Below are 61,871 nucleotides of genomic sequence, written 5' to 3'. Positions count from 1 at the left end.
AGCCCTGCTCTAGCCCTGCCCCAGCCCCAGCCCCAGCCAGCCCCAGCACTCTGGCACCCTCCACTGGACAGCCCCTGCACTGCACTCTGAATTCGGCTGTTCAAAAGCGCTACACAGGGCAGCATATATGAGACAAACCTGAACATCTCTGCGTATATGGAGCAAACCTGCACGTATCTGCGTATATGGAGCAAACCTGCACGTATCTGCGTATGTGAGACAAACCTGCACATCTCTGCGTATGTGAGACAAACCTGCACATCTCTGCGTATGTGAGACAAACCTGAACATCTCTGCGTATATGAGACAAACCTGAACATCTCTGCGTATATGAGACGAACCTGCATATCTCTGCTAATGCCTTCACTTTTTTGACCTGAGGTCAAAGGTCAAGTCTCGGTCTCTGACTGGGTGGCATGCTCCAGTTCTTAGGCCTTGCCCTGCACACTCATCTAACCCTAAAGTCTGAGGGAGCTTCTCTCCACAGCTCCTGTGCCAAGGACTGTCTCTATTACGTTTCATTCGGCCACAGGCTCTCATTCGCCGCTTTCCATGACCATCTACTGCCTTCGGTTCCATAGAAATCAGGCAAAAACGTCCAAAAAGCGTGCGTAGCTCCGCCCACCAATGACGTACAGCCTCGGGGGCGTGTCCATTCAACTCGCCACCCAGCAAAATGGGGAGAAGGGTCAAAGAACCATCACTCTATATCCTGCCGTTTGGCAGATAATCAGCAAGATTGAGGATCGAGCAGTGGCAATCGTGGTTATCACCCTCTTTCCTATGTCAGCCCTGCTCTAGCCCTGCCCCAGCCCCAGCCCCAGCCAGCCCCAGCACTCTGGCACCCTCCACTGGACAGCCCCTGCACTGCACTCTGAATTCGGCTGTTCAAAAGCGCTACACAGGGCAGCATATATGAGACAAACCTGAACATCTCTGCGTATATGGAGCAAACCTGCACGTATCTGCGTATATGGAGCAAACGTGGTCCGACGGTGTAAATTACTCCATCAAACTGTGCTACTATATTTATGCATAATCACTACAGTAAATAGAAAAAAAAATATGACAGGTTATTAATATAACATTTGGTATTTTTCCCTACTGTTATTTGAATAATCAACTATAAGGCTATAGAAAGATGTTTTCAAATGTTTGCGTTGCTGCAGGTTACACGAAAAAACGCACTTGTTCATGAATCTTATGTTGAACACTCACACTTTAGCAGTAGCGTATTTATAGTTTAACAAAACGCACCAATAACTATGGACTGTCATTCAGGGAAGCAGCACACACTTGCTTTTTCTTTTTATTTGAAGAATTAGAAAAAAACAACATTAGTAATGTAGAAGTGCCCCGCACTTTTCTGGGGCAGCAGAAACAACAAACCTTGAAAAGATGATTTACTACAGACTTTTATTGATCAAAAGGAATGTGAAAGCAATATCTGATTTAACGTAAACTTGTTTTTTTCACTCTTTCCCCAGTTCCTTTCAGTGTGTAAGATGTAAGTACAGTCTGTGTGTCCTTGCATGTTGATCGCCTTGCATGGATTGATGCATGATGGAATGCCCTGCCTGTGCCTGCCTGCCTGCCTGCATGCATGCATGCATGTGTAAACTGAACCCTGCTTGTTTTATTTGACCTTTTTATTATTGTTATTATTGTTGTTATTACTGGGTAGCGCACAGTGTTGGGAGGGTTCCCCTTAAAATGTATTCCCCTGAAGAAAACTGATTACTAAAATGTAATCTATAATCGCTCAGATTAGTCAAGTAATATATTCTAAATACTTTTGGATTACTTTTAGCTTACTTCGAATCAGTCTAGCTTGTTCTTCTGGAACACCAAATTAAGTTTACACGTGCTAACAATGTAATTACGGTCTTCAGAGAGAAACTCAAGCAGCTACACAAAACATATGTTGCCAATTTTGTCCTGCACCTGATGCTGCTTAAAAAAGTATCATCATTTAATCTTTGATTAATCACATTTTAATAAAGGAATTTAGAAAATGATTTATTTTTTTCCATTTACAATAATGAAGTAATAATAAATATACTTACTTAAGCCACGAGGAAGCCCAATAGATTCAATTAATCCTGATGTTTATTGCTCAATATCATAGTTATTCTTACACAATAGACTGTTAAGAGTTGTAATTTCAGAACTGCACTGAATGCATCATGAAGGAACGGGAAGCTGTGGCAGTTTGAGTCGCCATCTCCTGTTTTATTTGGAGAACTTGGTAGTTAAATGACATCAGACTGGGCCAGAAAAACCTTGCAGAACTTCATGCAAATGCAGCTGCTAACATCTGATAAAAGAATTCTCTTTCTCCTCTGTTCTGGAAGGGAAAGACCTGACAGACGTTTTGTCTACTGCCTCCGATGCGAAAAGGGGTTTGATCAGCTCCCCCTGCACTTAAAAAGAGTGTGCATGAGGGACAACACGGACCAGGAGCGGGCCGAGGAACTAAAGCGAGTCAAGGAATCTCAGAAACGGTGGACAAAGGTCGGCAGACGCTGGGAACTCTGCGAATTGACCTCCGTCACACCAGATCAGAGGTCTTGCCAGGCACTGGTCGCGCTTCTGAAAGCCAAGGGGTTCTTTGTAAGCGGTGAACCGGTGAGGGAACAGCTGGGAGAAGAAGTCAGGTGGGTTATGCGTATGATGCTATTCACCTTTAAGGGGCCTCTGTGGTTGTGATGTGTAATACATTTCTCATATGCATGTCGCTACAGTTATGAGCGCATCCATTAACACCCAACTTAAAACCTCACCTTGTTTTTTCTCGGCTATCTTTTCTCCTCACGCTAGCGAGCAACTCCAGGATGCTGGGAGTCCGGTGGCGGCTGGGCATTTGGGAGGAGGGGGCTTGGAGCACAGGTAAGAAAACATGGGCACTTTCCAGTACTTTGAAAGTAAGATCCAAAGGATGGGAGGAAGATGTTGGTGAGCGCATCTGGTTATCTTCTTAGTCCTTTTCATACCTGTTATTTCTGTCAGAGCATGGTACAGCATCCATTAACGCCCACATGCCAGACTTAAAACCTCACCTTGTTTTTTCTCGGCTATCTTTTCTCCTCACGCTAGCGAGCAACTCCAGGATGCTGGGAGTCCGGTGGCGGCTGGGCATTTGGGAGGAGGGGGCTTGGAGCACAGGTAAGAAAACATGGGCACTTTCCAGTACTTTGAAAGTAAGATCCAGAGGATGGGAGGAAGATGTTGGTGAGCGCATCTGGTTATCTTTTTAGTCCTTTTCATACCTGTTATTTCTGTCAGAGCATGGTACAGCATCCATTAACACCCACATGCCAGACTTAAAACCTCACCTTGTTTTTTCTCGGCTATCTTTTCTCCTCACGCTAGCGAGCAACTCAAAGGATGCTGGGAGTCCGGGGGCGGCTGGGCATTTGGGAGGAGGGGGCTTGGAGCACAGGTAAGAAAACATGGGCACTTTCCAGTACTTTGAAAGTAAGATCCAGAGGATGGGAGGAAGATGTTGGTGAGCGCATCTGGTTATCTTTTTAGTCCTTTTCATACCTCTTTTCTCCTCACGCTAGCGACCAACTGTATGACTGGCAGGAGTCTCCAGTGTGTTGGGAAGGAGGGGCCTTTGACCAAAGGTAAACATTGTCTCTTTCAGTGCTGAAGTCATCACTGTCTATCAGAACTAAATGATGGTGACACGTGCATTTCTGTTTTTGCAGTTACCCATCAGTCGATAGCTGGTTGGGGTTTTTGGAGGAATATCCAGAACTTCTGATTTAGCCACGTCTACTGTATATTTTATTCATTTTTGTAAATAGTTGTATTGTTTTTGTAAGTAATTTTTAAAAATTTAATTTTATTGTTTACCTTATTGTTCATTGTTTATTTTATTATTTTGAAATTGCTTGTTTGTTTTTAATAAATATCTGGCAAAATGTATCTCTTGCCTCCAGTCTTTTCAATATATGCTTTTTAATTGGAAATTGAATGGCTTGTCTTTATTTTCTCCCCCCCAAAAACCTGTGACATCACTATTGAACTCAGCATTGAAAGAGTGAAAAGCTAGAATCTCGTTATATTTTGGAGATTGATGAAAATTGCTAAAATGGAAAAAATAAGAAGCTGTGTTTTAACAGCATAATTGGTTTTAAAACCATGGGTTTTGTTAATAAGCTTGTTTACAGAAAGAGCTAGTGTTGTGCAGGAAATGACACTGACTGAACACTAACCCAGTCGAATTAATCCCTAAACGTAACCCAGTTGAATTTATATCATCAAAAAACAGCACACTTCACCGAGGGTTGAGTAAATAAATAGTTAATGTAATTAGTTTTGTTTTGGTTATCTCCTCCTAATTTGGTGCCTTCTTTGCAAAACCAATTTCAGGAAGTTTCCCCCCCTCTGTTCCTGACAACGTTCATGTTTATAAAAGAATCAAAACATGCCTATTTCTCCTTGAACTTTTTTATTCATGGTATTTTTGCTCATCTGTGTGGTTTATGTATTGTGTAGCAATGCCACCACCTGCTGGTCCAGAGAAGTCACTGCACCCTTTGCACTTTGAATTTGGCTGTTTAAAAGCGTTACACAGAACGGCATATGTGAGGCAAACCTGATCGAGCAGCGGCAATGGTGGCTGTCACCCTCTTTCTTAGTTCCATTGATTTTATTTGTTGAATCCATACATCTTAAGTTCATTTCATCATGAAAATGTTTATTTAAAAAAAGTCACAATTAAAAGGGTTAAAAATTGCTAATTTTAATTGAATATTTAATTGGATTAAATATAGCCCCTTCCTCTGCACTCTGAACTCGGCTGTTCAAAAGCGCTAGACAGGGCAGCATATGTGAGACAAACATGCACATCTCTGCGTATCTGAGAAAAACCTGCACATCTCTGCATGTCTGATGCATAAGTGGAAAAGGGAGCATTCTGGAGTTGTCCTGAATGTCATTTTCCCTTTAAAGTCAGTGGGAAAATGATCAAAACATTCCTGAGTGGTGTTTCATCCAAAAGCTTTTGTTAGGGACAGTTATTGTATAAATATTTACACATTATTTACCAAAATCTACTTTATTTTGAACCTTTTTCTAAATCAGAAATTCATTTTATGATCGGTTGATTCTATAGCGGAATATGAATGAGTTGGTCTTTAAAGCAGAAGACAAGAGCACCATGTTACATACAATTCAGTATGAAATCTTTTAGAATATCGCACCACAACTAAAATGTACTGAGTTTGGACATAGCTTCGTTTGATGCATATGTTCTGCATGCCATCCTCTGGTTCTCGCAGGCTGGGAACTTGCAGGTGTACAGCCAAAAGATGGGTAGGGAGACAATTAAAGGAAAGCTGTGTCCCTCTTTTAGTTTTATTTAAACACACAAAAAAACCACACACATGCACAAATTAGGTCTCAGTGTCGCTAAAACAAAGGTTTTTTAGCATTAGTGGACGACGCCACAAGCTGCTTCATCAAATCATCCGATCTCCGTTTCCTTCTTATAGCTGTCTTGATTTTTTCTGCCAGAAACTCCAGCATAGACTTTGTCCCCTGAGGCCTCCAGCCGTGAGTCCAGATATTGGCTCGGATACCGTTTAGGCGGATGCGCTGTGTGTTGGGGATAAGGAGCCTGGTGTCTGTGTGGAGTAAAGACAGACAGAATTGATTCCATTTCCACAGGTTCTGAGTGAAAACCAGTTATAGATGCACATTTGCAGACTGTCCTCCGGCTGACCCCATTTCCACGGGTTCTGAGTGAAAAACAGTTATAGATGCACATGTGCAGACTGTCATCCGGCTGACCCCATTTCCACAGGTTCTGAGTGAAAAACAGTTATAGATGCACATGTGCAGACTGTCCTCCGGCTGACCCCATTTCCACAGGTTCTGAGTGAATACCAGTTATAGATGCACATGTGCAGTCTGTCCTCCGGCTGACCCCATTTCCACAGGTTCTGAGTGAAAAACAGTTATAGATGCACATGTGCAGACTGTCCTCCGGCTGACCCCATTTCCACAGGTTCTGAGTGAAAAACAGTTATAGATGCACATGTGCAGACTGTCCTCCGGCTGACCCCATTTCCACAGGTTCTGAGTGAAAAACAGTTATAGATGCACATGTGCAGACTGTCCTCCGGCTGACCCCATTTCCACAGGTTCTGAGTGAAAAACAGTTATAGATGCACATGTGCAGACTGTCCTCCGGCTGACCCGATTTCCACAGGTTCTGAGTGAAAAACAGTTATAGATGCACATGTGCAGACTGTCCCCCATTTCCACAGTTTTTGTGTGAAAACTAGTGATGGATGCACATGTGCAGACTGCCCCCTGATTGACCCAATTTCCATAGGTCTTGAATGAATACCAGTAACCGATGCAACTGTGCAGACTCAAGCCCCGCCCAACAGTCCGGGTACAAGAGGAGGAGAGCACGTTCGTGCAACACATGGGGCTCGACAGCGGACGGCGGAGAGAGCAAGTGAGTATCCTCTCAATTTATTGTAGCCTGTTAAGGCCTATTAAGGCCCACAGTTGAAGTAAACGGTCACTGAAGACTAGTTGCTGAATTTACTGTAGAATTAATGTGATACATTTAGGGGCCAAGCCGGCTGGTGCTGCTGTGGTGTTACACTGGTGCTGCTGTGGTGTTAAACTGGTGCCGCTGTGGTGTTGCACAGATGCTGCTGTGGTGTTAAACTCCTGCTGCTGTGATGTTAAACTCCTGCTGCTGTGGTGTTAAACTGGTGCTGCTGTGGTGTTGCACAGATGCTGCTGTGATGTTAAACTGGTGCTGCTGTGGTGTTGCACAGATGCTGCTGTGGTGTTAAACTGGTGCTGCTGTGGTGTTAAACTGGTGCTGCTGTGATGTTAAACTGGTGCTGCTGTGGTGTTGCACAGATGCTGCTGTGGTGTTAAACTGGTGCTGCTGTGATGTTAAACTGGTGCTGCTGTGATGTTAAACTGGTGCTGCTGTGGTGTTGCACAGATGCTGCTGTGGTGTTAATCTGGTGCTGCTGTGGTGTTAAACTGGTGCTGCTGTGGTGTTAAACTGGTGCTGCTGTGGTGTTGCACAGATGCTGCTGTGGTGTTAAACTGGTGCTGCTGTGGTGTTAAACTGATGCTGCTGTGATGTTAAACTGGTGCTGCTGTGGTGTTAAACTGGTGCTGCTGTGGTGTTACACTGGTGCTGCTGTGATGTTAAACTGGTGCTGCTGTGGTGTTAAACTGGTGCTGCTGTGGTGTTAAACTGGTGCTGCTGTGGTGTTAAACTGGTGCTGCTGTGGTGTTAAACTGGTGCTGCTGTGATGTTAAACTGGTGCTGCTGTGGTGTTGCACAGATGCTGCTGTGGTGTTAAACTGGTGCTGCTGTGGTGTTAAACTGGTGCTGCTGTGATGTTAAACTGGTGCTGCTGTGGTGTTGCACAGATGCTGCTGTGGTGTTAAACTGGTGCTGCTGTGGTGTTAAACTGGTGCTGCTGTGGTGATAAACTGGTGCTGCTGTGATGTTAAACTGGTGCTGCTGTGGTGTTGCACAGATGCTGCTGTGGTGTTAAACTGGTGCTGCTGTGGTGTTAAACTGGTGCTGCTGTGATGTTAAACTGGTGCTGCTGTGGTGTTGCACAGATGCTGCTGTGGTGTTAAACTGGTGCTGCTGTGATGTTAAACTGGTGCTGCTGTGATGGTAAACTGGTGCTGCTGTGGTGTTGCACAGATGCTGCTGTGGTGTTAAACTGGTGCTGCTGTGGTGTTAAACTGGTGCTGCTGTGGTGTTAAACTGGTGCTGCTGTGGTGTTAAGCTGATGCTGCTGTGATGTTAAACTGGTGCTGCTGTGGTGTTAAACTGGTGCTGCTGTGGTGTTACACTGGTGCTGCTGTGATGTTAAACTGGTGCTGCTATGGTGTTAAACTGGTGCTGCTGTGGTGTTAAACTGGTGCTGATGTGGTGTTGCACATGTGCTGTTGTGGTGCACAGGAGCTGCTGTGGTGTTAAACTGGTGCTGCTGTGGTGTTACACTGGTGCTGCTGTGATGTTAAACTGGTGCTGCTGTGGTGTTAAACTGATGCTGCTGTGGTGTTAAACTGGTGCTGCTGTGATGTTAAACTGGTGCTGCTGTGATGTTAAACTGGTGCTGCTGTGATGTTAAACTGGTGCTGCTGTGGTGTTAAACTGGTGCTGCTGTGGTGTTAAACTGGTGCTGCTGTGGTGTTAAACTGGTGCTGCTGTGGTGTTAAACTGGTGCTGCTGTGGTGTTAAACTGGTGCTGTTGTGGTGCACAGGAGCTGCTGTGGTGTTGCATGGCTTGTTAGGCACAGTTTTTGTCTTGAACTTTGTGCTGTTTTTCCACAGATAAGAGAGTTGTCCATATTGTAAGACAGATGTAAGTAAGAATCTCACTACTGTACACTTCACTTCATGCATATGCATCTGCTAACATCTGATGAATGAATTCTTGTTTGTCTTGGGTCTGGAAGGGAAGGCCCCGACAGGCGTATTGTGTACCGCCTCCGCTGCAAAAGGGGGTTCGATTCGCTCCCCCTGCACTTAAAAAGAGTGTGCATGAAGGACAACACGGACCAGGAGCGGGCCGAGGAACTAAAGCGAGCCAAGGAATCTCAGAAACGGTGGACAAAGGTCGGTAGATGCTGGGAACTCTGGGAATTGACCTCCATCGTCCCAGATCCAAAGTCTTGCCAGTCACTGGTCGCGCTTCTGAAAGCCAAGGGGTTCTTTGTAAGCGGTGAACCGGTGAGGGAACAGCTGGGAGAAGAAGTCAGGTGGGTTATGCTTATGATGCCATTCACCTTTAAGGGGCCTCTGTGGTTGTGATGTGTAATACATTTCTCATATGCATGTCACTACAGTTCTGAGCACAAGCATCTGCTGGAGATGGCTGAACAGTGGATGGAGAAAGCTTGCCATAGGCTGCAAACGGGCGACAAGCTGTCACATCACAACATGACCATGTACCGCTACTTCTGCATGGCCACGCTGATGGTAAAATACCGGAAGTCAGCAAAGACCGTAGTGGATTTCAAGGTAAGCATGCACCTACTTTTATGTTCCCCGCAGATGTTTTCTGTTTTTCTGACACTTTTGTCTGCAGTACCTTCCCCGTTATCTGAATCCTGGTTTAAAAACAACACCCCTCCATCGCAGGTAACCGATTGGAATGACAGGCAGGTGAACGCCGGCATTGGGGTGTCGGTCAGATTCCAGACATTAGCGGACGGCGTTTTCATCACCACCGATGAGGATAGGGTAAGCTTAGTATTGTCTGTTCTTTTTTTGTTGTCAGGTAGCAGGAAACCATTTTTACAGGCAGTTGACTTTTTAAAAAAAAACTAACTCTGTTTTGTTTTGTTTCCCAACTGCAGTGGTTTAATGCTTACTTTGCACATATAAGGCCGCTCTACCTGAGGAGACAAGGTGAACCTGGGGATGACCAGGGCAGTTTTTTTCTGGGGACCACTGGACTCCCTGTGGCCAATCCCAAGTCTGGCTTGCACCGTCTCTGGAAGCAGTGAGTTTTCTTTTCCTCTCCTAAACTCTGGTGAGGCAATTTCCCGTCTTTCAATCAACAGAACTAGCAGCTTATGTAACTTTGAACACGTAATTATTAGTTCAAGAATTGTTAGAAAAGGATATATCGCTCCCACTGAATATGAACCCTATCTTAACCCGCCAATCAATCCCCCATTCCCCCTACCCCCTCCTTTCCCTCTCTCTTCCATGCCACAGCTGCAAGACGCTGCGCCAGGGATCAGGCCTGTCAGATACGGTCGAGGCCGCGGGCACGTCCTCCCAAGACCAGAGGTAAACACTGCCTCTCTCAGTGCTGATGTCAGCAGGTCTCACATCTCAACTGTCTAACAGCTACATTTTCCAGTTCCATGTCCACAGAAAGGCCAGTTGACCACAGATGGGAAGCTTTCCTGATGGACTTCCCCATATCAATCGGTGCCATAGCGCCCAGCAAAGAGGACATGGTCAGCAGCGGATATGAGAACCACCGCTCTTTTTACTTCAAGTGGAGGCGCATGCAATTGGAAAAGCGTGTGCACTATGTATCCGGTAGGCACGAGCTTTGTTTTTGTATATTCACTCACTCGCTCACTCACTCACTCACTCACTCACTCACTCACTCGCTCGCTCACTCACTCACTCACTCACTCGCTCGCTCACTCACTCACTCACTCACTCGCTCGCTCACTCACTCACTCACTCGCTCACTCATCCACTTGTTTCTTCCCAGCTTCTTGCAGAAGGGAGCGGCCAACAGAAGAGAAAATAAAAGCCATTGTGGAGAAGGAGGGGTGGAAAAGCAATATCCCCTCTGCAGTAGAAATTCTAAAGGCATGGGTCTCTCTGTTAAAAACAGCCATTGAGGACCGCCAGGACATCATCAAGTCAGTGGTGGAGCAAAAGTGGAAGGGTATTGACATAAAAGATTTTGGAGAGCCCAAGGGTAAAGGTGAGGAAATATAGAAAGGCAAATGCACTATAATGACTTTGCCATGGCAGGAGAGTGACAGCTGTTTATATGATGTTGTTTTTTTTCTTTGTTCTTCTATGAAGGCATCATTGCAACCATGCCCTTCTCAAAAGGAGATGTCATCTGCGACTATCACGGACAGCTGATCTCTGAGGCAGAGGGCAAGAAGAAGATGGACGAAATGCAGGAGGGAACAATGAGCTACATTTTCTTCTTCAGAGGAAAGCTCGGCACCAAGCTCTGCATCGATGCCCAGACCTTCCCCTGCGAGTGTCATCAGGGCCAGGAAACCTTTGGACGGCGCATGAACCATTCTGGCAAGGTGTTCAATGTGAAACCCGTGGTATTCCAAATGAACTTTCCTGATGGACCAAAGGACACTATCCTGTTCTTGGCCACAAGAAACATAAAGGTAGACGAAGAGCTGACGTGGGACTACGGTGTGCGGCGAGGGTCCTTCCAAGGCGAAGGCATGGACCTCCAATGGCTAGACGACTAAAAAGACTCATATTATCAGTGACATTATTATTCAGAGTCTCCGGTTATGGTCAGTCCTCTGGTATTGTCTTCTCTTCTGTTTTTGGTGAAGTATTGGTGTATCATTGTATTTATGACAAGGAAGGGAAACTCCTGTTTAAAGTCATCAGTTCTGTTTTCCTTTCATTCAGAATCATGATTTCTAGTTATTGTTATCTCTAATGTTTTTGGTGATGTTGTTCTTGTGTATCATATTTATAATAAAAATAGCTGCTATTTATATTCATCAGTTCTAATAAGTTTTTTCATGCTTGAGCTTTGGTTAATTTTCATTTTGGTTAATTTTTTCAATGAGATTCATGCTAATTTCTTTTATGTTGGATAGTAATTATAGAACAAGCCAATAAGTTCAATATGATCTTTAAAATAATATAGCATTTATGTTCATTTGTTGAACCTTTTCTTTGGGTGTGGGCAGCACACATACTGCAGCACTGGTGCAAATTGCCTAAGTTTTTGGGCTGAGGTCAAAGGTCATAAGTCTCTGTCTCTGACTGGGTGGCAGGCTCCAGTTTGTTGGCCTGTTGCTGTGACCTCTGAACTGATTGTTCTGCTCCTTATATAGTAATAAGCTTGAAGCCCCCTGTTCAATGCCTGGAGTTGTAAAAATGATTTCAAACATAAATATTATATTGAATTAGAAATGTTTAAGTCATCACTAATTAAATTGTGATTTGCTTATTTCAGTTCTGGTTAGTGAGCCTATGTTACTGTCTGGAAGGACATTGACTTTCCACTTTTAACTTTCACTGCACTCTGAACTTCGGCTGTTCAAAAGCGCTACACAGGGCAGCATATATGAGACAAACCTGAACATCTCTGCAGTATATGGAGCAAACCTGCACGTATCTGCAGTATATGGAGCAAACCTGCACGTATCTGCGTATAGTGAGACAAACCTGCACATCTCTGCGTATGTGAGACAAACCTGCACATCTCTGCGTATGTGAGACAAACCTGAACATCTCTGCGTATATGAGACAAACCTGAACATCTCTGCGTATATGAGACGAACCTGCATATCTCTGCTAATGCCTTCACTTTTTTGACCTGAGGTCAAAGGTCAAGTCTCGGTCTCTGACTGGGTGGCATGCTCCAGTTCTTAGGCCTTGCCCTGCACACTCATCTAACCCTAAAGTCTGAGGGAGCTTCTCTCCACAGCTCCTGTGCCAAGGACTGTCTCTATTACGTTTCATTCGGCCACAGGCTCTCATTCGCCGCTTTCCATGACCATCTACTGCCTTCGGTTCCATAGAAATCAGGCAAAAACGTCCAAAAAGCGTGCGTAGCTCCGCCCACCAATGACGTACAGCCTCGGGGGCGTGTCCATTCAACTCGCCACCCAGCAAAATGGGGAGAAGGGTCAAAGAACCATCACTCTATATCCTGCCGTTTGGCAGATAATCAGCAAGATTGAGGATCGAGCAGTGGCAATCGTGGTTATCACCCTCTTTCCTATGTCAGCCCTGCTCTAGCCCTGCCCCAGCCCCAGCCCCAGCCAGCCCCAGCACTCTGGCACCCTCCACTGGACAGCCCCTGCACTGCACTCTGAATTCGGCTGTTCAAAAGCGCTACACAGGGCAGCATATATGAGACAAACCTGAACATCTCTGCGTATATGGAGCAAACCTGCACGTATCTGCGTATATGGAGCAAACCTGCACGTATCTGCGTATGTGAGACAAACCTGCACATCTCTGCGTATGTGAGACAAACCTGCACATCTCTGCGTATGTGAGACAAACCTGAACATCTCTGCGTATATGAGACAAACCTGAACATCTCTGCGTATATGAGACGAACCTGCATATCTCTGCTAATGCCTTCACTTTTTTGACCTGAGGTCAAAGGTCAAGTCTCGGTCTCTGACTGGGTGGCATGCTCCAGTTCTTAGGCCTTGCCCTGCACACTCATCTAACCCTAAAGTCTGAGGGAGCTTCTCTCCACAGCTCCTGTGCCAAGGACTGTCTCTATTACGTTTCATTCGGCCACAGGCTCTCATTCGCCGCTTTCCATGACCATCTACTGCCTTCGGTTCCATAGAAATCAGGCAAAAACGTCCAAAAAGCGTGCGTAGCTCCGCCCACCAATGACGTACAGCCTCGGGGGCGTGTCCATTCAACTCGCCACCCAGCAAAATGGGGAGAAGGGTCAAAGAACCATCACTCTATATCCTGCCGTTTGGCAGATAATCAGCAAGATTGAGGATCGAGCAGTGGCAATCGTGGTTATCACCCTCTTTCCTATGTCAGCCCTGCTCTAGCCCTGCCCCAGCCCCAGCCCCAGCCAGCCCCAGCACTCTGGCACCCTCCACTGGACAGCCCCTGCACTGCACTCTGAATTCGGCTGTTCAAAAGCGCTACACAGGGCAGCATATATGAGACAAACCTGAACATCTCTGCGTATATGGAGCAAACCTGCACGTATCTGCGTATATGGAGCAAACCTGCACGTATCTGCTTATATGAGACAAACCTGCATATATCTGCATATATGGAGCAAACCTAAATATATCTGCATATATGGAGCAAACCTGCACATCTCTGCGTATGTGAGACAAACCTGCATATATCTGCATATATGGAGCAAACCTACATATATCTGCATATATGGAGCAAACCTGCACATCTCTGCGTATGTGAGACAAACCTGCATATATCTGCATATATGGAGCAAACCTACATATATCTGCATATATGGAGCAAACCTGCACATCTCTGCAAATATGAGGCAAACCTACACATCCCTGAACATGGCTCCACTCTTTCGGCTCCAGGTCAAAGGTCACAAGTCTCTTTCTAACACTTGGTGGCAGGCTCCAGTTTGTTGGCCTGTTTCTGTGATCTCTGAACTGATTGTTCTGCTCCTTATATAGTAATAAGCTTGAAGCCCCCAGTTCAATGCCTGCGGTTGCATAAATTCTTGTAAATACAAATATTATATTATAATATATATATATAACCCTAAGCATGTTTAACCCTATTGATTTTACTTGTTCAGTCCATACATCTTAAGTTCATTTCATCATTAAGATGTTAATTTGAAAAGAGTGACAAGTAAAAGGGTTAAAAATTGTTGATTTTAATTTTATATTGGATTACTGTAGCAAAAAAATTGGTTTAAAAACACTGAGAAACTAAAGGATCGAACAGTGGTAATCGTGGTTATCACACTCTTTCCCTATGTCAGCCCTGCCCCAACCCTAAATGCATGGCGCCTTAAAAAACACCATCAGTGTCTTAGAGAGGGCGTTGTGAAAATAGCAATAATAATAATATTCTTTCCCATGGCTTTTTCTTGGTTTTGTCAGATAAAAAATGTTCGGAAAACTTATTTTTTGTTATTATGTGCTTTGTTCCGAAGCCAGAGTTTGCACATTCAGCCCGTTTTGACAATACCCGTCTTTGCTCTTGTTTTTATCTGGTCTTACTGTCCTCCACATCATAGGCCTTTCCTGCTATATCTTAATGTTCACTGCTACCTTGATTAGCAACAACAAATTATTGAAAAAGGAGTCATGTTTCACACAAAAAACAAGTTTTATTAAAAAAAAAAATCAAAATGAGGTGCACTTCCATTTAGCAAGAACAACAACAGTTTTAGTTTTATTAAAACACACAAAACACACATGCACACATGCACACACATGCAAAAAACAGGTCTCAGTTTCGCTACAACAAGCGTTTTTTAACATTAGTGGACGACGCCACAAGCTGCTGCATCAGATCGTCCGATCTCCGTTTCCTTCTTATAGCTGTCTTGATTTTTTCTCCCAGATAGTCTGGCATAGACTTTGTCCCCTGAGGCCTCCAGCCGGGAGTCCAGATATTGGCTCGGATGCCACGTTGGTGGATGCGCTCTGCGTTTGGGCTAAGGAGCCTGGTGTCTGTGTGGAGTAAAGACAAACAGACAGACAGCGTAGTCAGCTCAGCAGCAGCCCTCCCCCCCAACAGTGAATGACAAAACATTTGCTGGCAAAAAACTGCTCCTGTGTGCTTTCAGCAATTTCACAATAAAGCAATTTCATTCACACAGAACTTTTCCCTGTTACCTGTGATGTTCAGCACCTCCATCTGGTGCATGAAGAATGCATTCTGAAGCGGAGACAGCTTTTCCCGACTGTGGGATGGTGTGCCCGTCATGTGTTGAGCCAGAGCCGAGGCCAGCTGGGGTGGCAGGTCCTCCAGGCTGGTGGCTGTTCTTGTGGCCGCTGAGCCCTGGGTTAAATCCGGCCCGCCAGCCGCCTGAGGGAGGAAGGCTGTCTTCTGGGAGGTTCTCATCTGGGACATTGGCAGAGTCTCCCCTTCATACTCGTCATCGTCTGACACCACGGTGATATCAGAAACGGGTTCATCTGGCAGGAGGGTTAATGGAGACCGCCGCTGTGAAGTTTCAGCAGCTGTAGACGATGGGACGGGAGGATTAGCCAGAGCAGGTGGCGACAAACTCCTCTTTACAGATGAGCCCGGCCGTGGCGAGGAGGGTCCGGGGGACGCCACTCGAGACCCCGCTGGCTTGAGCCCTGGATCTCCCTCCTGCGTTCCCTGCTGGGTCCCCGTCAGCGTCTGTCTGAGGTCAGTCACCCGGTCTTCGAGGGCCACCATGAGCCTTTGCTCTAAAGAGCGCCCTGTCAGTTCTGCCTCGGCATGCACCTGCTCGACCAATTCCTGCTTCAGGGCCTGCAAACTCTCCCGGAGCTCCTTCCCAAACTTTTCCAGATTCTCCCGGAACAAGGACACCTCAGAGGCCAAGAACCGGCCAAAAACTTCATGTTGGACCTGCATTTCGTCCAGGGGCTCCAGCTCGGTGTCATCGTCTGTGACCTGGACTCCTGCCATGCTGTCTAAACAAAAGATAGAACGTCACACTTGCTGAATTCAGAATCCTCTTTCAAAGTGCCTTTGCAGTCGGTAGCTATCACTACTCTGTGCTGTATCTGGAACCTGAAAATGTGCTACACAAATAAACTCGCCATTCCTTGCTGGCTAATATTCCCTGTCACAGTACTTGCTGACTGACAGAGTTGTGCATATTTATGTTGAAAATGTAACTTGCTTAAAAGTAAAATGTTGTCAGAGAAATACATACTGCTGAAAGTACAGAGGACTTCATTAACGTGACACGATGCACATATGCAACGCAGGCTAAAATTCAGAAGTTGACATTGTCAGCTGTGTGAATTTATGTTGTCTTCATTACTTGACACAGATGCACATATGCAACGCAGGCTAAAATTCAGAAGTTGACATTGTCAGCTGTGTGAATTTATGTTGAAAATGTAGCTGAGTACAAGTAAAAATTCGTCAGAGAAATAATACTTATGGAAGTACAAAGCACTTCATGTAGCCTAAGACGATGCACACATGCTACATAGGCTAAAATTCAGAAGTTGACATTGTGAGCTGTCCATATTTAAACAAACAAACATCAAAACTTCAGCTATAGTTTTAGGGAAACTTACCTATCTTAAAAGCAAATTAGATGCAGAAGGGAAAAAAACTTCTCAGAAGAATTGTGAAGTGCACTGACAGCAGTCAACTCTTGAAAATGCCGGCACCTGCACTGTAAAGCCCCACCCCTGAGCCTGGCCTATGTGCTTTTCCCTCTCTCTCTATCTCTCTCTCTCCCTTTCATGGATGCACATGTGCAGACTCACCACCAAATGATTCCATTACCACAGGTACTGAGTGAAAACCAGTTATAGATGCACATGTGCAGACTGTCCCCCAGTTCAACCTTAAATTAATCTAATCCTGTTGAATTTACATGACCAAAATAGCAAGATACTTGACCTAGGGTTATGTAAATAAATAGTTCATGTTATTAGGTTTGTTTTTGGTTTCTACTCGTAATTTGATGCTTTTATTTGCAAAACAAAATTTCAGGAAGTTTTTTCCCCTCCAGAGATCAGAAACTGGAAGTAGGAGCTGTGTTATTAAAGGAGTAAGTACAATGTCACTGACTGCCTGACTGAACACTAACCCAGTCAAATTAATCTCTAAATGTAACCCAGTTGCATTTATATCATCAAAAAACAGCACACTTCACCAAGGGTTTAAGTAAATAAAAAGTTATTGTAAAGTTTTTTTTCCTGACAATATTCATGTTTATAAAAGCATCAGGTCATTCCTATCCTTCCTTCAACTTTTTCTTAATGGTACTTTTGCTCATCAGTGTGGTTTATGTATTGTATGGCAATGCCACCACCTGCTGGTGGAGAGAAGTTACTGCAGGCATCCCATTGGCACCTGTTCACAGGGAGTCAGCCTGAGTCAGATGCATCGTGGCTTCCACCCCTCCATTCCTGCTCCATCTTTGTGAACACCATTGTTTGAAAGATACATGAATGCCATGACAGACAGATGTGACAGATACAGGCTCTGATCGGTCTTTGTCAGCTGTGCTGCGAAAGATGGGAAAAAAAAGAGGGACGAGTACATACCTTCACTCGAAGGACATGAGCATTTCATAAGTCGCTGGTTGCAGGACCTGTTCAACATTTCAACATTAACAACACAGTGATCATAGCAAAGGTAAGCTAACTGTGCTGTAATGAATGCAGGTGCACTTGATGGTTGAAGTTAGTTTGCTTCCTCAATCTGGTTTATTTTTATATTAACCATGGGCATAAAAGATTAATGTTAGTGAGAGTGTGGTGATCAACATCATATATGCTTACTTAATACTATATTAAGTAGTTTGATCTGATGGTAATTCTTTGGAAACCTCTCCCTTACTGAGTAGAAAATAAATGTGGTCGGAGGAAAATCAGCCTGAACAGGTTCATGTTTTTCAGATGTAGAGATGGAGGAAATTATTGACCACATTTGAGACAGCTCATTATGTTCAAGTGCAAACATGGCAATAAATTCATCATGCATATGCTGATAAATGTGTCTAATGCTAGTATTCAGTAGGCAGAATATTCAGTGGAGCATGGCACTTCTTAAAATAAACAGTCAGTGTATTCATTTCAATTCAGTAACATAATACTATTTATGAATTATGTTTACTATAGAATGAAAAATTTGCACATTTATTAATAAGGAATTACTCAGCATTTTCACCTTGGATGATTTGGTTTTAGTTTCTCTCTTGTTATAGTGTTGTAAAAGTTTATTTCAAAAGTGTTTATTTGGATTATTAATAGTACTTTTTCCACCTCTGCAAATCATAAACTGGTGCAGACAAGCAAATAACACTTTTCTTCATTTTTATTGTCTTTCTGCTAATGTGTTCATTTCTGCCTAAAGGTCTTGCACTCCCAACATCCCAACACCACTGAAGGTCTGGTCTGCAGCATGACTTTTAGATCTGCTCTCTGTGTTCCAGTGTTGGTTGACTCCTGTGTACTTTTTGTGTTGTTGCTGTCTTTTCATTGTTACTTCAGTAAAATAAAAACCCCACCCATCTAATTCAAACTGTCATGCCTGTTTTGTAGCATATTTCCTATTATATTTACTATTAAACACTGGTGCTTTATGTGCAAGAGTCAAAAAGAATCAGGAGGACCTCAAATGTCATGGACTTATTTTATTATGCACAACTTAGACATGTTCCAAAACTTTTAAAAACTGGGATCAGGGTCAGATGGACTCTCCGTTGTCTGTTCCTCAATGATGTGTGCCTCTTTTTGCATCTCCTCCCGTCTGCCTCGTCGTGAAGAGTGCAGAGTGTTGGTGGGTCGAACTGATGTCAGCCTCCGATGCAAGGATGATGCCCAGTCTGGATCAGCCTGGTTATTTCATACGCTGGTTGTCCTGCAACCACAAGATTGGTTTAATTTAGACAGCTAGTTAACACCTGATGCTTTTATTATGCTCCCATGACATTTCATGTAATATGCATCACATTGTTTATGTATATATATCACTAGGAATGGCATAAAACAATGTAAAAACAATGTACGTGTTTTTAATTTATTTTCCCAACTTATTACTATTTGAATGACATTTTGTTTTGTAATGTTCTTTTATATTTTAATGTGTACAGCTGTTTTGAGTTTTATTAAAATCATTAAATAAATAGAATGTATTATTGTTATTATAAAACTGAGCTGATTGGTCAAAGAATGATGAACTTATGACTGCAAAATATATAAAAAGTTGTTCACTGTTAACCTGCCTTACTACCATCAGCTCTCTAAAATAACAAGTGGAAATTGCACACATAAAACTCTTCTGTCATATTATGTTCACTTCTAACCTTTAGCTTTATAATAATTTGCTCTGCAGTGTTTTTATTTGGAATAAAATGGCCTATGAAACGATCTCTACAGACGCCCCGCCTGTTTACAGACATGTGAAGCATAGAAACTGAATGCAGCTCCTCCATTCTGACTCTGGGGACTGAGGAAAAACCAGATCCAGATGACATGAGGGGTCTGCTGGGTTCATACCGGTGTCAGAAGGTCACTCATGTTTTTTATTGTCCTGAACCATCCAGAGCTTTGTATCCCAGCATCAGAACTTCAAGTCTAACAGGCAACCAGTTTACCCTAAGACCTCAGAACTGGACTGATGTGGTCCACTTTTTTTTTTTCCACTTAGTGACCTTTGGTGTTCTGATAAGGTGCTAATAAATAAAATGTATTATTATTATTGCTGTTATTATTATTTTTTTCTGGTCTTAGTGAGAAGTCTAGAAGCAGAGTTGCGAATGACCTGCAGATTCCAAACACAAAGTATTCCAATCTTCAAAATGACAAGTGTTTACACCAAAAAAACAAACTGTGTGCATTGTTATCATTTTAGAATCAGTTTGCCTAAATCAATCCTGTGATAGATACTTCATCACTTATTGAATCATATCATCTATTCGGAATAGTTGTAATAAGCAGGGATGTAGAATGTTCAAATGTATTGTCTTAAAACACCTGAAAGAACAAACACATGATGCGGTGGCTTGTTTTGTCCACTAGATGGAGACTTTAGCCTGGTCAGCTGCTCACCAGAATAATGCCTGACGAATGCATGACCGCAGCAACGTGTGCATACATACATGGATGATTGGATGGATGGATGGATGGATGGATGGATGGATGGATGGATGGATGGATGGATGGATGATGGATGGATGGATGGATGGATGGATGATGGATGGATGGATGGATGGATGGATGGATGGATGGATGGATGGATGATGGATGGATGGATGGATGGATGGATGGATGGATGGATGGATGGATGGATGATGGATGAATGGATGGATGATGGATGAATGGATGGAAGGGTGGATGGATGGATGGATGATGGATGGATGGATGATGGATGGATGGATGGAAGGGTGGATGGATGGATGGATGGATGGATGGATGGATGCAGACATGGATGGATGGATGGATGGATGGATGGAAGGGTGGATGGATGGATGCAGGCATGGATGGATGCAGGCATGGTTGGATGCAGGCATGGATGGATGGATGGATGGATGGATGGATGGATGGATGGATGGATGCAGGCATGGATGGATGGATGGATGGATGGATGGATGGAAGGGTGGATGGATGGATGCAGGCATGGATGGATGCAGGCATGGATGGATGCAGGCATGGATGGATGGATCACATCTGCTGTCTCACAAGTGAAACAAATCAGTAGAAGTAATTTAGAAACAACCACTATGTCTATCTAAGTTAATAAAAACTGCTTTCAGAAGAAAATGAGAAAGAGAAACTTCCAAGATTATCACGTCAGCACTTAAAACATATCAAAGGTCTGGTCCACAAAGTTTCTCAGTCTGCTTTTTGTAATAATACCAAAATCACATAACAACTACTAAAACCTAAAAAACTTAGGAATAAAATGCTAAATAAGTCCAGCTGTGATGGACAATTGTAGCCCAGTTGTTAAATAACACAAGCTGATGAAAGAGAGTTTTTTCTTTATTTAATTTAATTTATTTTACTGCGCTGGCAAAATTTTATTTTCCTACTGCACTTAAAGGCATCACCCAGTTCATTGAATCCCACATGAGGTGTCACAACCGCAACAGCCAATCAGGGGCCACTTCACCCCTGCTCAGCCGTCAGCTCTAGCAATGAGGCCCTGACAGTCTTCTCCTTCCGGTCTTTTCAACTTCAACTGTGAGAGCGCGACACAGCTATATACTGCGAGAGCACTGGAGAGGAGAAAATTTCCGTGTACAAATAAGAAAAGGGAAAAAAAACACCAAATCGCCTTATCAGCCGTGAGTCTGGAGCAGAGCGACGAGGCGAATCATGTCGGTTAGCTTGTTACTGCATCTTGTGAGCTGCGGAAAGCACCAAAATCAACACTCTCAGCTTTGAAACCGGAGCAACGGTCAGGTTTTTGGAGTGGACTACAAATCCTGTGGACTGGACGAGATCCCGATGGCGAGCCAAAGGACCTTGGAAGAGAGATAAACATTAGAACACTCCCACATACATTCACTTCGAATTATCAGACTTAAATCAGGTGCACCTGCAACAATTCATAAGGACCCCAACAAACAACCCTCAGACAATTCTTTCCTGTGTGCACACATTTTTTATTTTTTTTTCCTTTTCTCTGGGGGGGTTATTAAATTGTATGTTTTACTTGTTGGCCTGTAGGCCTAGTTCTGTAAACAATACATGAGTCACTACTCAACAGTTAACCCTGCATCAGCCATTATTGTTGCTCAAATCCTTGGCTCCAACCGAATCTAACCTTCTGGTGCTTGTCGTTGTCCTGTTATCATACTGCTACAGTGTGATCAACATCCACACCTGTGAACTGGGTTACATTTGTGGCGAGCCAGCCAGGAGCCATCTGATTTGAGCATCAGTTCCGAAACAATATGGATTGCTTTCAAAAGTCTGGTGTCAAAATTCCAAATGCAGTCATTGTTAGTGGGATGACTTGTGTAGATGAACAGGATGAACAAGTAATTGACTTCCTTAAAAAATATGGAAAAATTGAGAGATTCTTTATTGTTGATGATTCACAGTCGGAGTTCTTCCAAAACCTGATCGTTGAATATTCTAGCAGTTCAGCCTTGGAAGGTTTAGAACTTATCTTACCGTACATGTACACGGCAACAGGTGAGCCTACCGTTGCCTATGAAGTTAAGACACTTAGTAGTGTTTACACTACCAAAGTTGGGTGTGATGTTACTAAGACATATTTAGCTGAGCTCAAAAAACTAGCTAAACTGAGTGGTAAAGACTATGGTGAAGTTCTGAAAGAGGTGATGTCTCAAATTGGAGAGGACGTTGAAACCTTGCAACCCGCAACAGAAGAGCCCTCATCTGTTCAGGTTGAGACCACCATCTCGTCACCACCTGCTCCGAAGGAGCAACAGTCCCATAGCTCACCCTCAGACATCACCTTAAGCAACGATGCTGCTGACCATAATGGCAGAAGAACACCATGCCTTTCACTGAATGATATCAACCCACCTGATGTTCAGAAGGTTGTAGTGGAGCACATTGTACGGAGGCAGGACATTGTCCCACAACTGCAGTCCAGTGTGAGGCTCCGCTCCTTTTCTGGGAAACCCTCCGGGCTTCATAATGAAACTGATTATGATACGTGGCGTACACACATTGAATTACTTCAACACCGACCCTAGCTTGTCTCCACTGCAAATATCAAGGAAAATCTTGGAGAGCTTGCTCTCCCCTGCAGCAGATGTAGTTAAGGGCTTACGTCCAGAATCGCCTCCTGAAGCTTACCTGCGGCTTCTAGACTCAGCCTTCGGTACTGTGGAAGATGGAGAGGAACTGTTTGCCCAATTCCTGAACATCCTCCAAAATCCAGGTGAGAAACCATCCACTTACCTGCATCGGCTCCAGCTAGCGCTGAACAGAGCTGCAAAAAGGGGAGGAGTCAAAGGTGAAGAAGTAGACAAACACCTCCTTAAGCAGTTCTGCAGGGGGGTGCTGGGATAACAGCCTGCTCAGCGCTCTGCAGCTTGAACAAAAGAAGAGCAACCCCCCCCCAGTTCTCAGACCTCTTGTTAATGATTCGCTCTGAAGAAGATCGACAGCAAACAAAAAGCTGTCGTATGAAAAAAATATTGGCACCATGAAGCAAAGAACTCAGTTGCAGTTCCATAGTGCATATGCATGTGAACCAGAAGAGAAAAATGAGAGCAATATTAGTGCTATTGAGGATCTGAGGAAGCAGGTAGCTAGTCTGCAGAGCCAACTAACCAAACTTAGTTCCCAGAAAAAACCACAAGGGGTCTGCATTAAAGGATCAGCTGGAAAGCCTCAGAGCAAAGTGGCAAAACCTGTTAGTGCAGATGCACACGTTCAAGGACAGCCTAAAAGGAAGCAGACATACAAACCCAAACCCTGGTACTGTTTTAATTGTGGCGAAGATGGACATATTGCCTCACGCTGCACCGATCCTGCAAACCCTGTCCTGGTGGCAGAAAAGAAAAAACAGTTGGAGGAAAAGCAGTACAGATGGGAAGTACAGAATGGCTCAAACTTACCTTTAAACGGCTAACAGTTCCTGTTGTGGGACAAACAGGGGCTGAGGAAAATGAAGTATGTCCCCTAGACGCAAATAAGGAACACAAAACCTCTGCTGAGGTCAATAAGGTCCATGTACCTACAGGGAAAAATAAAGTTAAGACAGACTCCAGCTCACAACGCAAGCAGAACCAATCTTTCCGACTTCCCAGCCGGTTGGTTGGCATAAAGACTACAGCTCAGGTAACTGTGGGAGATAAGGAAGTAAACTGTCTTCTTGACTCAGGCTCACAAGTTACAACCGTACCTGAATCATTTTACAAGCAGCACCTGTCAGAGCACACAATTAAGCCTCTACATGATCTTCTGCAAGTGGAAGGTGCAAATGGACAGTTGGTGCCTTACTTAGGCTACATAGAAATGACCATTACCTTTCCTAAGGACTTCACAGGTGTCCCCGTAGATGTAAACACACTTGCCCTGGTTGTTCCTGACACTTCACAGTCCCTCCTTCTCATAGGAACAAATACCCTCGAGGTATTGTTTGACATTCAATTCAGAAACTGACAGAACTGATCCCAAACCCTTCCCACATGGCTACAAAGTAGTCTTTAAGGCCATTGAGCTGAGACGGAAGCAGGCAGCTAACAACCATCAAGGGATTGTGAAAATGCAGGGCAAGAGACCCCAAGTCATTCCTGCCGGTGATGAAACGGTGGGTTGTAGAGGGGTTTGCCCTGGCCAGTGGCTCTACGGAATGAAAAGTCAGTTAGTCATTGACTATCCATCATCATCTCCCCTACCAGGTGGTCTGCTAATAAAAGCTGGTCTAGTTGTTTTCCCTCAGCTACGTACCCCATAAGCATGCCAGTTGTCATAAGCAATGAATCTGACCACGACATTGTCATCCCTGCCAAAATGCAACTATTGCAGAAAATTAGTGCTTATCAAGGCCATCCTATTAAAGAACACAGTATATAGCCAACCAATCAGAACCCATCCAGAAACCCTCTGCAACACAGCCATCCCCAAGAGCACACCTTGAGCTTCAACTTTGGCGACTCCCCACTCCCTTTTGAATGGAAAGAACGCATCACTCAGCAGCCTCAACAACATGCCGGAAGTGTTTTGCACACCACAACCTTGATTTTGTCGAACAGATAAGGTCAGGCACCACATAAATCTCTCGGATGAAACTCCTTTTAAGCTACGTGGCCGACCTATACACCCTTGAGGAACATGAAGAAAGGCTCATGAAGGTACTCACTCAAGGAGTTTGGGTTGAAACTATCCCCGGAGAAATGCGTCTTCTTTCAAACATCCTGTTCGCTATCTTGGCCATGTAGTTTCCAGGCAGGGTGTTGGGACTGACGCCCTGAGAAGATCGAGAGTCTCTTAAGACGTGGCTCCTACCACCAGACTCTCCGTGAGTTAAGATCCTTCCTCGGGTTTGCTGGATACTACAGGAGTTTTGTGAAAGGTTTCTCTAACATCGTAAAGCCTCTCCACAACCTAACCTCTGGTTCACCCGCCTCCGCACAAGAAATCCAAAGTAAAACCATGCAAACTTAGAAAGAAACCAAACCAACACCAGACCCAAAGGAGCCCTTTGGGAGTCGCTGGACACCAGCTTGTCAGCAAGCCTTTGAAGCAGTCATTCAGAGTCTCACTACTGCTCCTGTATTAGCCTTTGCTGACCCCCCAGAAACCCTATATACTGCACACCGACGCCTAGCACCACGGGCTAGGTGCAGTATCTATATCAAGAGCACGAGGGCCAGCTAAGGGTCATTGCCTATGCAAGTTAGAGGACTGTCACGAAGCGAGGAGCCGCTATCCTGCGCACAAATTAGAATTTTTGGCGCTCAAATGGTCGGTGACAGAAAAGTTTAGTGACTTCCTTTACGGCAATCAGTTCAGCTGTGTAACAAACTGCACAGCATCCTCTGGACTTCCATACTGACGACTGCAAAAACTTGACGCGGACTAGCTATAGGTGGCTAGCAGCTCTGTCCACGTTCTCATTTAACTCCTCTATCCCGGCCAGGGAAGATCAGAATGGGATGCGGATGGACTTTCCCGCAGACCACACTGGGGCATTGAGCAGATGACTTTGAAAGTCACAAAGAGAGAGAGAACGTATACAGCAGTTCACACAAGACCACCTCTCTGACCCAAAGAACATTGATGCAGTGGATCAGTCTGTTGTGAAGGCAATCTGTCAAAGGCAGCTCACCTACAGTGCAAGTTCTGATGGGAAAGAGGACTCCGTTGCCTTAGTAGAAACACTTGCCATGTCCCCTAGTGCTGTGCCTGATAGCTATGAGCAGGAAGAGCAGTCTGGAGGGCTGCCAGCCATTCCCCATCTAACGGAGACAGAACTAGCAGATAAACAACGAGCTGACCAATGCATAAAGCATGTCATCTTCCAGATTGAGTGTGGGGACACACCGCCCCCTACTTTACGTTCTCAACTCCCCGATCTCCCACTCCTCCTTCGGGAGCTAAGCCGCCTTGAACTCATCAACAGCGTGCTGTACAGGCGAAGCCAAGTGGAGTCACAAACAACTTACCAGCTTGTGCTTCCAGCTGAGCTCCGGGCTACAGTCCTCACCAGCTTGCATGATCATATGGGCCACATGGGGATTGACCGCACACTGGACCTGGTGAGGACCAGATTCTACTGGCCGAGAATGGTTATGGACGTGGAGAAGAAAGTAAAGACCTGTGGCAGGTGCATTCGGAGAAAAGCGAGGTCTGAGAGAGCTGCCCCCCTAGTCAATATAAACACTGCTCGTCCTCTGGAACTCCTCTGTATTGACTTCTTGTCCCTGGAAGCTGATAAACGTGGAACCAAGGACATACTTGTGATCACAGACCACTTTACCAAGTTTGCGGCTGCCATTCCCACACTAACCAAAAGGCCCGCACTGTCGCAAAGTGCCTCTGGGAAAACTTTATGGTGCACTATGGTATCCCGGAAAAACTACATAGTGACCAGGGACCTGATTTCGAGTCCAGAACCATCAGGGAACTGTGTCGAGTGGCCGGTATCCATAAAGTCAGAACAACCCCATACCATCCTAGGGGCAACCCAGTGGAGCGATTTAATCGCACCCTGCTCGACATGCTAGGCACCCTCAACAACCAAGACAAGCTGGGGTGGCGTGACCATGTAAGACCTCTGGTCCACGCCTATAATTGCACCAGAAATGAGGTGACCGGATTCACCCCATACGAGCTGATGTTTGGGCGTCAGCCCCGTCTGCCAGTGGACCTTGCCTTTAAGTTGCCAGTACAAGAAAGCCAACACTCATCTCATTCTGAGTACGTGCAAAATCTGAAGTCACGTCTCAAAGAAAGCTATAAGATAGCAATGGAAAAGGCTGCTAAGAGGGCTCAGAGAAACAAAACAAGGTATGACAGACATGTAACTGCCTCTGACCTGGAAGACGGCGACCGAGTGTTGATCAGAAATGTCCGCCTTCGGGGCAAGCATAAGATCTCAGACAAGTGGGAGCCCACGTTCCATGTGGTGGTGAGACGAGCAGGGAACCTCCCAGTTTATACAGTCAAACCCGAAAACAGGGATGGTCCCCTCAGAACCCTACACAGAGACCTGTTACTTCCATGTGGGCACCTACCTGTGGAGGAAAGCGCTGACCTCGTACAGAAACCTGTATCACGCAGACCTGGAACCCGTGCCAATCCTGCCTTGGAGGGAGAGAGTTCCTCAGATGATGGAGACGATTTGCTCATTCCAGTCTATTTTAGCTCCCCAGATCCCATGGTCATTGAGGATCATGTACAGCCTGAGTTACCAATGACCGATGTCCAAGATACCCACCATTTTGACAACTCACCCGATTTTGACAACTCACCCGAAATGTCCACCAGTACTTCAGATAGTCCCATGATGCTCATCTCCCATCCGAGCGACACTGAGTACTTACCAACCAAGGGAAGCACACTAGCTGAACAAGGAAATGACCCTGCTCCGAGCCAACCTAGCTTGCCTGTGGATGAATGTCCAAATATCCAGGATGAGCAGCTTCCAGTTTCCCCAGATATATTAGACTCAAATGAGATGAAGGATGTCACCGGAGGTGCAGATCCAGTGGAAAGAAAGGAAGCACCCAAAGAGGTTGAAGAAGAGGGTGAAAAGGCCCCAGTGGATACAGAAACAAAAATGGACTCTGATGAATCTGTCAGGAGGTCTAAGAGAACCCACCAGCCAACACGACGACTTGAGTACCCCGAGCTGGGCAATCCTCTGATCACAGCAGTAAAATCTTTTTTCAAGGGCTGTCAACACCTTGGAGTGATTTCATGACCGATTCTGCAGAGTCAGATCATATCTCTGTATTTTCGTTTGAGTAATTACCCATTAACTGCGCCATGCACAGGGACGTGCATGAGTTCAGGAGGGGAGGATGTAGCCCAGTTGTTAAATAACACAAGCTGATGAAAGAGAGTTTTTTCTTTATTTAATTTAATTTATTTTACTGCGCTGGCAAAATTTTATTTTCCTACTGCACTTAAAGGCATCACCCAGTTCATTGAATCCCACATGAGGTGTCACAACCGCAACAGCCAATCAGGGGCCACTTCACCCCTGCTCAGCCGTCAGCTCTAGCAATGAGGCCCTGACAGTCTTCTCCTTCCGGTCTTTTCAACTTCAACCGCGAGAGCGAGACACAGCTATCTACTGCGAGAGTGCTGGAGAGGAGAAAATTTCCGTGTACAAATAAGAAAAGGGAAAAAAACACCAAATCGCCTTATCAGCCGTGAGTCTGGAGCAGAGCGACGAGGCGAATCACGTCGGTTAGCTTGTTACTGCATCTTGTGAGCTGCGGAAAGCGCCAAAATCAACACGCTCAGCTTTGAAACCGGAGCAACGGTCAGGTTTTTGGAGTGGACTACAAATCCTGTGGACTGGACGAGATCCTGATGGCGAGCCAAAGGACCTTGGAAGAGAGATAAACATTAGAACACTCCCACATACATTCACTTCGAATTATCAGACTTAAATCAGGTGCACCTGCAACAATTCATAAGGGCCCCAACGAACAACCCTCAGACAATTCTTTCCTGTGTGCACACATTTTTTATTTTTTTTCCTTTTCTCCGGGGGGGTTATTAAATGTATGTTTGACTTGTTAGGCCTGTCAGGCATAGTGCTGTAAACAATACATGAGTCACTACTCAACAGTTTATCCCTGCATCAGCCACTTATTGTTGCTTCAAATCCTTGGCTCCAACGAATCTAAACCTTCTGGTGCTTGTCGTTGTCCGGTTATCCTACTGCTACAGTGGGATTCAACATCCCCACCGGTGAACTGGGCTTACACAATGATAAACTGAAAAGGTCATAATTTGGTGGCAAAGCTGCATTAAACTACTCACCTTTGGCAGCTTCGGAATTACTGCACAACTGCAACAGCACCGCTACACATGTCCCAGGGACAAGCCCCCCACCCCCCCCCTTTTTAACGCTGAACTGCGGGCCCTGGTGGCGCAGACAGCACGGACGGTGTGGAGCGTGGACGAGGTGGATGACAATTTGGTATGGGCACTTTGCTTTGTGTACTTAAACTGTTAATATGAAGTTTGGCATATACATAATACGCTAGTTGATGTTTTGCGCGGACAACGAGCACCCGCCTCTTATTCTCCTTTCATTGCAATTGTAGCTCCTGGCGTTAAGCTAGGCTCGTTTATAGCTACTGTAGCTGTGCCGTTTACTGCCAGTGTTTGTCTTTCTGTATGTTGGCCTCTAACAAGATAACTTCAGAAGATGTGGTAGGCCATGTTGCTAACCGCGTTCCTGAATGAAAGTGCAACTTGCAGGTTACATTTTACACAACATTTTTTTGTAACATGTCTGACGAACACGCCGTTAAGTCTGCGTTACGGGAAGCTGCAGAAAGCCCATAGACCCGTGCTAACAGGGCATGTTGTTTTTTTTCTCCTACTTATGACGATGTTTGCAGAATTGCCACAGCGATTACAGTGTTACAAATGAGGTAAATAATAACAGTCAGAAAAGTATGGGGAGAAATTGAACAAAAAACATATATGAATACAAAATAACAAGTGTATACATTCAAACATATGATATTCATTGAGAACCTCAAAAGCAGATTGTGAGTTTTAAAGGCTATAAATATAAGCAGGCATGTCAGGTGCTGTCCTTCTGGCTGTGGCACAATCTGGCCCATTCTGCAGCTGTTGACTGCATTTTGTTTTGGCCAGTTAGAGAATCAAAGTCAACAACTATGGTATTTTTGAAAAGAACTCAGTTCTTATATTTTCATATTTGCTGCAGTGCAGCAGGAAGTGCGTCTCTGTCTCCACCTGCCTGTGTGGACAGAGCTGACACACCCTGTCCCCTCAGGACAGCCAGGTGTGTTCCCGTCTCTATGGACAAGCTGTGGTCACCGAGTTTGTACTTGGTTGATGCCTTCCTCAGCGTGTCATCAGTCACTGTGCTCAGGTGAATTGGTAGAGCTCAGCTCAGCCTTTCTCTCTGAGATCATCCACAACCAGGTCAGAGTGTCCTGTGGATGTGATGCGTGGTCCAAAGTACGTTTCAGCCTTGTGTGTGTTCCAGTTCATGAGAGACCAAGAAAAAAATGCTGTGTTTTCCCTGACCCGCCGTTCTTCTCAGGAATTTTATCATATTGGTTTTATGCAGATTTATTGTCAGAGCCAAAGTTTGGCAGATGTACAGTTCAATTCCAACTCTCTCTCTTTCACTCACTCTGTCTCCCTCCCTCTCTCTGTAGAGGGAAGAGAGTTGCAGGATGCCGGCTCTGAAGAGGACCCAGTCAGTTCAAGAAGAAGAAGCCTGTTATGTGCTGAGGATCAGAGACAGGAGAAACTTTGAATTTCTCCAGAGACTGCATGACCTCCTGAAGGCTGGTCAGCAGCACATGAGGGAGTGCGGCCAGCTAGAGGAGGGTGAAGGAGGAAATGATGTAAATACCCACCTTTGTCTACAAAATTATTCATTCCTTCCATTAAAGAAAAAGCTACATTTTTAATAGTAAGTCAAATAACAGGACACTGAAAAAGGTCATAAAAGATAAAAATTGGCTAAATTATCATTACGTTAATAAGACATTTGTTAAAATTGAATTGAGATGAAAAAAATACTTAAAAAGAAAACACACAATTCTGTCCTGGAGCAATGACAGTATGATGATGATGAGCAGTGGGCCAGAACACCTGTGAACAGGTGTAGAAGTCTGATGGAGAGTTCCAGAAAACAGCTGATTGCAGTGATGGCCTCAAAGGATTGTTCAACTAAATATTAGTTTATAATTTCTCATACTTTTGTCAGTGTCAGCTTATTTCTGTGACAACTGGGTTTTCCTTCTTCAGTGGAAGGCTATGTGTTGTTTTGCAGACCAGTGTATATTTTGGTAACATTTGCAGAATTTAAGCTTAGAAAGAGTCCTAGTCATTTTATTTTCTTTCTTCAAAGGGAACAGAGGATGGAGAGGGAAGGAGGGACCCCAAGCCACAGCTAGATGGTGGGAATGATGTGAGTTTCATACAAACACCTGCCTGTATGCAGAATATCATGGTAACATTTGCAGAATTTAAGCTTAGAAAGAGTCCTAGTCATTTTATTTTCTTTCTTCAAAGGGAACAGAGGATGGAGAGGGAAGGAGGGACCCCAAGCCACAGCTAGATGGTGGGAATGATGTGAGTTTCATACAAACACCTGCCTGTATGCAGAATATCATGGTAACATTTGCAGAATTTAAGCTTAGAAAGAGTCCTAGTCATTTTATTTTCTTTCTTCAAAGGGAACAGAGGATGGAGAGGGAAGAAGGGACCCCAAGCCACAGCTAGATGGTGGGAATGATGTGAGTTTCATACAAACACCTGCCTGTATGCAGAATATCATGGTAACATTTGCAGAAGTTGGCTCTCATTCGCCGCTTTCCATGACCATCTACTGCCTTCGGTTCCATAGAAATCAGGCAAAAACGTCCAAAAAGCGTGCGTAGCTCCGCCCACCAATTACGTACAGCCTCGGGGGCGTGTCCATTCAACTCACCACCCAGCAAAATGGGGAGAAGGGTCAAAGAACCATCACTCTATATCCTGCCGTTTGGCAGATAATCAGCAAGATTGAGGATCGAGCAGTGGCAATCGTGGTAAGAGCTCCGACGGTGTAAATTACTCCATCAAACTGTGCTACTATATTTATGCATAATCACTACAGTAAATAGAAAAAAAAAATATGACAGGTTATTAATATAACATTTGGTATTTTTCCCTACTGTGATTTGAATAATCAACTATAAGGCTATAGAAAGATGTTTTCAAAATGTTTGCGTTGCTGCAGGTTACACGAAAAACGCACTTGTTCATGAATCTTATGTTGAACACTCACACTTTAGCAGTAGCGTATTTATAGTTTAACAAAACGCACCAATAACTATGGACTGTCATTCAGGGAAGCAGCACACACTTGCTTTTTCTTTTATTTGAAGAATTAGAAAAAAACAACATTAGTAATGTAGAAGTGCCCCGCACTTTTCTGGGGCAGCAGAAACAAACAAACCTTGAAAAGATGATTTACTACAGACTTTTATTGATCAAAAGGAATGTGAAAGCAATATCTGATTTAACGTAAACTTGTTTTTTTCACTCTTTCCCCAGTTCCTTTCAGTGTGTAAGATGTAAGTACAGTCTGTGTGTCCTTGCATGTTGATCGCCTTGCATGGATTGATGCATGATGGAATGCCCTGCCTGTGCCTGCCTGCCTGCCTGCATGCATGCATGCATGTGTAAACTGAACCCTGCTTGTTTTATTTGACCTTTTTATTATTGTTATTATTGTTGTTATTACTGGGTAGCGCACAGTGTTGGGAGGGTTCCCCTTAAAATGTATTCCCCTGAAGAAAACTGATTACTAAAATGTAATCTATAATCGCTCAGATTAGTCAAGTAATATATTCTAAATACTTTTGGATTACTTTTAGCTTACTTCGAATCAGTCTAGCTTGTTCTTCTGGAACACCAAATTAAGTTTACACGTGCTAACAATGTAATTACGGTCTTCAGAGAGAAACTCAAGCAGCTACACAAAACAGATGTGGCCAATTTTGTCCTGCACCTGATGCTGCTTAAAAAAGTGTCATCATTTAATCTTTGATTAATCACATTTTAATAAAGGAATTTAGAAAATGATTTATTTTTTTCCATTTACAATAATGAAGTAATAATAAATATACTTACTTAAGCCACGAGGAAGCCCAAATAGATTCCAATTAATCCTGATGTTTATTGCTCAATATCATAGTTATTCTTACACAATAGACTGTTAAGAGTTGTAATTTCAGAACTGCACTGAATGCATCATGAAGGAACGGGAAGCTGTGGCAGTTTGAGTGGCCATCTCCTGTTTTATTTGGAGAACTTGGTAGTTAAATGACATCAGACTGGGCCAGAAAAACCTTGCAGAACTTCATGCAAATGCAGCTGCTAACATCTGATAAAAGAATTCTCTTTCTCCTCTGTTCTGGAAGGGAAAGACCTGACAGACGTTTTGTCTACTGCCTCCGATGCGAAAAGGGGTTTGATCAGCTCCCCCTGCACTTAAAAAGAGTGTGCATGAGGGACAACACGGACCAGGAGCGGGCCGAGGAACTAAAGCGAGTCAAGGAATCTCAGAAACGGTGGACAAAGGTCGGCAGACGCTGGGAACTCTGCGAATTGACCTCCGTCACACCAGATCAGAGGTCTTGCCAGGCACTGGTCGCGCTTCTGAAAGCCAAGGGGTTCTTTGTAAGCGATGAACCGGTGAGGGAACAGCTGGGAGAAGAAGTCAGGTGGGTTATGCGTATGATGCTATTCACCTTTAAGGGGCCTCTGTGGTTGTGATGTGTAATACATTTCTCATATGCATGTCGCTACAGTTATGAGCGCATCCATTAACACCCAACTTAAAACCTCACCTTGTTTTTTCTCGGCTATCTTTTCTCCTCACGCTAGCGAGCAACTCCAGGATGCTGGGAGTCCGGTGGCGGCTGGGCATTTGGGAGGAGGGGGCTTGGAGCACAGGTAAGAAAACATGGGCACTTTCCAGTACTTTGAAAGTAAGATCCAAAGGATGGGAGGAAGATGTTGGTGAGCGCATCTGGTTATCTTCTTAGTCCTTTTCATACCTGTTATTTCTGTCAGAGCATGGTACAGCATCCATTAACACCCACATGCCAGACTTAAAACCTCACCTTGTTTTTTCTCGGCTATCTTTTCTCCTCACGCTAGCGAGCAACTCAAAGGATGCTGGGAGTCCGGTGGCGGCTGGGCATTTGGGAGGAGGGGGCTTGGAGCACAGGTAAGAAAACATGGGCACTTTCCAGTACTTTGAAAGTAAGATCCAGAGGATGGGAGGAAGATGTTGGTGAGCGCATCTGGTTATCTTTTTAGTCCTTTTCATACCTCTTTTCTCCTCACGCTAGCGACCAACTGTATGACTGGCAGGAGTCTCCAGTGCGTTGGGAAGGAGGGGCCTTTGACCAAAGGTAAACATTGTCTCTTTCAGTGCTGAAGTCATCACTGTCTATCAAAACTAACTGATGGTGACACGTGCATTTCTGTTTTTGCAGTTACCCATCAGTCGATAGCTGGTTGGCGTTTTTGGAGGAATATCCAGAACTTCTGATTTAGCCACGTCTACTGTATATTTTATTCATTTTTGTAAATAGTTGTATTGTTTTTGTAAGTAGTTTTTTTTAAAATTTAATTTTTATTGTTTACCTTATTGTTCATTGTTTATTTTATTATTTTGAAATTGCTTGTTTGTTTTTAATAAATATCTGGCAAAATGTATCTCTTGCCTGCAGTCTTTTCAATATATGCTTTTTAATTGGAAATTGAATGGCTTGTCTTATTTTCTCCCCCCCAAAAACCTGTGACATCACTATTGAACTCAGCATTGAAAGAGTGAAAAGCTAGAATCTCGTTATATTTTGGAGATTGATGAAAACTGCTAAAATGGAAAAAATAAGAAGCTGTGTTTTAACAGCATAATTGGTTTTAAAACCATGGGTTTTGTTAATAAGCTTGTTTACAGAAAGAGCTAGTGTTGTGCAGGAAATGACACTGACTGAACACTAACCCAGTCGAATTAATCCCTAAACGTAACCCAGTTGAATTTATATCATCAAAAAACAGCACACTTCACCGAGGGTTGAGTAAATAAATAGTTAATGTAATTAGTTTTGTTTTGGTTATCTCCTCCTAATTTGGTGCCTTCTTTGCAAAACCAATTTCAGGAAGTTTCCCCCCCTCTGTTCCTGACAACGTTCATGTTTATAAAAGAATCAAAACATGCCTATTTCTCCTTGAACTTTTTTATTCATGGTATTTTTGCTCATCTGTGTGGTTTATGTATTGTGTAGCAATGCCACCACCTGCTGGTCCAGAGAAGTCACTGCACCCTTTGCACTTTGAATTTGGCTGTTTAAAAGCGTTACACAGAACGGCATATGTGAGGCAAACCTGATCGAGCAGCGGCAATGGTGGCTGTCACCCTCTTTCTTAGTTCCATTGATTTTATTTGTTGAATCCATACATCTTAAGTTCATTTCATCATGAAAATGTTTATTTAAAAAAAGTCACAATTAAAAGGGTTAAAAATTGCTAATTTTAATTGAATATTTAATTGGATTAAATATAGCCCCTTCCTCTGCACTCTGAACTCGGCTGTTCAAAAGCGCTAGACAGGGCAGCATATGTGAGACAAACATGCACATCTCTGCGTATCTGAGAAAAACCTGCACATCTCTGCATGTCTGATGCATAAGTGGAAAAGGGAGCATTCTGGAGTTGTCCTGAATGTCATTTTCCCTTTAAAGTCAGTGGGAAAATGATCAAAACATTCCTGAGTGGTGTTTCATCCAAAAGCTTTTGTTAGGGACAGTTATTGTATAAATATTTACACATTATTTACCAAAATCTACTTTATTTTGAACCTTTTTCTAAATCAGAAATTCATTTTATGATCGGTTGATTCTATAGCGGAATATGAATGAGTTGGTCTTTAAAGCAGAAGACAAGAGCACCATGTTACATACAATTCAGTATGAAATCTTTTAGAATATCGCACCACAACTAAAATGTACTGAGTTTGGACATAGCTTCGTTTGATGCATATGTTCTGCATGCCATCCTCTGGTTCTCGCAGGCTGGGAACTTGCAGGTGTACAGCCAAAAGATGGGTAGGGAGACAATTAAAGGAAAGCTGTGTCCCTCTTTTAGTTTTATTTAAACACACAAAAAAACCACACACATGCACAAATTAGGTCTCAGTGTCGCTAAAACAAAGGTTTTTTAGCATTAGTGGACGACGCCACAAGCTGCTTCATCAAATCATCCGATCTCCGTTTCCTTCTTATAGCTGTCTTGATTTTTTCTGCCAGAAACTCCAGCATAGACTTTGTCCCCTGAGGCCTCCAGCCGTGAGTCCAGATATTGGCTCGGATACCGTTTAGGCGGATGCGCTGTGTGTTGGGGATAAGGAGCCTGGTGTCTGTGTGGAGTAAAGACAGACAGAATTGATTCCATTTCCACAGGTTCTGAGTGAAAACCAGTTATAGATGCACATTTGCAGACTGTCCTCCGGCTGACCCCATTTCCACGGGTTCTGAGTGAAAAACAGTTATAGATGCACATGTGCAGACTGTCATCCGGCTGACCCCATTTCCACAGGTTCTGAGTGAAAAACAGTTATAGATGCACATGTGCAGACTGTCCTCCGGCTGACCCCATTTCCACAGGTTCTGAGTGAAAACCAGTTATAGATGCACATGTGCAGACTGTCCTCCGGCTGACCCCATTTCCACAGGTTCTGAGTGAAAAAACAGTTATAGATGCACATGTGCAGACTGTCCTCCGGCTGACCCCATTTCCACAGGTTCTGAGTGAAAAACAGTTATAGATGCACATGTGCAGACTGTCCTCCGGCTGACCCCATTTCCACAGGTTCTGAGTGAAAAACAGTTATAGATGCACATGTGCAGACTGTCCTCCGGCTGACCCCATTTCCACAGGTTCTGAGTGAAAAACAGTTATAGATGCACATGTGCAGACTGTCCTCCGGCTCACCCCATTTCCACAGGTTCTGAGTGAAAAACAGTTATAGATGCACATGTGCAGACTGTCCTCCGGCTGACCCGATTTCCACAGGTTCTGAGTGAAAAACAGTTATAGATGCACATGTGCAGACTGTCCCCCATTTCCACAGTTTTTGTGTGAAAACTAGTGATGGATGCACATGTGCAGACTGCCCCCTGATTGACCCAATTTCCATAGGTCTTGAATGAATACCAGTAACCGATGCAACTGTGCAGACTCAAGCCCCGCCCAACAGTCCGGGTACAAGAGGAGGAGAGCACGTTCGTGCAACACATGGGGCTCGACAGCGGACGGCGGAGAGAGCAAGTGAGTATCCTCTCAATTTATTGTAGCCTGTTAAGGCCTATTAAGGCCCACAGTTGAAGTAAACGGTCACTGAAGACTAGTTGCTGAATTTACTGTAGAATTAATGTGATACATTTAGGGGCCAAGCCGGCTGGTGCTGCTGTGGTGTTACACTGGTGCTGCTGTGGTGTTAAACTGGTGCCGCTGTGGTGTTGCACAGATGCTGCTGTGGTGTTAAACTGGTGCTGCTGTGATGTTAAACTCCTGCTGCTGTGGTGTTAAACTGGTGCTGCTGTGGTGTTGCACAGATGCTGCTGTGATGTTAAACTGGTGCTGCTGTGGTGTTGCACAGATGCTGCTGTGGTGTTAAACTGGTGCTGCTGTGGTGTTAAACTGGTGCTGCTGTGATGTTAAACTGGTGCTGCTGTGGTGTTGCACAGATGCTGCTGTGGTGTTAAACTGGTGCTGCTGTGATGTTAAACTGGTGCTGCTGTGATGTTAAACTGGTGCTGCTGTGGTGTTGCACAGATGCTGCTGTGGTGTTAATCTGGTGCTGCTGTGGTGTTAAACTGGTGCTGCTGTGGTGTTAAACTGGTGCTGCTGTGGTGTTGCACAGATGCTGCTGTGGTGTTAAACTGGTGCTGCTGTGGTGTTAAACTGATGCTGCTGTGATGTTAAACTGGTGCTGCTGTGGTGTTAAACTGGTGCTGCTGTGGTGTTACACTGGTGCTGCTGTGATGTTAAACTGGTGCTGCTATGGTGTTAAACTGGTGCTGCTGTGGTGTTAAACTGGTGCTGCTGTGGTGTTAAACTGGTGCTGCTGTGGTGATAAACTGGTGCTGCTGTGATGTTAAACTGGTGCTGCTGTGGTGTTGCACAGATGCTGCTGTGGTGTTAAACTGGTGCTGCTGTGGTGTTAAACTGGTGCTGCTGTGATGTTAAACTGGTGCTGCTGTGGTGTTGCACAGATGCTGCTGTGGTGTTAAACTGGTGCTGCTGTGGTGTTAAACTGGTGCTGCTGTGGTGATAAACTGGTGCTGCTGTGATGTTAAACTGGTGCTGCTGTGGTGTTGCACAGATGCTGCTGTGGTGTTAAACTGGTGCTGCTGTGGTGTTAAACTGGTGCTGCTGTGATGTTAAACTGGTGCTGCTGTGGTGTTGCACAGATGCTGCTGTGGTGTTAAACTGGTGCTGCTGTGATGTTAAACTGGTGCTGCTGTGATGTTAAACTGGTGCTGCTGTGGTGTTGCACAGATGCTGCTGTGGTGTTAAACTGGTGCTGCTGTGGTGTTAAACTGGTGCTGCTGTGGTGTTAAACTGGTGCTGCTGTGGTGTTAAGCTGATGCTGCTGTGATGTTAAACTGGTGCTGCTGTGGTGTTAAACTGGTGCTGCTGTGGTGTTACACTGGTGCTGCTGTGATGTTAAACTGGTGCTGCTATGGTGTTAAACTGGTGCTGCTGTGGTGTTAAACTGGTGCTGATGTGGTGTTGCACATGTGCTGTTGTGGTGCACAGGAGCTGCTGTGGTGTTAAACTGGTGCTGCTGTGGTGTTACACTGGTGCTGCTGTGATGTTAAACTGGTGCTGCTGTGGTGTTAAACTGATGCTGCTGTGGTGTTACACTGGTGCTGCTGTGATGTTAAACTGGTGCTGCTGTGATGTTAAACTGGTGCTGCTGTGATGTTAAACTGGTGCTGCTGTGGTGTTAAACTGGTGCTGCTGTGATGTTAAACTGGTGCTGCTGTGGTGTTAAACTGGTGCTGCTGTGGTGTTAAACTGGTGCTGCTGTGGTGTTAAACTGGTGCTGTTGTGGTGCACAGGAGCTGCTGTGGTGTTGCATGGCTTGTTAGGCACAGTTTTTGTCTTGAACTTTGTGCTGTTTTTCCACAGATAAGAGAGTTGTCCATATTGTAAGACAGATGTAAGTAAGAATCTCACTACTGTACACTTCACTTCATGCATATGCATCTGCTAACATCTGATGAATGAATTCTTGTTTGTCTTGGGTCTGGAAGGGAAGGCCCCGACAGGCGTATTGTGTACCGCCTCCGCTGCAAAAGGGGGTTCGATTCGCTCCCCCTGCACTTAAAAAGAGTGTGCATGAAGGACAACACGGACCAGGAGCGGGCCGAGGAACTAAAGCGAGCCAAGGAATCTCAGAAACGGTGGACAAAGGTCGGTAGATGCTGGGAACTCTGGGAATTGACCTCCATCGTCCCAGATCCAAAGTCTTGCCAGTCACTGGTCGCGCTTCTGAAAGCCAAGGGGTTCTTTGTAAGCGGTGAACCGGTGAGGGAACAGCTGGGAGAAGAAGTCAGGTGGGTTATGCTTATGATGCCATTCACCTTTAAGGGGCCTCTGTGGTTGTGATGTGTAATACATTTCTCATATGCATGTCACTACAGTTCTGAGCACAAGCATCTGCTGGAGATGGCTGAACAGTGGATGGAGAAAGCTTGCCATAGGCTGCAAACGGGCGACAAGCTGTCACATCACAACATGACCATGTACCGCTACTTCTGCATGGCCACGCTGATGGTAAAATACCGGAAGTCAGCAAAGACCGTAGTGGATTTCAAGGTAAGCATGCACCTACTTTTATGTTCCCCGCAGATGTTTTCTGTTTTTCTGACACTTTTGTCTGCAGTACCTTCCCCGTTATCTGAATCCTGGTTTAAAAACAACACCCCTCCATCGCAGGTAACCGATTGGAATGACAGGCAGGTGAACGCCGGCATTGGGGTGTCGGTCAGATTCCAGACATTAGCGGACGGCGTTTTCATCACCACCGATGAGGATAGGGTAAGCTTAGTATTGTCTGTTCTTTTTTTGTTGTCAGGTAGCAGGAAACCATTTTTACAGGCAGTTGACTTTTTAAAAAAAAACTAACTCTGTTTTGTTTTGTTTCCCAACTGCAGTGGTTTAATGCTTACTTTGCACATATAAGGCCGCTCTACCTGAGGAGACAAGGTGAACCTGGGGATGACCAGGGCAGTTTTTTTCTGGGGACCACTGGACTCCCTGTGGCCAATCCCAAGTCTGGCTTGCACCGTCTCTGGAAGCAGTGAGTTTTCTTTTCCTCTCCTAAACTCTGGTGAGGCAATTTCCCGTCTTTCAATCAACAGAACTAGCAGCTTATGTAACTTTGAACACGTAATTATTAGTTCAAGAATTGTTAGAAAAGGATATATCGCTCCCACTGAATATGAACCCTATCTTAACCCGCCAATCAATCCCCCATTCCCCTACCCCCTCCTTTCCCTCTCTCTTCCATGCCACAGCTGCAAGACGCTGCGCCAGGGATCAGGCCTGTCAGATACGGTCGAGGCCGCGGGCACGTCCTCCCAAGACCAGAGGTAAACACTGCCTCTCTCAGTGCTGATGTCAGCAGGTCTCACATCTCAACTGTCTAACAGCTACATTTTCCAGTTCCATGTCCACAGAAAGGCCAGTTGACCACAGATGGGAAGCTTTCCTGATGGACTTCCCCATATCAATCGGTGCCATAGCGCCCAGCAAAGAGGACATGGTCAGCAGCGGATATGAGAACCACCGCTCTTTTTACTTCAAGTGGAGGCGCATGCAATTGGAAAAGCGTGTGCACTATGTATCCGGTAGGCACGAGCTTTGTTTTTGTATATTCACTCACTCGCTCACTCACTCACTCACTCACTCACTCACTCGCTCACTCACTCACTCGCTCGCTCACTCACTCACTCACTCGCTCGCTCACTCACTCACTCACTCGCTCACTCATCCACTTGTTTCTTCCCAGCTTCTTGCAGAAGGGAGCGGCCAACAGAAGAGAAAATCAAAGCCATTGTGGAGAAGGAGGGGTGGAAAAGCAATATCCCCTCTGCAGTAGAAATTCTAAAGGCATGGGTCTCTCTGTTAAAAACAGCCATTGAGGACCGCCAGGACATCATCAAGTCAGTGGTGGAGCAAAAGTGGAAGGGTATTGACATAAAAGATTTTGGAGAGCCCAAGGGTAAAGGTGAGGAAATATAGAAAGGCAAATGCACTATAATGACTTTGCCATGGCAGGAGAGTGACAGCTGTTTATATGATGTTGTTTTTTTTCTTTGTTCTTCTATGAAGGCATCATTGCAACCATGCCCTTCTCAAAAGGAGATGTCATCTGCGACTATCACGGACAGCTGATCTCTGAGGCAGAGGGCAAGAAGAAGATGGACGAAATGCAGGAGGGAACAATGAGCTACATTTTCTTCTTCAGAGGAAAGCTCGGCACCAAGCTCTGCATCGATGCCCAGACCTTCCCCTGCGAGTGTCATCAGGGCCAGGAAACCTTTGGACGGCGCATGAACCATTCTGGCAAGGCGTTCAATGTGAAACCCGTGGTATTCCAAATGAACTTTCCTGATGGACCAAAGGACACTATCCTGTTCTTGGCCACAAGAAACATAAAGGTAGACGAAGAGCTGACGTGGGACTACGGTGTGCGGCGAGGGTCCTTCCAAGGCGAAGGCATGGACCTCCAATGGCTAGACGACTAAAAAGACTCATATTATCAGTGACATTATTATTCAGAGTCTCCGGTTATGGTCAGTCCTCTGGTATTGTCTTCTCTTCTGTTTTTGGTGAAGTATTGGTGTATCATTGTATTTATGACAAGGAAGGGAAACTCCTGTTTAAAGTCATCAGTTCTGTTTTCCTTTCATTCAGAATCATGATTTCTAGTTATTGTTATCTCTAATGTTTTTGGTGATGTTGTTCTTGTGTATCATATTTATAATAAAAATAGCTGCTATTTATATTCATCAGTTCTAATAAGTTTTTTCATGCTTGAGCTTTGGTTAATTTTCATTTTGGTTAATTTTTTCAATGAGATTCATGCTAATTTCTTTTATGTTGGATAGTAATTATAGAACAAGCCAATAAGTTCAATATGATCTTTAAAATAATATAGCATTTATGTTCATTTGTTGAACCTTTTCTTTGGGTGTGGGCAGCACACATACTTGCAGCACTGGTGCAAATTGCCTAAGTTTTTGGGCTGAGGTCAAAGGTCATAAGTCTCTGTCTCTGACTGGGTGGCAGGCTCCAGTTTGTTGGCCTGTTGCTGTGACCTCTGAACTGATTGTTCTGCTCCTTATATAGTAATAAGCTTGAAGCCCCCTGTTCAATGCCTGGAGTTGTAAAAATGATTTCAAACATAAATATTATATTGAATTAGAAATGTTTAAGTCATCACTAATTAAATTGTGATTTGCTTATTTCAGTTCTGGTTAGTGAGCCTATGTTACTGTCTGGAAGGACATTGACTTTCCACTTTTAACTTTCACTGCACTCTGAACTTGGCTGTTCAAAAGCGCTACACAGGGCAGCATATATGAGACAAACCTGCACATCTCTGCATATATGGAGCAAACCTGCACGTATCTGCATATATGGAGCAAACCTGCACGTATCTGCTTATATGAGACAAACCTGCACATCTCTGCGTATGTGAGACAAACCTGCACATCTCTGCGTATGTGAGACAAACCTGAACATATCTGTGTATATGAGACAAACCTGAACATCTCTGCGTATATGAGAAGAACCTGCATATCTCTGCTAATGCCTTCACTTTTTTGACCTGAGGTCAAAGGTCAAGTCTCGGTCTCTGACTGGGTGGCATGCTCCAGTTCTTAGGCCTTGCCCTGCACACTCATCTAACCCTAAAGTCTGAGGGAGCTTCTCTCCACAGCTCCTGTGCCAAGGACTGTCTCTATTACGTTTCATTCGGCCACAGGCTCTCATTCGCCGCTTTCCATGACCATCTACTGCCTTCGGTTCCATAGAAATCAGGCAAAAACGTCCAAAAAGCGTGCGTAGCTCCGCCCACCAATGACGTACAGCCTCGGGGGCGTGTCCATTCAACTCGCCACCCAGCAAAATGGGGAGAAGGGTCAAAGAACCATCACTCTATATCCTGCCGTTTGGCAGATAATCAGCAAGATTGAGGATCGAGCAGTGGCAATCATGGTTATCACCCTCTTTCCCCTATGTCAGCCCTGCTCTAGCCCTGCCCCAGCCCCAGCCCCAGCCCCAGCCCCAGCCCCAGCCAGCCCCAGCACTCTGGCACCCTCCACTGGACAGCCCCTGCACTGCACTCTGAACTCCGCTGTTCAAAAGCGCTACACAGGGCAGCATATATGAGACAAACCTGCACATCTCTGCATATATGGAGCAAACCTGCACGTATCTGCATATATGGAGCAAACCTGCACGTATCTGCTTATATGAGACAAACCTGCACATCTCTGCGTATGTGAGACAAACCTGCACATCTCTGCGTATGTGAGACAAACCTGAACATATCTGTGTATATGAGACAAACCTGAACATCTCTGCGTATATGAGAAGAACCTGCATATCTCTGCTAATGCCTTCACTTTTTTGACCTGAGGTCAAAGGTCAAGTCTCGGTCTCTGACTGGGTGGCATGCTCCAGTTCTTAGGCCTTGCCCTGCACACTCATCTAACCCTAAAGTCTGAGGGAGCTTCTCTCCACAGCTCCTGTGCCAAGGACTGTCTCTATTACGTTTCATTCGGCCACAGGCTCTCATTCGCCGCTTTCCATGACCATCTACTGCCTTCGGTTCCATAGAAATCAGGCAAAAACGTCCAAAAAGCGTGCGTAGCTCCGCCCACCAATGACGTACAGCCTCGGGGGCGTGTCCATTCAACTCGCCACCCAGCAAAATGGGGAGAAGGGTCAAAGAACCATCACTCTATATCCTGCCGTTTGGCAGATAATCAGCAAGATTGAGGATCGAGCAGTGGCAATCGTGGTTATCACCCTCTTTCCCCTATGTCAGCCCTGCTCTAGCCCTGCCCCAGCCCCAGCCCCAGCCCCAGCCAGCCCCAGCACTCTGGCACCCTCCACTGGACAGCCCCTGCACTGCACTCTGAACTCGGCTGTTCAAAAGCGCTACACAGGGCAGCATATATGAGACAAACCTGCACATCTCTGCATATATGGAGCAAACCTGCACGTATCTGCGTATATGGAGCAAACCTGCACGTATCTGCTTATATGAGACAAACCTGCACATCTCTGCGTATGTGAGACAAACCTCCATGTATCTGCATATATGGAGCAAACCTACATATATCTGCATATATGGAGCAAACCTGCACATCTCTGCAAATGTGAGGCAAACCTACACATCCCTGAACATGGCTCCACTCTTTCGGCTCCAGGTCAAAGGTCACAAGTCTCTTTCTAACACTTGGTCGCAGGCTCCAGTTTGTTGGCCTGTTTCTGTGATCTCTGAACTGATTGTTCTGCTCCTTATATAGTAATAAGCTTGAAGCCCCCAGTTCAATGCCTGCGGTTGCATAAATTCTTGTAAATACAAATATTATATTATAATATATATATATAACCCTAAGCATGTTTAACCCTATTGATTTTACTTGTTCAGTCCATACATCTTAAGTTCATTTCATCATTAATATGTTAATTTGAAAAGAGTCACAATTAAAAGGGTTAAAAATAGTTGATTTTAATTTTATATTGGATTACTGTAGCAAAAAAATTGGTTTAAAAACACTGAGAAACTAAAGGATCGAACAGTGGTAATCGTGGTTATCACACTCTTTCCCTATGTCAGCCCTGCCCCAACCCTAAATGCATGGCGCCTTAAAAAACACCATCAGTGTCTTAGAGAGGGCGTTGTGAAAATAGCAATTATAATAATATTTTTTCCCATGGCTTTTTCTTGGTTTTGTCAGATAAAAAATGTTCGGAAAACTTATTTTTTGTTATTATGTGCTTTGTTCCGAAGCCAGAGTTTGCACATTCAGCCCGTTTTGACAATACCCGTCTTTGCTCTTGTTTTTATCTGGTCTTACTGTCCTCCACATCATAGGCCTTTCCTGCTATATCTTAATGTTCACTGCTACCTTGATTAGCAACAACAAATTATTGAAAAAGGAGTCATGTTTCACACAAAAAACAAGTTTTATTAAAAAAAAAAATCAAAATGAGGTGCACTTCCATTTAGCAAGAACAACAACAGTTTTAGTTTTATTAAAACACACAAAACACACATGCACACACATGCAAAAAACAGGTCTCAGTTTCGCTACAACAAGCGTTTTTTAACATTAGTGGACGACGCCACAAGCTGCTGCATCAGATCGTCCGATCGCCGTTTCCTTCTTACAGCTGTCTTGATTTTTTCTCCCAGATAGTCTGGCATAGACTTTGTCCCCCTGAGGCCTCCAGCCGGGAGTCCAGATATTGGCTCGGATGCCACGTTGGTGGATGAGCTCTGCGTTTGGGATAAGGAGCCTGGTGTCTGTGTGGAGTAAAGACAAACAGACAGACAGCGTAGTCAGCTCAGCAGCAGCCCTCCCCCCCAACAGTGAATGACAAAACATTCAAAACGGGAGGATTAGCCAGAGCAGGTGGCGACAAACTCCTCTTTACAGATGAGCCCGGCCGTGGCGAGGAGGGTCCGGGGGACGCCACTCGAGACCCCGCTGGCTTGAGCCCTGGATCTCCCTCCTGCGTTCCCTGCTGGGTCCCCGTCAGCGTCTGTCTGAGGTCAGTCACCCGGTCTTCAAGGGCCACCATGAGCCTTTGCTCTAAAGAGCGCCCTGTCAGTTCTGCCTCGGCATGCACCTGCTCGACCAATTCCTGCTTCAGGGCCTGCAAACTCTCCCGGAGCTCCTTCCCAAACTTTTCCAGATTCTCCCGGAACAAGGACACCTCAGAGGCCAAGAACCGGGCAAAAACTTCATGTTGGACCTGCATTTCGTCCAGGGGCTCCAGCTCGGTGTCATCGTCTGTGACCTGGACTCCTGCCATGCTGTCTAAACAAAAGATAGAAAATACACGTCACACTTGCTGAATTCAGAATCCTCTTTCAAAGTGCCTTTGCAGTCGGTAGCTATCACTACTCTGTGCTGTATCTGGAACCTGAAAATGTGCTACACAAATAAACTCGCCATTCCTTGCTGGCTAATATTCCCTGTCACAGTACTTGCTGACTGACAGAGTTGTGCATATTTATGTTGAAAATGTAACTTGCTTAAAAGTAAAATGTTGTCAGAGAAATACATACTGCTGAAAGTACAGAGGACTTCATTAACGTGACACGATGCACATATGCAACGCAGGCTAAAATTCAGAAGTTGACATTGTCAGCTGTGTGAATTTATGTTGAAAATGTAGCTGAGTACAAGTAAAAATTCGTCAGAGAAATAATACTTATGAAAGTACAGAGGACTTCATTAACGTGACACGATGCACATATGCAACGCAGGCTAAAATTCAGAAGTTGACATTGTCAGCTGTGTGAATTTATGTTGAAAATGTAGCTGAGTACAAGTAAAAATTCGTCAGAGAAATAATACTTATGGAAGTACAAAGCACTTCATGTAGCCTAAGACTGATGCACACATGCTACATAGGCTAAAATTCAGAAGTTGACATTGTGAGCTGTCCATATTTAAACAAACAAACATCAAAACTTCAGCTATAGTTTTAGGGAAACTTACCTATCTTAAAAGCAAATTATATGCAGAAGGGAAAAAACTTCTCAGAAGAATTGTGAAGTGCACTGACAGCAGTCAACTCTTGAAAATGCCGGCACCTGCACTGTAAAGCCCCACCCCTGAGCCTGGCCTATGTGCTTTTCCCTCTCTCTCTATCTCTCTCTCTCCCTTTCATGGATGCACATGTGCAGACTCTCCACCAAATGATTCCATTTCCACAGGTACTGAGTGAAAACCAGTTATAGATGCACATGTGCAGACTGTCCCCCAGTTCAACCTTAAATTAATCTAATCCTGTTGAATTTACATGACCAAAATAGCAAGATACTTGACCTAGGGTTATGTAAATAAATAGTTCATGTTATTAGGTTTGTTTTTGGTTTCTACTCGTAATTTGATGACTTTATTTGGAAAACAAAATTTCAGGAAGTTTTTTCCCCTCCAGAGATCAGAAACTGGAAGTAGGAGCTGTGTTATTAAAGGAGTAAGTACAATGTCACTGACTGCCTGACTGAACACTAACCCAGTCAAATTAATCTCTAAATGTAACCCAGTTGAATTTATATCATCAAAAAACAGCACACTTCACCAAGGGTTTAAGTAAATAAAAAGTTATTGTAAAGTTTTTTTCCCTCTCTGTTCCTGACAATATTCATGTTTATAAAAGCATCAGGTCATTCCTATCCTTCCTTCAACTTTTTCTTAATGGTACTTTTGCTCATCAGTGTGGTTTATGTATTGTATGGCAATGCCACCACCTGCTGGTGGAGAGAAGTTACTGCAGCATCCCATTGGCACCTGTTCACAGGGAGTCAGCCTGAGTCAGATGCATCGTGGCTTCCACCCCTCCATTCCTGCTCCATCTTTGTGAACACCATTGTTTGAAAGATACATGAATGCCATGACAGACAGATGTGACAGATACAGGCTCTGATCGGTCTTTGTCAGCTGTGCTGCGAAAGATGGGAAAAAAAGAGGGACGAGAACATACCTTCACTCGAAATACATGAGCATTTCATAAGTGGCTGGTTGCAGGACCTGTCAACATATCAACATTAACAACACAGTGATCATAGCAAAGGTAAGCTAACTGTGCTGTAATGAATGCAGGTGCACTTGATGGTTGCAGTTAGTTTGCTTCCTCAATCTGGTTTATTTTATATTAACCATGGGCATAAAAGATTAATGTTAGTGAGAGTGTGGTGATCAACATCATATATGCTTACTTAATACTATATTAAGTAGTTTGATCTGATGGTAATTCTTTGGAAACCTCTCCCTTACTGAGTAGAAAATAAATGTGGTCGGAGGAAAATCAGCCTGAACAGGTTCATGTATTTCAGATGTAGAGATGGAGGAAATTATTGACCACATTTGAGACAGCTCATTATGTTCAAGTGCAAACATGGCAATAAATTCATCATGCATATGCTGATAAATGTGTCTAATGCTAGTATTCAGTAGGCAGAATATTCAGTGGAGCATGGCACTTTATTTAATTTCTTAAAATAAACAGTCAGTGTATTCATTTCAATTCAGTAACATAATACTATTTATGAATTATGTTTACTATAGAATGAAAAATTTGCACATTTATTAATAAGGAATTACTCAGCATTTTCACCTTGGATGATTTGGTTTTAGTTTCTCTCTTGTTATAGTGTTGTAAAAGTTTATTTCAAAAGTGTTTATTTGGATTATTAATAGTACTTTTTCCACCTCTGCAAATCATAAACTGGTGCAGACAAGCAAATAACACTTTTCTTCATTTTTATTGTCTTTCTGCTAATGTGTTCATTTCTGCCTAAAGGTCTTGCACTCCCAACATCCCAACACCACTGAAGGTCTGGTCTGCAGCATGACACGACTTTTAGATCTGCTCTCTGTGTTCCAGTGTTGGTTGACTCCTGTGTACTTTTTGTGTTGTTGCTGTCTTTTCATTGTTACTTCAGTAAAATAAAAACCCCACCCATCTAATTGAAACTGTCATGCCTGTTTTGTAGCATATTTCCTATTATATTTACTATTAAACACTGGTGCTTTATGTGCAAGAGTCAAAAAGAATCAGGAGGACCTCAAATGTCATGGACTTATTTTATTATGCACAACTTAGACATGTTCCAAAACTTTTAAAAACTGGGATCAGGGTCAGATGGACTCTCCGTTGTCTGTTCCTCAATGATGTGTGCCTCTTTTTGCATCTCCTCCCGTCTGCCTCGTCGTGCAGAGTGCAGAGTGTTGGTGGGTCGAACTGATGTCAGCCTCCGATGCAAGGATGATGCCCAGTCTGGATCAGCCTGGTTATTTCATACGCTGGTTGTCCTGCAACCACAAGATTGGTTTAATTTAGAGAGCTAGTTAACACCTGATGCTTTTATTATGCTCCCATGACATTTCATGTAATATGCATCACATTGTTTATGTATATATATCACTAGGAATGGCATAAAACAATGTAAAAACAATGTACGTGTTTTTAATTTATTTTCCCAACTTATTACTATTTGAATGACATTTTGTTTTGTAATGTTCTTTTATATTTTAATGTGTACAGCTGTTTTGAGTTTTATTAAAATCATTAAATAAATAGAATGTATTATTGTTATTATAAAACTGAGCTGATTGGTCAAAGAATGATGAACTTATGACTGCAAAATATATAAAAAGTTGTTCACTGTTAACCTGCCTTACTACCATCAGCTCTCTAAAATAACAAGTGGAAATTGCACACATAAAACTCTTCTGTCATATTATGTTCACTTCTAACCTTTAGCTTTATAATAATTTGCTCTGCAGTGTTTTTATTTGGAATAAAATGGCCTATGAAACGATCTCTACAGACGCCCGCCTGTTTACAGACATGTGAAGCATAGAAACTGAATGCAGCTCCTCCATTCTGACTCTGGGGACTGAGGAAAAACCAGATCCAGATGACATGAGGGGTCTGCTGGGTTCATACCGGGTCAGAAGGTCACTCATGTTTTTTATTGTCCTGAACCATCCAGAGCTTTGTATCCCAGCATCAGAACTTCAAGTCTAACAGGCAACCAGTTTACCCTAAGACCTCAGAACTGGACTGATGTGGTCCACTTTTTTTTTCCACTTAGTGACCTTTGGTGTTCTGATAAGGTGCTAATAAATAAAATGTATTATTATTATTGCTGTTATTATTATTTTTTTCTGGTCTTAGTGAGAAGTCTAGAAGCAGAGTTGCGTATGACCTGCAGATTCCAAACACAAAGTATTCCAATCTTCAAAATGACAAGTGTTTACACCAAAAAAACAAACTGTGTGCATTGTTATCATTTTAGAATCAGTTTGCCTAAATCAATCCTGTGATAGATACTTCATCACTTATTGAATCATATCATCTATTCGGAATAGTTGTAATAAGCAGGGATGTAGAATGTTCAAATGTATTGTCTTAAAACACCTGAAAGAACAAACACATGATGCGGTGGCTTGTTTTGTCCACTAGATGGAGACTTTAGCCTGGTCAGCTGCTCACCAGAATAATGCCTGACGAATGCATGACCGCAGCAACGTGTGCATACATACATGGATGGATGGATGGATGGATGGATGGATGGATGGATGGATGGATGGATGGATGATGGATGGATGGATGGATGGATGGATGGATGATGGATGAATGGATGGATGATGGATGAATGGATGGAAGGGTGGATGGATGGATGATGGATGAATGGATGGATGATGGATGAATGGATGGAAGGGTTGATGGATGGATGGATGGATGGATGGATGCAGACATGGATGGATGGATGGATGGATGGATGGATGGATGGATGGATGGATGGATGGATGGATGGATGCAGACATGGATGGATGGATGGATGGATGGATGGATGGATGGATGCAGACATGGATGGATGGATGGATGGATGGATGGATGGATGGATGGATGGACGGGTGGATGGATGGATGCAGGCATGGATGGATGCAGGCATGGTTGGATGCAGGCATGGATGGATGGATGGATGGATGCAGGCATGGATGGATGGATGGATGGATGGATGGATGGAAGGGTGGATGGATGGATGCAGGCATGGATGGATGCAGGCATGGATGGATGCAGACATGGATGGATGGATCACATCTGCTGTCTCACAAGTGAAACAAATCAGTAGAAGTAATTTAGAAACAACCACTATGTCTATCTAAGTTAATAAAAACTGCTTTCAGAAGAAAATGAGAAAGAGAAACTTCCAAGATTATCACGTCAGCACTTAAAACATATCAAAGGTCTGGTCCACAAAGTTTCTCAGTCTGCTTTTTGTAATAATACCAAAATGACATAACAACTACTAAAACCTAAAAAACTTAGGAATAAAATGCTAAATAAGTCCAGCTGTGATGGACAATTGTAGCCCAGTTGTTAAATAACACAAGCTGATGAAAGAGAGTTTTTTCTTTATTTAATTTAATTTATTTTACTGCGCTGGCAAAATTTTATTTTCCTACTGCACTTAAAGGCATCACCCAGTTCATTGAATCCCACATGAGGTGTCACAACCGCAACAGCCAATCAGGGGCCACTTCACCCCTGCTCAGCCGTCAGCTCTAGCAATGAGGCCCTGACAGTCTTCTCCTTCCGGTCTTTTCAACTTCAACCGCGAGAGCGAGACACAGCTATCTACTGCGAGAGCACTGGAGAGGAGAAAATTTCCGTGTACAAATAAGAAAAGGGAAAAAAACACCAAATCGCCTTATCAGCCGTGAGTCTGGAGCAGAGCGACGAGGCGAATCACGTCGGTTAGCTTGTTACTGCATCTTGTGAGCTGCGGACAGCGCCAAAATCAACACGCTCAGCTTTGAAACCGGAGCAACGGTCAGGTTTTTGGAGTGGACTACAAATCCTGTGGACTGGACGAGATCCCGATGGCGAGCCAAAGGACCTTGGAAGAGAGATAAACATTAGAACACTCCCACATACATTCACTTCGAATTGTCAGACTTAAATCAGGTGCACCTGCAACAATTCATAAGGGCCCCAACGAACAACCCTCAGACAATTCTTTCCTGTGTGCACACATTTTTTATTTTTTTTCCTTTTCTCCGGGGGGGTTATTAAATTGTATGTTTTACTTGTTGGCCTGTAGGCCTAGTTCTGTAAACAATACATGAGTCACTACTCAACAGTTAACCCTGCATAAGCCATTATTGTTGCTCAAATCCTTGGCTCCGACCGAATCTAAACCTTCTGGTGCTTGTCGTTGTCCTGTTATCATACTGCTACAGTGTGATCAACATCCACACCTGTGAAATGGGCTACACAATGATAAAATGAAAAGGTCATAATTTGGTGGCAAAGCTGCATTAAACTACTCACCTTTGGCAGCTCGGAATTACTGCAAAACTGCAACGCACCACTACACATGTCCGGACAGCCCCCCCCCCCCTCCCTTTTTAACGCTGAACTGCGGGCCTGGTGCACAGACAGCATGGCGTGTGGAGCGTGGACGAGGTGGATGACAATTTGGGTATGGGCACTTTGCTTGTGTACTTAACTGTTAATATGAAGTTTGGCACCCGCATATACATAACGTAGCTTGATGTTTTGCGCGGGACAACGAGCACCCGCCTCTTATTCTCCTTTCATTGCAATTGTAGCTCCTGGCGTTAAGCTAGGCTCGTTTATAGCTACTGTAGCTGTGCCGTTTACTGCCAGTGTTTGTCTTTCTGTATGTTGGCCTCTAACAAGATAACTTCAGAAGATGTGGTAGGCCATGTTGCTAACCGCGTTCCTGAATGAAAGTGCAACTTGCAGGTTACATTTTACACAACATTTTTTTGTAACATGTCTGACGAACACGCCGTTAAGTCTGCGTTACGGGAAGCTGCAGAAAGCCCATAGACCCGTGCTAACAGGGCATGTTGTTTTTTTTCTCCTACTTATGACGATGTTTGCAGAATTGCCACAGCCATTACAGTGTTACAAATGAGGTAAATAATAACAGTCAGAAAAGTATGGGGAGAAATTGAACAAAAACATATATGAATACAAAATAACAAGTGAATACATTCAAACATATGATATTCATTGAGAACCTCAAAAGCAGATTGTGAGTTTTAAAGGCTATAAATATAAGCAGGCATGTCAGGTGCTGTCCTTCTGGCTGTGGCACAATCTGGCTCATTCTGCAGCTGCTGACTGCATTTTGTTTTGGCCAGTTAGAGAATCAAAGTCAACAACTATGGTATTTTTGAAAAGAACTCAGTTCTTATATTTTCATATTTGCTGCAGTGCAGCAGGAAGTGCGTCTCTGTCTCTACCTGCCTGTGTGGACAGAGCTGACACACCCTGTCCCCTCAGGACAGCCAGGTGTGTTCCCGTCTCTATGGACAAGCTGTGGTCACCGAGTTTGTACTTGGTTGATGTCTTCCTCAGCGTGTCATCAGTCACTGTGCTCAGGTGAATTGGTAGAGCTCAGCTCAGCCTTTCTCTCTGAGATCATCCACAACCAGGTCAGAGTGTCCTGTGGATGTGATGCGTGGTCCAAAGTACGTTTCAGCCTTGTGTGTGTTCCAGTTCATGAGAGACCAAGAAAAAAATGCTGTGTTTTCCCTGACCCGCCGTTCTTCTCAGGAATTTTATCATATTGGTTTTATGCAGATTTATTGTCAGAGCCAAAGTTTGGCAGATGTACAGTTCAATTCCAACTCTCTCTCTTTCACTCACTCTGTCTCCCTCCCTCTCTCTGTAGAGGGAAGAGAGTTGCAGGATGCCGGCTCTGAAGAGGACCCAGTCAGTTCAAGAAGAAGAAGCCTGTTATGTGCTGAGGATCAGAGACAGGAGAAACTTTGAATTTCTCCAGAGACTGCATGACCTCCTGAAGGCTGGTCAGCAGCACATGAGGGAGTGCGGCCAGCTAGAGGAGGGTGAAGGAGGAAATGATGTAAATACCCACGTTTATCTACAAAATTATTCATTCCTTCCATTAAAGAAAAAGCTACATTTTTAATAGTAAGTCAAATAACAGGACACTGAAAAAGGTCATAAAAGATAAAAATTGGCTAAATTATCATTACGTTAATAAGACATTTGTTAAAATTGAATTGAGATGAAAAAATACTAAAAAAGAAAACACACAATTCTGTCCTGGAGCAATGACAGTAGGATCATGATGAGCAGTGGGCCAGAACACCTGTGAACAGGTGTAGAAGTCTGATGGAGAGTTCCAGAAAACAGCTGATTGCAGTGATGGCCTCAAAGGATTGTTCAACTAAATATTAGTTTATAATTTCTCATACTTTTGTCAGTGTCAGCTTATTTCTGTGACAACTGGGTTTTCCTTCTTCAGTGGAAGGCTATGTGTTGTTTTGCAGACCAGTGTATATTTTGGTAACATTTGCAGAATTTAAGCTTAGAAAGACTCCTAGTCATTTTATTTTCTTTCTTCAAAGGGAACAGAGGATGGAGAGGGAAGGAGGGACCCCAAGCCACAGCTAGATGGTGGGAATGATGTGAGTTTCATACAAACACCTGCCTGTATGCAGAATATCATGGTAACATTTGCAGAATTTAAGCTTAGAAAGAGTCCTAGTCATTTTATTTTCTTTCTTCAAAGGGAACAGAGGATGGAGAGGGAAGGAGGGACCCCAAGCCACAGCTAGATGGTGGGAATGATGTGAGTTTCATACAAACACCTGCCTGTATGCAGAATATCATGGTAACATTTGCAGAATTTAAGCTTAGAAAGAGTCCTAGTCATTTTATTTTCTTTCTTCAAAGGGAACAGAGGATGGAGAGGGAAGAAGGGACCCCAAGCCACAGCTAGATGGTGGGAATGATGTGAGTTTCATACAAACACCTGCCTGTATGCAGAATATCATGGTAACATTTGCAGAAGTTGGCTCTCATTCGCCGCTTTCCATGACCATCTACTGCCTTCGGTTCCATAGAAATCAGGCAAAAACGTCCAAAAAGCGTGCGTAGCTCCGCCCACCAATGACGTACAGCCTCGGGGGCGTGTCCATTCAACTCGCCACCCAGCAAAATGGGGAGAAGGGTCAAAGAACCATCACTCTATATCCTGCCGTTTGGCAGATAATCAGCAAGATTGAGGATCGAGCAATGGCAATCGTGGTTATCACCCTCTTTCCTAACCCTAACCCTTACCCTAACCCCTAACCATATTTAGGGGGCACCCCTAACCTTGGGGGTCCAAATAGGTCAGAATCTGGAGGGGACTCTGACGGTCACCATTTCCGCTAGGGGGGTCCGGGGAAATTATCGACCACACCATTGGCTTCAGAGAGGGCCAACCTGATTTATCAATACCAAAAAATCATGAAAATCAACTAAAAAAAAAATTGCACCACCGCCACCTGCCACCAGATGGCTCTTATCCTTGACTTTCCAAATGGCCACTGAATAGATACAAATATGGACAATTCCACATTTTTCACTATTTTTCACAACATCGTTACTCCGCCCCCGTACGTCCCAGAGACGCAGGGGTTGGACAGGAGTGCGTCTTACAACGCCCCCTACAACGCTGTCCTATCACATTTTTGGTCCAGATTTCTATCTATTTCACTGCCATTCAAATAGATACAAATCTGGACTCATTCCACAATTGTATCTATATGACTGCCATTCAAATAGATACAAATCTGGGCCCCGTCCCTCTCGCCAATGCAAGTCAATGGAGAGAGGGCTCATTCCACAATTGTATCTATATGACTGCCATTCAAATAGATACAAATCTGGCCTCATTCCACAATTGTATCTATATGACTGCCATTCAAATAGATACAAATCTGGGCCCCGTCCCTCTCGCCAATGCAAGTCAATGGAGAGAGGGCTCATTCCACAATTGTATCTATATGACTGCCATTCAAATAGATACAAATGTGGGCCCCGTCCCTCTCGCCCATGCTAACTCTATGGAGAGAGGGCTCATTCCACAATTGTATCTATATGACTACCATTCAAATAGATACAAATCTGGGCTCATTCCACAATTGTATCTATATGACTGCCATTCAAATAGATACAAATCTGGGCCCCGTCCCTCTCGCCAATGCAAGTCAATGGAGAGAGGGCTCATTCCACAATTGTATCTATATGCCTGCCATTCAAATAGATACAAATCTGGACTCATTCCACAATTGTATCTATATGACTGCCATTCAAATAGATACAAATTTGGGCCACGTCCCTCTCGCCCATGCTAAGTCTATGGAGAGAGGGCTCATTCCACAATTGTATCTATATGACTGCCATTCAAATAGATACAAATCTGGACTCATTCCACAATTGTATCTAAATGACTGCGATTCAAATAGATACAAATTTGGGCCTCGTCCCTCTCGCCCATGCTAAGTCTATGGAGAGAGGGCTCATTCAACCAACATTCCACATTACAATCTAACAACAGAGAGAAAAGATGACAACATTTTTGATTGGCATAAAAAACTGCCATTTTTATTCTGCAGCAAGATAACATTGGGGCCTAGCCCGTCATTCAGCCATTACTTTCTTCACTCTTTGCCTTAGGCACAAACAACTTAAAATTCTTTAAGAATTACTTTTTTTAAACAAAAATGGCCTCACTGGGCAATAACACTGGGGCCTAGCCCCTCCTTCAGCAGTTTATTGAAACACTGTTTGGCTGACACACACATAAATCAAAATTCTATAAAAACTGTCTTTTTTTTAAACAAAAAGGGACTCAGTGAGCCATAACACTGGGGCCTAGCCCCTACGTGAACTGTTCTTTGGAACTTTTTAAAGTGCTTTTTTTTAACGAGGGGACTCTAGATCCTGTGTCTCTGGCACAACAGTTGGACTGTGGACCTTGTCAAGAGGCTGACGTTTTGGGGTCTGAGTGTTCTTCACAAGAGGGCTGAAGACCTTTGAGATCGGCCCTAAACCTGGATCAGAGTTATACCCTGACGAGCACACAGCCTGTTTTTTCTTTGGAGGGCTACTAATCCAATAGGCATGGCCAAGCAGCCGCTTGGCAGCGGGAAATCCAGCATCCATCGTGGATTTACGCTTTGCGGAGGGAGAGGGAGGAGCCGTCCGGATGAACAGGGCCTTCCGTACCCTTTTACCCATCATGCGTTGATGTATCCCAGGCAAACGTGACAGGGTTGAGTCCGAGTCGCTCAGGTCTAGACGGAGTTCTGGGGAGCTGTGGTCAGTGCTCTGGGTGAAGATGGGCAACGTGATCCGAGGAGTGCTGGCATTCTTCTTTCTGAGGTCAAAATCTTCCAGGGAGGGATTAACTGCAGGGGGGGAAAGGTCGATGACCATATCCCCCTCATCAGAAGAGATCTCACCTGGACCGCAGGTGGATGTTGCGCTTGAGCTGGAGGGGCTGCCGCCCGGCCTGGACCTGCCGCGAACCGAGATGGAGGTGGACGCGCTCGAGGGGCTGTCGTACGGCCTGGACCTGCCGCGAACCGAGATGGAGGTGGACGCGCTGGAGGGGCTGTCGTACGGCATGGACCTGCCGCGAACCGACACGGAGGTGGATGAGCTGGAGGGGCTATCCCAGGTGGAGGGGCTTCCCGCACTGGACCCGCTTTGCCGTAGTTCCTTGTCCAAGGCAGACATGCGGAGCTCCCGTGCACGGTAGGCCCTATCTCGTCGTGGCAAGGAAACGTAGAATTTTGAGGCCGTTTGCGCATCATGGCCCATTGATGATGCCTGGTTGAGGAAATGCAGAGACAATATATGAATAGGAAGTATGGAGGTGTGCAAGGAAGGAAGGAAGGAAGGAAGGAAGGAAGGTGCCTCACCTGAGTTGCTATACTTCTTCTGATCAAAGTAAAGTTGACAGGACCAGAGCAGCCCGCACCTCGCCAGGCAGATGCAAGCATCAAATTTGGCTTGTGTATCATGCCACCAAGGACGGTGTGAAACACAAATGGAGATTTGGGCCCGTCTGGGCAGCAAACACCCCCAGCCAGCAACTTCATCCAGTTGTATTCCTCGGCCACCAGTGCAATGGAAGCAAGACCGAATGTCTTGGCTGTTTTGTGCTCTTCAATCTACAGGGGAAAAAACACAACTTCCACATTTGCATCTATTCCACAGTAACTTCCACATCTGTATCTATTTAGATATAAATTCCAGATTCATATCTATTTACATGCAACTTCCAGATTCCTATCTATTTACATGTAACTTCCACATTCGTATCTATTTACATGTAAATTCCAGATTCCTATCTATTTAATAGTAACTTCCACATTTATATCTATTTACATGTTAATTCCAGATTCCTATCTATTTACATGTAAATTCCAGATTCCTATCTATTTACATGTAAATTCCACATTCATATCTATATACATGCAACTTCCAGATTCCTGTCTATTTACATGTAAATTCCACATTCATATCTATATACATGCAACTTCCAGATTCCTATCTATTTACATGCAACTTCCAGATTTCTATCTATTTACATGTAACGTCCAGATTCCTATCTATTTACATGTAAATTCCACATTCATATCTATATACATGCAACTTCCAGATTCCTATCTATTTACATGTAAATTCCACATTCATATCTATATACATGTAAATTCCAGATTCCTATCTATTTACATGTAAATTCCAGATTCCTATCTATTTACTTGTAAATTCCAGATTCCTATCTATTTACATGTAAATTCCACATTCATATCTATATACATGCAACCTCCAGATTCCTATCTATTTACATGTAAATTCCACATTCATATCTATATACATGTAAATTCCAGATTCCTATCTATTTACATGTAAATTCCACATTCATATCTATATACATGTAAATTCCAGATTCCTATCTATTTACATGTAAATTCCACATTCATATCTATATACATGCAACTTCCACATTTGTATCTATTTACATGTAAATTCCAGATTCCTATCTATTTACATGTAAATTCCACATTCATATCTATATACATGCAACTTCCACATTTGTATCTATTTACATGTAAATTACAGATTCCTATCTATTTACATGTAAATTCCAGATTCAGATCTATTTACATGTAAATTCCAGATTCAGATCGATTTAACAGTAACTTCCACATTCGTATCTACTCATAACTACCAATCAGTTAACCATGTTGACATATAAATTTACAAATACCACACCTACCAGGATCTGCCATTTTTGGCCCTCCTCCCAGGAGTCTGCATTGAAGACATGCTGGACCCGCATTGAGGTAAAGATTGAGGACCTGTGTCCCGTCAGCACCGACAAATACCCCATGGCATATCCCATTAGCAGAGTATGACTGCCGTTGCTGACCGTCTCGCTCACGATGTTTTCTGGAAAAGACCAGAGCCATGTCAACTACACCAGGACCTCAGCTTCAACGTGGGTGGTGGAGGAAAGGAAGGAGCACTTACCCAACAATTCTGGGATACGGCGCTTGGCAACACTGAGGAATCTGTCTTCCTGGGAGGCTGGCACCTGACTGTCCGTCTTCTCCTTGCGCACCTTCTGCCTCCTCAGCAACACATCTCTGTTCACGTCAGCCCTGATCTTTTTCAGCTCATACATAATACGGCTGATGTCGGATGATTTCAACCGGCTCTTTTTTAGGAACGAATGCTCCACATGCCTGTACAACAATGTCGCATTTATCATCATGTTCCTGATGCTCGTTGGGGCGTAGCCTTTATTAGAGAGGTAGACTGGGTATTTCCGTAATCTGTCAATATTGGTCAGGAACCGTAGGTCCTTCAAAGCATCTCTGTCGCACGCCTTCTCGCCCAACATGTAAGTGCAAAAGACGTGGCAGTGGCGTGCGGCCGTGTTTGCATTTTCCTTGTCTTTGCGTTTGCGCCTGGCCCCGACTCTATATTGGCGAAAGTCCTCTATGGCCTTTTCGTACATGCAAGTGTCCGAAGTGCTTTTCCCAATGGGCGCGCCTTTGACAAGTGAGACCTCAGCAGCCTCTTCATCGCCAGGCGTCTGGTCGGCGGCTTCAATGACTGTCTGGCTAGCCGATGTTGAGGGCGTCGGGATGGGATCCGGGTCCGGTGGCGGGACTGGGGCAGGCGGAGGGACTGGGTCCGGCGGAGGGACTGGTTCCGGCAGCAGGACAGGGTCTGGCAGCGGCTCTAGGTCAGGCGGCCGTACTGGGTCCGGCTGCGGCTCGGGGTCGGGTGGCGGGTCTGGGTCACCTGAGGGTGACAAATCCACAGGCTGCTCATCTGTCCCAGGCCGCCTGATGCCAGAAGATTTACGGGGATGCCTCGCTGGTGACAGCTGGTCTGACGTTATCCTGGGGGTCCAATGCCTTGGATTTAAACTACGCTCCAGGACCTCCTGCTGCCTCAACACAAAGCGGTCAAGTGCCTTCTCCAACTTGGCGATGCGGGCCAGGAGTGACTGTTCAAGGGTACAGGACATCTGGCTGCAGTGGCAGGAGGACACACCAGACGAGGTGGATGAGGGTGCCGGTGAACCGCTCACAATTCCTCTGGAGGATGACTTGCGGGTCATGGAGGGGATAGGGGCTAAAGAGTAGAAAACAGAAATATGGACTTATTTTCTGCTATTCAACAGAGACTTCCAGATTCTAATCTATTCAATAGTAATTCCAACAATCTGATCTATTTAACAGTAACTTCCACATTTATATCTATTTTACAGTAACTTCCACATTTGCATCTATTTACATGTATATTCCAGATTCAGATCTATTTAATAGTAACTTCCACATTTGGATCTATTTACATGTAACTTCCAGATTCATATCTATATACATGCAACTTCCAGATTCCTATCTATTTACATGTAAATTCCAGATTCATATCTATATACATGCAACTTCCACATTCCTATCTATTTACATGTAACTTCCACATTCGTATCTATTTACATGTAAATTCCAGATTCCTATCTATTTAATAGTAACTTCCACATTTATATCTATTTACATGTAAATTCCAGATTCCTATCTATTTACATGTAAATTCCACATTCATATCTATATACATGCAACTTCCAGATTCCTATCTATTTACATGCAACTTCCAGATTCCTATCTATTAACATGCAACTTCCACATTTGTATCTATTAACATGTAAATTCCAGATTCCTATCTATTAACATGTAAATTCCAGATTTGTATCTATTTACATGTAAATCCCAGATTCCTATCTATTTACATGTAAATTCCACATTTGTATCTATTAACATGTAACTTCCACATTCGTATCTATTACCATGTAAATTGAAGATTCATATCTACATACATGCAACTTCCACATTCCTATCTATTAACATGTAAATTCCAGATTCATATCTATATACATGCAATTTCAAGATTCCTATCTATTTACATGTAAATTCCAGATTCCTCTCTATTTACACTTAAATTCCACATTCATATCTATATACATGCAACTTCCAGATTCCTATCTATTTACATGTAAATTCCAGATTCCTATCTATAAACATGTAAATTCCACATTCGTATGTATTTACATGTAAATTCCAGAATCATATCTATTTACATGCAACTTCCAGATTCCTATCTATTTACATGTAACGTCCAGATTCCTATCTATTAACATGTAACTTCCACATTCGTATCTATTAACATGTAAATTCCAGATTCATATCTATTTACATGTAAATTCCAGATTCCTATCTATTAACATGTAAATTCCAGATTCCTATCTATTTACATGTAAATTCCAGATTCCTATCTATTAACATGTAAATTCCACATTCGTATCCATTAACATGTAAATTCCAGATTCCTATCTATTAACATGGAAATTCCACATTCGTATCTATTTACATGTAAATTCCAGATTCCTATCTATATACATGCAACTTCCAGATTTGTATCTATTTACATGTAAATTCCAGATTCCTATCTATTAACATGTAACTTCCACATTCGTATCTATTAACATGTAACTTCCACATTCGTATCTATTAACATGTAACTTCCACATTCGTATCTATTAACATGTAACTTCCACATTCGTATCTATTAACATGTAAATTCCAGATTCATATCTATTTACATGTAAATTCCAGATTCCTATCTATTTACATATAACCCTTGTGCTCTCTTCGCTCATTTCAATGTATACCACAGGCTTTTGGTCTATCTCATACTTTATTTGGTTTGATTTTCTTTCTTTTTTCTTTTTCTTTTTCTTGCCTTTGGGATCGTGGTAGCTCTCTGACCTCCTTTTTTTTTTTTTTTTTTTTTTTTTTTTTTTTTTTTTTTTTTTGGAGTTCATCCCTGTTTTATTTTTTTTCTGTACTTTTATTTATTTATTTATTTATTTTTTTGTTTTTTGCTGTCAGTCAGGAAACCCAAAAGAACACAAGGACCATGATTTTGTTGCAATGATTTATTGTGTTTCTCTTTTCTTTTTATTTTTTTTACATTTATTTTTTTTTTCTCTGGTCTCCCGGTACGATCGCTCCCGCTGAAGTTTC

The 61,871-nt window shown here is 43.8% G+C and overlaps 3 protein-coding genes and 1 long non-coding RNA gene across 5 annotated transcripts in view; 1 reads left to right on the top strand and 3 right to left on the bottom strand.

Annotated features, from left to right (window-relative positions):
• The first annotated feature begins 3,078 nt into the window (after window positions 1-3,078).
• On the top strand, window positions 3,079-3,795 carry LOC121635723. Its single transcript, XR_006009520.1, has 3 exons — window positions 3,079-3,165; window positions 3,567-3,629; window positions 3,714-3,795. It is a non-coding gene; the product is annotated as an uncharacterized LOC121635723 (long non-coding RNA).
• A 10,906-nt stretch (window positions 3,796-14,701) lies between these two features.
• Window positions 14,702-15,868, bottom strand: LOC121635922. Its single transcript, XM_041979338.1, has 2 exons — window positions 15,082-15,868; window positions 14,702-14,916 (listed from the first exon to the last, which is right to left on the bottom strand). Exons 1-2 carry the CDS (start codon window positions 15,866-15,868, stop codon window positions 14,702-14,704), a joined length of 1,002 nt encoding a protein of 333 aa, XP_041835272.1.
• Window positions 15,869-35,448: 19,580 nt separating this feature from the next.
• Window positions 35,449-57,090, bottom strand: LOC121635205 (putative protein TPRXL). 2 transcript variants are annotated; one of them, XM_041978294.1, is made up of 3 exons: window positions 56,167-57,090; window positions 39,772-39,785; window positions 35,449-35,459 (listed from the first exon to the last, which is right to left on the bottom strand). In XM_041978294.1, exon 1 carries the CDS (start codon window positions 57,085-57,087, stop codon window positions 56,185-56,187), a length of 903 nt encoding a protein of 300 aa, XP_041834228.1. In that variant the 5' UTR covers window positions 57,088-57,090; the 3' UTR covers window positions 35,449-35,459; window positions 39,772-39,785; window positions 56,167-56,184. The 2 variants fall into 2 exon arrangements, 1 of the variants encoding a protein (XP_041834228.1); XR_006009358.1 differs by lacking the exons at window positions 35,449-35,459; window positions 39,772-39,785 and adding an exon at window positions 55,882-55,969 and having other exon boundaries at window positions 56,088-57,090.
• Window positions 57,091-57,196: 106 nt separating this feature from the next.
• Window positions 57,197-61,871, bottom strand: part of LOC121635921 — a 5,626-nt gene continuing 951 nt past the window's right edge. Inside the window, exons 3-6 of the mRNA XM_041979337.1 lie at window positions 58,807-59,922; window positions 58,553-58,725; window positions 57,248-57,440; window positions 57,197-57,204 (exon numbers count right to left, since the gene is read on the bottom strand). Of these exons, the coding sequence (XP_041835271.1) occupies window positions 57,197-57,204; window positions 57,248-57,440; window positions 58,553-58,725; window positions 58,807-59,922 (1,490 nt within the window). The remainder of the gene's footprint in view (window positions 57,205-57,247; window positions 57,441-58,552; window positions 58,726-58,806; window positions 59,923-61,871) is intronic.

This window comes from Melanotaenia boesemani, chromosome 24 (genome assembly GCF_017639745.1).
Source record: "Melanotaenia boesemani isolate fMelBoe1 chromosome 24, fMelBoe1.pri, whole genome shotgun sequence".
NCBI lineage: Eukaryota > Metazoa > Chordata > Actinopteri > Atheriniformes > Melanotaeniidae > Melanotaenia > Melanotaenia boesemani.
Note: the sequence above shows the minus strand (reverse complement) of the source record. Positions and strands in the feature narration are given on the sequence as shown.

Coding starts and splice junctions, on each gene's coding strand:
- LOC121635922 (XM_041979338.1), bottom strand. CDS start 15,868: ATGGCAGGAGTCCAGGTCACAGACGATGACACCGAGCTGGAGCCCCTG. Junction 14,917..15,081: donor GGAGGTGCTGAACATCACAG/GTAACAGGGAAA, acceptor TACTCCACACAG/ACACCAGGCTCCTTAGCCCA.
- LOC121635205 (XM_041978294.1), bottom strand. CDS start 57,087: ATGGGCCATGATGCGCAAACGGCCTCAAAATTCTACGTTTCCTTGCCA.